This window comes from Arachis stenosperma, chromosome 4 (assembly GCF_014773155.1).
Source record: "Arachis stenosperma cultivar V10309 chromosome 4, arast.V10309.gnm1.PFL2, whole genome shotgun sequence".
Taxonomy (NCBI): Eukaryota; Viridiplantae; Streptophyta; class Magnoliopsida; order Fabales; family Fabaceae; genus Arachis; species Arachis stenosperma.
The window spans coordinates 112,616,968-112,689,056 of record NC_080380.1 but is presented as its reverse complement, the minus strand read 5'-3'; the positions used below and the strand labels follow the sequence as shown (position 1 = coordinate 112,689,056).

The following is a 72,089-nucleotide window of genomic DNA, read 5'->3' as shown; positions in this document are numbered from 1 at the left end:
GAATGTTGGCTCTTGAAAGAATGATGAAAAAGGAGACATGTTACTGAGGATCTGAAAAATCATAAAAAAATGATTCTTGAAGCAAGAAAAAGCAGTGAATACAAAAAAAAAAGAGAGAAAAAGCGAAAAAAAAAGGGGAAGGAGAAAAACGAAAAAAAAAAAGAAAAAGAAAGAAAAAGAAAGAAATAAAGTTGTGATCCAAGGCAAAAAGAGTGTGCTTAAGAACCCTGGACATCTCTAATTGGGGACTTTAGCAAATCTGAGTCACAATCTGAAAAGGTTCACCCAATTATGTGTCTGTGGCATGTATGTATCCGGTGGTAATACTGGAAGACAGAGTGCTTTGGGCCACGGCCAAGACTCAATAAGTAGCTGTGTTCAAGAATCATCATACTTAACTAGGAGAATCAATAACACTATCTGGATTCTGAGTTCCTAAAGAAGCCAATCATTCTGAATTTCAAAGGATAGAGTGAGATGCCAAAACTATTCAGAGGCAAAAAGCTAAAAGCCCCGCTCATCTAATTGATACTGATCTTCATAGATGTTTTTAGAGTTCATTGCATATTCTCTTCTCTTTATCTTATTTGATTTTCAGTTGCTTGAGGACAAGCAACAATTTAAGTTTGGTGTTGTGATGAGCGGATAATTTGTACGCTTTTTGGCATTGTTTTTAGTATGTTTTTAGTATGATCTAGTTAGTTTTTAGTATATTTTTATTAGTTTTTAGTTAAAATTCACTTTTCTGGACTTTACTATGAGTTTGTGTGTTTTTCTGTGATTTCAGGTATTTTCTGGCTGAAATTGAGGGACCTGAGCAAAAATCTGATTCAGAGACTGAAAAGGACTGCAGATGCTGTTGGATTCTGACCTTCCTGCACTCGAAGTGGATTTTCTGGAGCTACAGAAGCCCAATTGGCGCGCTCTCAACGGCGTTGGAAAGTAGACATCCTGGGCTTTCCAGCAATATATGATAGTTCATACTTTGCCCAAGATTTGATGGCCCAAACCGGCGTTCAATGTCACCCTTAGAATTCCCAGCGTTAAACGCCGGAACTGGCACCAAAATGGGAGTTAAACGCCCAAACTGGCATAAAAGCTGGCGTTTAACTCCAAGAAGAGTCTCTACACAAAAATGCTTCATTGCTCAGCCCAAGCACACACCAAGTGGGCCCGGAAGTGGATTTTTTTATGTCATTTACTCATCTTTGTAACTCTTAAGCTACTAGTTCCCTATAAATAGGACCTTTTACTATTGTATTTTTATCTTCTGATCTTTGGAATCTTTTGATCACTTTAGATCTCTAGATCATCTTTGGACATCTAGTTCTTAGATCATTTGGGGGCTGCCCTCACGGCCATGCCTAGACCTTGTTCTTATGTATTTTCAACGGTGGAGTTTCTACACACCATAGATTAAGGTGTGGAGCTCTGCTGTACCTCAAGTATTAATGCAATTACTATTGTTCTTCTATTCAATTCCGCTTGTTCTTTGTCCAAGATATCACTTGTTCTTCAACTTGATGAATGTGATGATCCGTGACACTCATCATCATTCTCACCCATGAACAAAGTGACTGACAACCACTCTTGTTCTACAAGCATACGAGGCTCTAGTGAATATCTCTTGGATTCCTGATACACGATGCATGGTTGATCGCCTGACAACCGAGTGCCCGCTTGACAAACGAGCCAGCCATTCCGTGAGATCAGAGTCTTCGTGGTATAGGCAAGAACTGATGGCGGCATTCAAGAGAATCCGGAAGGTCTAACCTTGTCTGTGGTATTCTGAGTAGGATTCAATGATTGAATGACTGTGACGTGCTTCAAACTCCTGAAGGCGGGGCGTTAGTGATAGACGCAAAAGAATCACTGGATTCTATTCCGGCCTGATTGAGAACCGACAGATGGATAGCTGTGCCGTGACAGGGTGCGTTAAACATTTCCAATGAGAGGATGGGAGGTAGCCACTGACAACGGTGAAACCCTTGCATAAGCTTGCCATGGAAAGGAGTAAGAAGGATTGGATGAAGACAGTAGGAAAGCAGAGAGACGGAAGGGAAAGCATCTTCATACGCTTATCTGAAGCTCTCACCAATGATATACATAAGTATCTCTATCTTTATCTTTATGTCTTATTCATCATCTATACCCATTTGAGTCTGCCTGACTGAGATTTACAAGGTGACCATAGCTTGCTTCATACCAACAATCTCCGTGGGATCGACCCTTACTCACGTAAGGTATTACTTGGACGACCCAGTGTACTTGCTGGTTAGTTGTGCAAGGTTGTGTAGTGATCACAATTTCGCGCACCAGACATCTAGTTCTTAGATCAGATCTTGGTTCTTCTGGTTCCCTCTCTGGGGCCGAAACCAATGATCACTCTTGTTCTTATGTATTTTCAACGGTGGAGTTTCTACACACCATAGATTAAGGTGTGGAGCTCTACTGTACCTCGAGTATTAATGCAATTACTATTGTTCTTTTATTCAATTCCGCTTGTTCTTTGTCCAAGATATCACTTGTTCTTCAACTTGATGAATGTGATGATCCGTGACACTCATCATCATTCTCACCCATGAACAAAGTGACTGACAACCACTCTTGTTCTACAAGCATACGAGGCTCTAGTGAATATCTCTTGGATTCCTGATACACGATGCATGGTTGATCGCTTGAAAACCGAGTGCTCGCCTGACAAACGAGCCAGCCATTCCGTGAGATCAGAGTCTTCGTGGTATAGGCAAGAACTGATGGCGGCATTCAAGAGAATCCGGAAGGTCTAACCTTGTCTGTGGTATTCTGAGTAGGATTCAATGATTGAATGACTGTGACGTGCTTCAAACTCCTGAAGGCGGGGCGTTAGTGACAGACGCAAAAGAATCACTGGATTCTATTCCGGCCTGATTGAGAACCGACAGATGGATAGCCGTGCCGTGACAGGGTGCGTTGAACATTTCCAATGAGAGGATGGGAGGTAGCCACTGACAACGGTGAAACCCTTGCATAAGCTTGCCATGGAAAGGAGTAAGAAGGATTGGATGAAGACATTAGGAAAGCAGAGAGACGGAAGGGACCAAGCATCTTCATACGCTTATCTGAAGCTCTCACCAATGATATGCATAAGTATCCCTATCTTTATCTTTATCTTTTATTCATATATCATCTATACCCATTTGAGTCTGCCTGACTAAGATTTACAAGGTGACCATAGCTTGCTTCATACCAACAATCTCCGTGGGATCGACCCTTACTCACGTAAGGTATTACTTGGACGACCCAGTGCACTTGCTGGTTAGTTGTGCAAAGTTGTGTAGTGATCACAATTTCGCGCACCAAGTTTTTGGCGCCGTTGCCGGGGATTGTTTCGAGTATGGACAACTGACGGTTCATCTTGTTGCTTAGATTAGGTATTTTTTTTTCAGAGTTCTCAAGAATGAATTCTAGTGTTTCATGATGATCTTTTGAAATCTGGCTGGCTGAGAAGCCATGTCTAATCTTATTGGACCGAGGTTTCAACTAATCATCACAAGAGCTTGTTGATTTCTATCAATCTTGCTATTGGAGCAATGATCTGCTAAGGCTTGGCTGGCCATTGGCCATGTCTAGTGTTTTGGACCGAAGCTTTCTTTGAAAGCTTGGCTGGCTGTGAAGCCATGTCTAATTTCTGGACCGGAGTCTTAGACTAGCATTGCAATGATTCTTGGTGTCTTGCATGCATTGTTTATTTGATCTTGGTTCTATTTTCAAGTCAATAGTACAGGGAACTGAAGATTCAGAACATGTAGCAGAGGAATTATACAGAAAAAGCTGGGCGTTCAAAACGCCCAGTGAAGAAGGACAGACTGGCGTTTAAACGCCAGCCAGGGTACCTGGTTGGGCGTTTAACGCCCAAAAAGGTAGTGCATTGGGCGTTTAACGCCAGGATGGCACAAGGGGGAGGATTTTGTTTTCAAAATCAATTTTTTTTCAAGTTTTCAAAGTTTTTCAAAATCAAATCTTTTTCAAATCATATCTTTTCAATCAAATGTTTTCAAAATCAATTTCTTTCCTTTTTCAAAGATACTTACTAACAATTAATGATTTGATTGAACATTTTAAGTATGTTGCCTTTTCTGTTGAGAAAGGTTTAATGTTTGAATCATATCTTTTCTTGTTAGGCAAGTCATTAATTTTTAAAATCAAATCTTTTTAAAATTGTTTTCAAATCATATCTTTTCAATTATATCTTTTTAAAAGCATAATTTTTTTTATCATATCTTCTTAATCACATCTTTTTCAAAACAGTTTTTTTTTTATCATATCTTTTTGATTTCTAATTTCAAAAATATTTTTCAAAAATTACTTGATTTCTTTTCCATTCTTAATTTTCGAAAATCATTTAAAGTTTTTCAAAAAAATGTTTTCAAAATATTTCACTTGATTTTCGAAAATTTCTTCCTCTCTTCCCACATCCTTTTATTTATGGAGTACCACTCCTTCTCAATGCACAATTCAAACTCTATCTAATTAAGTTCGAATTCTCTACTTCTTCCTTCTATTTTTCTGTTCCTCTGACACCTCAAGGAATCTCTATACTGTGACATAGAGGATTCCACACTTTCTTGTTCTCTTCTCTTTCATATGAGCAGGAGAAAAGACAAAAGCATTCTTGTTGAAGCTGACCCTGAACCTGAAAGGACCTTGAAACGAAAGCTAAGAGAAGCTAAGGCACAACTCTCTGTAGAGGACCTAACCGAATTCTTCAAAGAAGAAGAACACATGGCAGCCGAAAACAACAACAATGCAAGGAAGGTGCTGGGTGACTTTACTGCACCTACTCCCGACTTCTATGGGAGAAGCATCTCTATCCCTGCCATTGGAGCAAACAAATTTGAGCTTAAGCCTCAATTAGTTTCTCTAATGCAACAGAATTGCAAGTTCCATGGACTTCCATTGGAAGATCCTCATCAGTTCTTAGCTGAATTCTTGCAAATCTGTGACACTGTCAAGACTAATGGGGTTGACCCTGAGGTCTACAGACTTATGCTATTCCCTTTTGCTGTAAGAGACAAAGCTAGGACATGGTTGGACTCACAATCTAAAGGAAGCCTGGACTCATGGGAAAAGCTAGTCAATGCCTTCTTGGCAAAGTTCTTTCCACCTCAAAAATTGAGTAAGCTTAGAGTGGAAGTCCAAACCTTCGGACAGAAGGATGGAGAATCCCTCTATGAAGCTTGGGAAAGATACAAACAATTAATCAGAAAATGTCCATCTGACATGCTTTCTGAATGGAGCATCATAGGTATTTTTTATAATGGTCTCTCTGAACTATCCAAGATGTCTTTGGATAGCTCTGCTGGAGGATCTCTTCATCTGAAGAAGACGCCTGCAGAAGCTCAAGAGCTAATTGAAATGGTTGCAAATAACCAATTCATGTACACTTCTGAAAGGAATCCAGTGAACAATGGGACAAGTCAGAAGAAAGGAGTTCTTGAGATTGATACTCTGAATGCCATACTGGCTCAGAACAAGATATTGACTCAACAAGTCAATTTGATTTCTCAAAGTCTGTCTGGAATGCAAATGCACCAAGCAGTACTAAGGATGCTTCATCTGAGGAAGAAGCTTATGATCCTGAGAATCCTTCAATGGAAGAGGTGAATTACCTAGGAGAACCCTATGGAAACACCTATAATTCTTCATGGAGAAATCACCCAAATTTCTCATGGAAGGATCAACAGAGACCTCAACAAGGTTTCAACAACAATAATGGTGGAAGAAACAGGTTTAGCAATGGCAAGCCTTTTCCATCATCTCCTCAGCAACAGACAGAGAATTCTAAGCAGAACCACTCTGACTTAGCAACCATGGTTTCTGATCTAATTAAAACCACTCAAAGTTTCATGACTGAAACAAGATCCTCCATTAGGAATTTGGAGGCACAAGTGGGACAGCTGAGCAAGAAAATTACTGAACTCCCTCCTAGTACTCTTCCAAGCAATACAGAAGAAAATCCAAAAGGAGAGTGCAAGGCCATCAACATGGCCGAATTTGGAGAGGAAGGAGAAGCAGTGAACGCCACTGAGGAAGACCTCAATGGGCGTGCACTGACCTCCAATGAGTTCCCTAATGAGGAACCATGGGAATCTGAGGCTCAAAATGAGACCATAGAGATTCCATTGGACTTACTTCTGCCTTTCATGAGCTTTGATAAGTATTCTTCCTCTAAAGAGGATGAGTATGTCACTGAAGAGCAAGTTGCTAAATACCTTGGAGCAATCATGAAGCTAAATGACAAGTTATTTGGAAATGAGACTTGGGAGGATGAACCTCCTTTGCTCACCAAAGAACTGGATGACTTGTCTAGGCAGAAATTACCTCAAAAGAGACAAGATCCTGGGAAGTTTTCAATACCTTGCACCATAGGCACCATGACCTTCAAGAAGGCTCTGTGTGACTTAGGGTCAAGTGTAAACCTCATGCCTCTCTCTGTAATGGAGAAGCTAGGGATCTTTGAGGTGCAAGCTGCAAGAAACTCACTAGAGATGGCAGACAATTCAAAGAAACAAGCCTATGGACTTGTAAAGGATGTTCTGGTAAAGGTTGAAGACCATTACATCCCTGCTGATTTCATAGTCCTAGAGACTGGGAAGTGCATGGATGAAACCATCATCCTTGGCAGACCCTTCCTAGCCACAGCCAAGGCTGTGATTAATGTTGACAGAGGTGAACTGATCATTCAAGTGAATGAAGAATCCTTTGTGTTTAAGGCTCAAGGATATCCCTCTGTCACCATGGAGAGGAAGCATGAAGAGCTTCTCTCAAATCAGAGTCAAGCAGAGCCCCCACAGTCAAACTCTAAGTTTAGTGTTGGGAGGCCACAACCAAACTCTAAGTTTGGTGTTGAACCCCCACATTCAAACTCTAAGTTTGGTGTTGGGAGGTTCCAACATTGCTCTGAGAAAATATGAGGCTCCATGAGAGCCATCTGTCAAGCTACTGACATTAAAGAAGCGCTTGTTGGGAGGCAACCCAATGTTATATTTTATCTATTTTTCTTTGTTATTTTATGTTTTTTGTAGGTTGATGAATATGAGAAGTCACAAAAACAATTGAAAAAGCAAAAACAGAATGAAAAACAGGAAGAAAAAAAGCACACCCTGGAGGAAGAACCTACTGGCGTTTAAATGCCAGTAAGGCTAGCAGGTGGGCGTTTAACGCCCAGTCTGGTACTATTCTGGGCGTTTAACGCTAGAAAGGGGCACCAGACTGGCGTTAAACGCCAGGAAAGGGCAAGAACCTGGCGTTAAACGCCAGAAATGGGCACCAGTCCGGCGTTTAACGCCAGAATTGGCTAAAAACGCAATTTTGCATGCCATTTGGTGCAGGGATGACGTTTCCTTGACACCTCAGGATCTATGGACCCCACAGGATCCCCAACCAACCCCACCACTCTCTCATCTTCTTCACCCATTCACCAATCACCTCAGTACCTCTTCCCCAAATACCCTTCACCTATCAAATCCCATCTCTCTCTTCACCACTCACATCCATCCTTCATAAAACCCCACCTACCTCACCATTCAAATTCAAACCACTTTCCCTCCCAAACCCACCCATAATAGCCGAACCCTACCCCTCCCTTCCACCCCTATATAAACCCTTCTTCACCCCTTCATTTTCACACAACCTAAACACCACCTCTCCCCCTCTTTGGCCGAACACAAAGCCATTCCCTTCTTCCTCATTTCTTCTTCTTCTACTCTCTTCTTTCTTCTTTTGCTCGAGGACGAGCAAACCTTTTAAGTTTGGTGTGGTAAAAGCATTGCTTTTTGTTTTTCCATAACCATTTATGGCATCCAAGGCCGGAGAAACCTCTAGAAAGAAGAAAGGGAAGGCAAAAGCTTCCACCTCCGAGTCATGGGAGATGGAGAGATTCATCTCAAGGGTGCATCAAGACCACTTCTATGAAGTTGGGCCTTAAAGAAGGTGATCCCCGAGGTCCCTTTTTCACTCAAAAAGAGTGAATATCCGGAGATCCGACATGAGATCCGAAGAAGAGGTTGGGAAGTTCTTACCAACCCCATTCAACAAGTCGGAATCTTAATGGTTCAAGAGTTCTATGCCAATGCATGGATCACCAAGAACCATGATCAAAGTATGAACCCGGATCCAAAGAATTGGCTTACTATGGTTCGGGGGAAATACTTGGATTTTAGTCCGGAAAAATGTAAGGTTGGCATTCAACTTGCCCATGATGCAAGGAGATGAACATCCTTACACTAGAAGGGTCAACTTTGATCAAAGGTTGGACCAAGTCCTCACTGATATTTGTGAAGAAGGCGCCCAATGGAAGAGAGATTCAAGAGGGAAGCCGGTTCAATTAAGAAGGCATGACCTCAAGCCCATAGCTAGAGGATGGTTGGAGTTTATCCAACGCTCAATCATTCCCACTAGCAACCGGTCTGAAGTTACTCTAGACCGGGCCATCATGATTCATAGCATCATGATTGGAGAAGAAGTAGAAGTTCATGAGGTTATAGCCCAAGAACTCTATAAGGTGGCGGACAAGTCCTCTATCTTAGCAAGGTTAGCCTTTCCTCACCTCATTTGTCACCTCTGTTATTCAGTTGGAGTTGACATAGAGGAGACATCCCCATTGATGAGGACAAACCCATCACTAAGAAAAGGATGGAGCAAACAAGAGACCCCTCTCATCATGAGATCCCTGAGATGCCTCAAGGGATGCACTTTCCTCCACAAGATTATTGGGAGCAAATTAACACCTCCGTAGGAGAATTGAGTTCCAACATGGGACAACTAAGGGTGGAGCACCAAGAACATTCCATCCTCCTCCATGAAATTAGAGAAGATCAAAGAATCATGAGAGAGGAGCAACAAAGACAAGGAAGAGACATTGAGGAGCTCAAGCACTCCATAAGACCTTCAAGAGGAAGAACAAGCCGCCATCACTAAGGTGGACCTGTTCTTTAATCTTTTTGTTCTTTATTTTCTTGGTTTTTCGAAATTTCATGCTTATGTTTATCCATGTTTGTGTCTTATGATCATTAGTGTCTTAGTGTCTATGCCTTAAAGTTATGAATGTCCTATGAATCCATCACCTCTCTTAAATGAAAAATGTTCTTAATTGAAAAAGATAAGAATTGCATGAATTTTGAATTTTATAACAGTTTAATTATTTTGATGTGGTGGCAACACTTTTGTTTTCTGAATGTATGCTTAAACAGTGCATATGTCTTTTGAATTTGTGGTTCATGAATGTTGGCTCTTGAAAGAATGATGAAAAAGGAGACATGTTACTGAGGATCTGAAAAATCATAAAAAAATGATTCTTGAAGCAAGAAAAAGCAGTGAATACAAAAAAAAAAGTAGAACGAAAAAAAGGGGAAAAAGAGAAAAAGAAAAAAAAAGAAAGAAAAAGAAAGAAATAAAGTTGTGATCCAAGGCAAAAAGAGTGTGCTTAAGAACCCTGGATACCTCTAATTGGGGACTTTAGCAAAGCTGAGTCACAATCTGAAAAGGTTCACCCAATTATGTGTCTGTGGCATGTATGTATCCGGTGGTAATACTGGAAGACAGAGTGCTTTGGGCCACGGCCAAGACTCAATAAGTAGCTGTGTTCAAGAATCATCATATTTAACTAGGGGAATCAATAACACTATCTGGATTCTGAGTACCTAAAGAAGCCAATCATTCTGAATTTCAAAGGATAGAGTGAGATGCCAAAACTGTTCAGAGGCAAAAGGCTAAAAGCCCCGCTCATCTAATTAATACTGATCTTCATAGATGTTTTTGGAATTCATTGCATATTCTCTTCTTTTTATCTTATTTGATTTTCAGTTGCTTGAGGACAAGCAACAATTTAAGTTTGGTGTTGTGATGAGCGGATAATTTGTACGCTTTTTGGCATTGTTTTTAGTATGTTTTTAGTAGTTTGAGTTGAGTTTTTAGTATATTTTTATTAGTTTTTAGTTAAAATTCACTTTTCTGGACTTTACTATGAGTTTGTGTGTTTTTCTATGATTTTAGGTATTTTCTGGCTGAAATTGAGGGACCTGAGCAAAAATCTGATTCAGAGACTGAAAAGGACTGCAGATGCTGTTGGATTCTGACCTCCCTGCACTCGAAGTGGATTTTCTGGAGCTACAGAAACCCAATTGGCGCGCTCTTAACGGCTTTGGAAAGTAGACATCCTGGGCTTTCCAGCAATATATGATAGTCCATACTTTGCCCAAGATTTGATGGCCCAAACCGGCGTTCAAAGTCACCCTCAGAATTCCCAGCGTTAAACGCCGGAACTGGCACCTAAATGGGAGTTAAACGCCCAAACTGGCATAAAAGCTGGCGTTTAACTCCAAGAAGAGTCTCTACACGAAAAATGCTTCATTGCTCAGCCCAAGCACACACCAAGTAGGCCCGGAAGTGGATTTTTATGTCATTTACTCATCTTTGTAATTCTTAAGCTACTAGTTCCCTATAAGTAGGACCTTTTACTATTGTATTTTTCATCTTTGGACATCTAGTTCTTAGATCAGATCTTGGTTCTTCTGGTTCCCTCTCTGGGGCTGAAACCAATGATCACTCTTGTTCTTATGTATTTTCAACGGTGGAGTTTCTACACACCATAGATTAAGGTGTGGAGCTCTGCTGTACCTCGAGTATTAATGCAATTACTATTGTTCTTCTATTCAATTCCGCTTGTTCTTTGTCCAAGATATCACTTGTTCTTCAACTTGATGAATGTGATGATCCGTGACACTCATCATCATTCTCACCCATGAACAAAGTGACTGACAACCACTCTTGTTCTACAAGCATACGAGGCTCTAGTGAATATCTCTTGGATTCCTGATACACGATGCATGGTTGATCGCCTGACAACCGAGTGCTCGCCTGACAAACGAGCCAGCCATTCCGTGAGATCAGAGTCTTCGTGGTATAGGCAAGAACTGATGGCGGCATTCAAGAGAATCCGGAAGGTCTAACCTTGTCTGTGGTATTCTGAGTAGGATTCAATGATTGAATGACTGTGACGTGCTTTAAACTCCTGAAGGCGGGGCGTTAGTGACAGACGCAAAAGAATCACTGGATTCTATTCCGGCCTGATTGAGAACTGACAGATGGATAGCCGTGCCGTGACAGGGTGCGTTGAACATTTCCAATGAGAGGATGGGAGGTAGCCACTGACAACGGTGAAACCCTTGCATAAGCTTGCCATGGAAAGGAGTAAGAAGGATTGGATGAAGACATTAGGAAAGCAGAGAGACGGAAGGGACCAAGCATCTTCATACGCTTATCTGAAGCTCTCACCAATGATATGCATAAGTATCCCTATCTTTATCTTTATGTTTTATTCATATATCATCTATACCCATTTGAGTCTGCCTGACTAAGATTTACAAGGTGACCATAGCTTGCTTCATACCAACAATCTCCGTGGGATCGACCCTTACTCACGTAAGGTATTACTTGGACGACCCAGTGCACTTGCTGGTTAGTTGTGCAAAGTTGTGTAGTGATCACATTTTCGCGCACCAGCCACCAAAACCTACCATGAAGAGATAGCGAGCTACCTTTTGTTTTTCAAAAAACAAGTTGCTAAACAAGCAACGGAAGTATCAACAGTCAAACAAAGTTCCCTTTACAAAATAAAAAGAGTTCAAAGCCCACAAGACGGGCTATACACAAATACATCAGAAATCAAAGAGGGTCCAAAGGTCTCCCAGTAGCAGTATCCCAGGGTGAAGGAGGGCAAGTCTGAAGAGGCACCGCATCTACCGTTCCATCATCCCTGTTCAGGATTTGGACATCAGGATCAGACTCAGGCTGAACGACTTCAGCTGCCTGAGAAGAAGAGGGCGGCGCAACCAAGACTTTGGTAGAAGGAACAGGAGGAGGCTCAACATCATCATCATCAGGGTCCTCGGGAACGATTTTCCCATCCTTTACAACATTATCCAAACTAAACAAGGCAAGATCAGCTTCCGGGGCAATAACCTGAACTTGTTCCTTCAGGTTCTCATAAGCAGCAGTTACGCTGCCCACAAGATGACCCTGGAGCTCAGAATAATCAACCCGGGCCGACTCTAACTCTTCCCGAAGACGCATTACTTCCCGGTAGGAGGTGACATAGCTCTCTTTGTGCCTCAAAGCCGTGTCCTCAGCCAACCGCACAGAAGCTGCCAAAGCAACTGAACTAGCCTTCTCCGCATCTAATTGTTTCTTCAGCTTAACCACCTCCGCCTCAAACTCCTCCTTCAGACCCTTCATACGATCAAACTCTTGCTTAGCCTCCTCCATAAAAGCCTTAGTAGCATGCAGGGGCAGATTTTGGGCAGTTCGATACAAAGCAGCTCCCATATGAGCCATCTTAACACTGTTCCGAGTTATGAAATCCAAGTGATGAAGAAGAGATACATCATCCATAGACAGGGCACCATAAGGGGCAATCTGCTGGTCCACAAAGCCAATGGGATCAAAATCCGGGGCATCCAGATTGAAAGGTTCGACAGTTCGAGGTCTTTTAGGAGGAGGAGCAGTCGAGGGGGAAACCACAGCAGCAGTGGAAGATTGAGGGGGATCCACTAAACGGGCCCGAGGAGTAGGGATGATTCTCCGAGGGCCAGGAGAGCTCGGCACGGGTGGCTTCGAAGGAACCTGAGAAGTTCCCTCCCCCTCGGCCCGAGCCGAGATGTTTTGGGCTGCAGTAGCTTTTCTTGCCTTCTTAAAAGCCTTCATCGCATCATTGTTCTTGGCCATCTCTGAAAAATGGAAAACAACAATTTATCATGCTAGGAAAAAATCAGGAGAAAGAAGTCAAAATATACCAAGACAAATACCCAAGGCAGTTCGAATAAGGGACGGGTTTCCCAAAGATTTTTTGGTATCCAAGTGAGGGGGTTCCCCCCAAATATCCTCCAGGACATTTACCAAGGCCTGCTCGACCTCATCCAGCATCTCCCACGTATATCGGGATACCACTATGTTTCTCTGCCACTCTAAGGGAAAACAGGGCTCGTTATTTTCGTCCAGAAAGAAAGGCCGGGCTCCTTCAACAGCACGGACCTTAAAAAAGTAATTCTTAAAATCCCGGAAAGACTCGTCATACATGGAAAAAACCTTATGCCCCTGGGCAGACCTAAAAGAAACCCAAGAAGCCTTCTTCTTGGTAGTCCCAGGCTTGGTCAAGACAAAAAGATACAGGAAAAGAGTTTGGCTTGGTGTAACACCAAATTCTTGACAAACAAGCTGAAATATCTTAATGAAGCCCCAGGAATTCGGATGAAGCTGCGAAGGGGATACGTTACAAGACCATAACAGGTCGGTTTCAAAAGAAGTAAAAGGGAAGGTGATGTTCATTTGGCTAAAAAAGAAGTCATAAGCATAAAAGAAGGAACGCTCCCCCTGGGTCAGAACTGGGAAGCAAACTCTATCATCAGAATCAGGTGCTACTAACTCATAATTTCCCTCCTGATCCTCGCTGCTACAGACACGATGATGCTTTCTTAGCGTCACACAAAACTCCGAATCAGCTAAAGAAACACACAGCAAAACAAGAGAATCCAGCCAATCGGGCATCCCTTCGGGAACCCTAGAAGATGCCTCGACAACATTTTTTCGGGAAGACATGGCCAACTAATCCTATAAACAAGAAAAAGATCGGATTACTAAAAAGGTAAAAACATCCCAGACGAAACCAAAACAACTCGAACAGCATAAATCAGCGCAGTACAAGGGATAAAAAGGAAAACCCCAAGACGCGCACCAAGGTCCAGGGGCATCCTTTGGAGGCAATGACAGAACGAAGTCTCAGAAGAAGCTACAAAAGATAAAACCCTCTTCCAAACAAAACAAACGGGGCAAAGGTCAAAGGAAAGTCAACAGAAAATCATCGTCTCCATTAAAGAAATTTCATCAGACAAAAAACAAGTTATCAAAGGAGCAACCTTTCAAAGAAATAGTAGTACGGAAATCAACGACAACACACAAAGCCCTAAACAGAAGCCAGAGCCAGGAAAAACACCCAAAACATATATAAGGACAAAAGAAGATCAGAAAACAGGCATTACAGCAACAAAGCCAAGTGCGGAAATTAAGAAAAAGGTTCAAGCTTTCCGAAATCAGAGCGTCATCAAAGAATCGAAAATAAAGGTGCAGAAATAAAGGGTGAAAAGCAAAACCAAAACCAACCTGGAGGAAGGAGGAAAGCTTTGAAGGAAAAAAGATGAAAAGAGCAGCAAGGATCGACCGCGAAGGAGGAGCACCAGTGAAATGCCAAAAACGTCACAGAAAGAAAAATGAGAAAGGCAGGATAGGAAACGGTGAAAAAGAGGAGAAGTTACAGGGAGAAGAAAAACCGTCTCTTGGATACAAAATTGGAATAAAAACCAAGAGAAATGGGGCATTAAAAGCCAATTAATGAGGGTGTTAAACCCTCGCACGTTTCCAAAGCAGGAGCGCTAAATGCAAAAGCGCGCGCTTTTAGAGGAAAACGTTCTACATTCAAAAAAGACTCTACAAATAAAGGAACTGACAAAATGCTTGAGTTCGACTTCACTGAAAGACCGAAGTCCAAGACTCAGCCTCAAAAAAGAAGACTGAGCTCAAGCAGGGGCACTGTTCATACCCTGGGTCGAGCTGTCTGACCCGGGATGTTCGACAGACAAAGCAACCAACCTCTTCAGGTCAGGACAACCCGACCTCTCCTCAAAGAGTTCGGCCAAGTCACAGGAAAGCCCAAATGAAGGGCCCAAATAGAGGAACGCGCCCCAAATCCAAGGGCAGCCCAAGCCCATAGAGATAAGGGCGGTTCCCATTAAGATGACCTCACTTAAAGATAAAGATAAAGATAAGATAAGATAACTAACTTATCTTATCCGCAGGAGGCCACATCTCACCATTATAAATACATTGGAGCACCCAGGTATAACTCATACTCTGATTCTACTCAATACCTGCTTAATACCCTTGCTAACTTAAGCATCGGAGTCCCTTGCAGGTACTCCCCACCCTCCGGGGACAAAGGATCAGCACCATCACCAAGTCCAACAAGTCGGACACATCAGCTTCAGCCAACGTACACCTACCGGACACGCCGGCTCCGACCAAACATAGAAGATCTCATCCGAGATCGACCTGCAGTTTCAGGCAACCCCCGGAACAGATTCCTCTTAAAGGATTTAGGATTTCAACTCTTCATCAGATTCAATATTCCTTTTTACTTTATATTCCTCTTTTACTTTTAGATAATTTAATGCTTGTATTAGTTATGTTGCCTATTTAGCTTATGAGCCATTCATGTTAGGATTTTCTTTATTTAATATAAATTGAGGTATTTCAGACTTATATGTTATGGATGCTTTAGCTTTATCCAATTTATTTTCATTCGAGTAGATTTTCTTCCCTTTTGGCTTTGATTGATTAATTGGTAACTCTTGAGTTATCAAACTCATTGTTGACTGAAAATTGGAATTCTTCAAGAATTAATTCGAGTTCCAATAACTCTAGCCTTTCCCAAGGAAAGACTAGGACCTGAGGAATCAAAATTAATTCATCCACTTGACTTACCTTCATAGTTAGAAGTTGACTTAGTGGGAGAAAAATCAAATTCTCATCACAATTGATAAGGATAACCGGGATAGGACCTCCAGTTCTCATACCTTGCCATAAGCTTTTTTAGTTATTATTTTAACGACTTGTTATTTTACATTACTTGTTCAACCTTTTTCAAAACCGCAAAATATACTTTTCCATAACCAATAATAAATCATACTTCCTTGCAATTCCTTGAGAAGACGACCCGAGGTTTAAATACTCGGTTATCAATTTTAAAGGGGTTTGTTACTTGTGACAATCAAAACATTTGTACGAAGGGATTTTCTGTTAGTATAGAATCTATACTCACAACGCGACTATATTTTTACAAAATTCTTAACTAGCAAAAATCCTAACGTCAAGAAGCTTGCAACCTCATCGGGAAGGTGAAATAGATGAAAACAAAGCAAAATTTGAGAAACAGAGCGTGTGCGTCCGCACAGGGGTGTGCGTGCATACGCCCAGAAAAATTTTTAAAAATGTGCGTACACATAAGGGTATGCATACGCACAGGTACCAAAACTTCCAAAAGTTGTTCACTCACACAACCTGTGCCAGCGCCCCCAACAGACTGGCCTTCCCAAAGTGTGCGTGCGCACAAGTCTGTGCATACGCACAGGTTTCAGTTTCGCATTGGTGTGCATGCGCACAAGCTGTGCCAGTGCTGCAAGTAGATTGCCTGCCTCTGCGTGTGCGGCTGCACAGGTTTGTGCGTACGCACAGGTCACAATTTTTGCAAAGTGTGCGTGCGCACATACCAGAAAACTCAGAATTCTGTAACTTTGCAAAATTTCAGATTTTCAACACCAACTTTGAATGATCATAGCCTCCTCTACAAAATTCCAAATTTCACAACTTTATATCTACAAAATTCCAAATTTTACAAACTTCCTCAACCAATTTTGAAAACCAAGGCAAAAGTTATGATCAGACAAAGTTCACCAAAAACCAACTTTTACCCAAAATAAAATTTTTCACCATTCCTTTATAAAACACAACCAAGACCAAACCAACTCATCCCATCTCGAATTCTCATCAGAGTCAATACCCTATGACATATTACACTAAGCTTACCACATATTTCTTCACTTTAACTCATCCTCAATTGCAACATTAATATATTATATAAAATCAAACTTCATTAGCATTTTTCAACTTTATTACAAATCAATCAACATCAATATCACATTTATCAACACAATTCACTCCTCCACTCCACAAATCATTCATCCTCATCACATCACTATCAATCATCCATATCAACTCAAAAATCGTCATTTCATCAAACATCATCATACAATAACATCCAACAATTAATCAACCATTCAAATCCAATCCTATCCTATGGGTCACTAGCCTAAGTGTCCATGAATAGTATATACTACATAGAGAAAATCGAAACCATACCTTGGCCGATTTCCTTTATGAACCAAATGAGCTTTCAACCAAAATCCAACCACCAATGTAACTCCAACAAGCACCAACAAGCTCCAAACTCGCAATAATCAAGCTATATACATATGAATCACCAAAAATCAACCTAGGACTCATCATAAATCAAAAGTTCACAAGAGATCAAAGCCTCTTACCTTTTACAACAGATTTGGATGTCAAAACCCAAAGCTAAGCAAGGATTCGAGTGAACCTAAACATAAAGAATCACAAAAACTCATTTAACCCAAAGCCCTAATAAACCCGAAATTTTCAAGGGAGGAACTGGGAAGATTTCAAATTTTCCTTACCAGTTTCTTACATGGATTTTGTAGAGCTCTTCGCAAGAAACGCATAGTCGCTGAGGCACGTAAATCGAAGCACCGTAGCTCAAAATATGAGCTTGGAAAGGAGATGATAAATAGTGCCCTAGGGTTTCTCTTCTTCTCTTCCCAACTGTATGAGTGTGTTTATGTGAGTGTTATGAGTGTTTGGGTTCATTAATGAACCCTTATATATGTTGGACTTGGGTCCGGTTCAACCTGTTAGTATTTTTAGCCCGTTTGGCCCAACTTCGGGCCAAACCTTTAAAATTAACGCCCGGTTTTCTATTTCTAATGTTTTTCTAAGGTTTTTGACTGTCTCAACTTTTTTCTGCGCAGCACCGGGCAGACTTGAACCAGTTCAACTGCCGATTCGCAGTTTTTCACAATTTTTCGCAGAAAACACATTTTCTGACTCGGAGACCCACTAAGTCCAAAAATGATGTTTAAAACCTCAAATTCTCACTACAACTTTTTGGAATCAAATTTGGGCAATTTAACCACTTAATTAACCAGTTCGATTAATTGTGGTTCTTACATTCTCCCCACCAAATAAGAATTTTGCCCTCAAAATTTGAATTACTTAAGAAAAGCTCAGGATAATCCTTTCGCATCTCAGACTCCAATTCCCAAGTATGCTCTTCAACTCTTGCTCGCTTCTAAGCAACCTTAACCAAAGAAACTTCCTTCCCTCGCAGCTTCTTTACACTGGTGTCGTCAATTCTCACCGGTGTCACTTGAAAAGTCAAGTTTTCCCTCAACTCGACCGACTCAGGCTCTAACACATGAGCCGCATCCGACGTGTACTTACGGAGTTGTGACACGTGGAATACGTCATGTAGCTTAGATAGGTGAGGTGGTTAAGCAACTTGATAAGCCACCGGCCCGAATCGCCATAGGATCTCAAACGGTCTTATATACCTCGGATTCAACTTCTTGATCTTGATTGCTCTTCCAATCCCAGTTGTTGGTGTAACTCTCAGAAATACATGTTCCCCCACTTTAAACTCTAACGATTTCCTTCTCTGGTTCGTATAACTCTTTTGTCGACTCTGAGCAGTCAAAATCCTTTCTCGTATTTTCTTAATCTTCTCTGTAGTCTCTGCTACCACATCTGGACCCAATACACTTGTCTCGCCAGATTCATACCAACATAGTGGAGACTGGAACTTCCGTCCATACAAAGCCTCATACGGAGCCATTCCAATGCTCGCATGAAAGCTGTTGTTATACACAAACTCCACCAATGGCATGTAGCGGTCTCAACTTCTGGGTTGATCTAAAACACACGCTCTCAGCATATCTTCCAACGTCTGAATAGTTCTTTCCGACTGTCCATCTGTTTGTGGATGATACACTGTACTAAGACGTAGATTCGTACCGAAAGCTCGTTGGAAAGCTCCCCAAAATCTTGAAGTGAATCGGGGATCACGGTCCGACACTATGCTCGATGGCACACCATGGAACCTTACTATCTCCTTTACATACAACCTTGCTAACTCTTCCATAGAACAATTTACTCGAATAGGTAGAAAATGAGCAGATTTGGTTAAGTGATCCACGATCACCTAAATCGCATCAAATCCTGACCTAGTCCTCGGTAAACTTGTCACAAAATCCATCGCTATTCCTTCCCACTTCCACTGAGGAATTTCAAGTGGCTGTAGCATCCCTGATGGTTTCTAATGTTTTATCTTCACCTTCTGACACGTCAGGCACTTTGAGACATGTTCTGCCACGTCCTTCTTTATACTAGGCCACCAGAACACAGTCTTCAGATCGTGATACATCTTCGTACTTCCAGGGTGAATAAAAAATCCGCTCTTGTGCGCTTCTCTCAATATATCCTGCCGTAACGTCCCCACATCCGGTACAATAATCCTACCCTTGAATCTCCACAATCCATCTTGATCCCATGACACTCTCCATTGCTTCCCTTGTTCAATAGCTAGCAACACCTTTGGTAACATGTCATCGTTTTGATGAGCCTTTAGGAGTTCAGATTTAAAGTCACTTGAGATTTGTAACTGATCTAAGCAAGCTCTTCCGGCATCTTCACCAATATCCAACTTAAGATCCACAAACTTCTCTACTAGCTCCTCTTCCTTGATTCTCATTCAAGCTACTGTCAAGGACCTCCGACTCAAAGCATCTGCTACCACATTCTCCTTTCCGAGATGATAACACATTTCAAAGTCATAGTCCTTTAGCAATTCCATCCACGTCCTCTGACACATATTTAGCTCCTTCTGATCACAGATGTACTTAAGACTCTTATGATCTGAAAGACACTAAACCTCACTCCGTACAAGTGGTGTCTCCAAATCTTCAATGCAAACACAATCGCTGCTAATTCCAAGTCATGAGTTGGATAATTCACCTCATGCGGTTTCAGCTGATGCGATGCGTAAGCCACTACGTTTCGGTGTTGCATCAACACGCAACCCAAACCCTTTAGAGAAGCATCACAATACACTTCAAACAGTTCATGCGGTTTCGGTAAAATCAGAACAGGTGCTGTAGTCAACTTCTGCTTCAACGTTTGAAAACTCTCTTCACACTCCGACGTCCAAACAAAAGGCATTTCTTTTCTTGTCAACTTGGTCATTGGTAGTGCAATCCGGTAGAATCCTTCGATAAATCTCTGGTAATATCTGGCTAACCTCAAGAAACTCCTAACTTCCGTTACCGTCGTCGGTCTTTCCCATTCCATCACCGCTTCTACCTTAGAAGGATCCACCGCTATGCCTCCTTTGCTCACCACGTGACCTAGGAACTTTACTTCCTCCTTCCAGAATTCGCACTTTGACAACTTAGCATACAAGTTCCGCTCCTTCAGGATTTGCAGCACAATCCTTAAATGTTCCTCATGTTCCTTTGCCATCTTGGAGTAAACTAAGATGTCGTCTATGAAGACTACCACGAACTTGTCCAGAAAGGGATGAAAGCCTCTGTTCATGTAATCCATGAAGACAGCAGGCACATTTGTTAACCCAAAGGACATCACTGCAAACTCGTAGTGTCCATAGCGCATCCTAAACACAGGCTTAGGGATGTCATCCTCCTTCACCCTTATCTGATGGTAACCGGATCTCAAATTAATTTTGGAAAAATCCCTAACTCCTTGTATTTGATCCATCAAGTCATCTATCCTTGGTAGTGGGTACTTATTCTTCACCGTCACTTTATTCAGCTGTCGGTAGTCCACACACAGTTGCATTCCTCCATCCTTCATCTTCACTAGTAAAACTGGCGCTCCCCACGGTGATACACTCGGTCGAATAAACCTCTTGTTCAGAAGCTCTTCCAACTGAACCTTTAACTCGGCTAGCTCTTTTGGAGCCATCCTATACGGTGCAATCGACACTGGTCTGGCTCCCGGCACCAGTTCAATCACAAACTCAATCTCCCATTGAGGTGGGAACTCAGGGATATCTTTCGGAAATACCTCCGAAAATTCCCTAACTGCTGGAATCTGATCTAAGTCTTGGGTAACATCCGAAGCATTAGCAGTTAACAAGATGTAACCCTGACACTCTTTCCCATTATAGTGCACCATTACAGAGTTCAGGTAATATCCCGCGGCTACTATTGCCCCGTTCTCTCCTTCCGGCATAAACCGAATTGTCCGTTCAAAGCAATCCAACAAAACCCGATTCTTCGATAGCCAATCAAACCCCAAAATCATCTCCAACCCAACCATAGGTAAACAGATCAAATCATGCACAAAGTCTCTACCCTCAAGCTTGAAACCTACTTGTCTACAACCTGACCTAGTCATAAGTGTCTGATGCGGAGTATGTACATGCAGATCAAAAGGTAACTCTGACACTTTCAAGCCTAATTCCTCAACTTTAGCAAACGAGATAAACAAATGCGATGCTCCAGTATCATATAATGCAATTAAAGTCTTATCACCAAATAGACAAATACCTCTCATCAACGAATCCGCCTTGGAAGCATCCTTGGCGTTCACAGCAAAAACTCGACCTTGGTGTTGACTCTGTCCCACATTCAGGTTTTTCCCACGAGTGCAATCCCTCGCGATATGACCAAGCAATCCACAGTTGAAGCACCCACTCTGACTTCCTCTTCCCTTGTAACGCTGAAACTGATCATGAGTGCTCTTCCTAAAACCTCATTAACCTTGATGTGCATATCCTTCTCTCTTAAAGCTTTGACCCCTCGGATGGTAATACTTGCCACGTCCTTTGCAACTGCTTCCTCCATGAGTATCCTTAGACGCAGCCACTGTCTTGGCATATTCTTCCACCAACACTTGCTTTGTTCACCAAGTCGGAGAAAACACGGATCTCCATAAGGGCCATACCAGTCATAATGCTATCCTTCAAACCCCTCTGGTACTTAATGCACCTACAGCTCTCGTAAGTCTTTGGGGTACCCTGACACACATGAGAAAATCTACAAAGCTCTTCAAACTTGTTAGTGTACTCTGCCACAAACATGGAACCTTGCTTCAGCTGCATCAGCTCCATCTCCTTCGCTTCCCTTGCAGACTAAGGGAAGTACTTCTTGTAAAAGGCTATTCGGAACATATCCTATGGAACATCAACATTCTGTAGCTGTAGCAAGCGACACTCTACTTGCCACCAGGGCTGGGCCTCTTCCTCAAGCTGATAAGTGGCAAACTCCACATACTGATTGTATGAAACATGCTGCGCCTGCAAAGCAAGCTCCATGGCCTAGAACCAGTGGTCCGCTTCAGTAGGATTAGTTGATCCTCAGAATGTTGGCGGGTGAACCTTGAGGAAAGTTGCCAAAGTCATCGGAATGCCTCCCTTGTTATCTCCGTTTCCCTCAACGTTATTGACGTTAGGATTTTTGCTAGTAAAGAATTTTATAAAATCGCGTTGTAGATATAGTTTCTAAACCAACAAAAATCCCTTCATGCAAACGTTTTGGTTGTCACAAGTAACAAACCCCTAAATAAATTGATAACCGAAGTATTTAAACCTCGGGTTGTCTTCTCAAGGAATTGCAGGGAGGTATGTTCTTATTATTGGCTATGAAAAAGGTAAAATTGGGGGCTTTGGAAATAGGGAGGAAGTATGACAAGTAATTCAAATGACAATTAAAATAAATAAATAACTATAAAATAAACTCTTGGTAAGATATGAGAACTGGAAGTCCTATCCTAGTTATCCTTATCAATTGTGATGAGAATTGGATTTTTCTCCCACTTTGTTAACCTCTAACTATGAAGGTAAGTTAAGTGAATGAATTAATTCGAATCCTCAAGTCCCAGTCTTTCCTTGGGAAAAGTTAGAGTTATTGGATCTCGAATTAATTCTTGAAGAATTCCAATTTTCAGTCAACAATGAGTTGATAACTCAAGAGTTACCAATTAATCAACCAAAGCCAAAAGGGAATAAAATCTAGTTGAATGAAAATAATTTGGATAGAACCAAAGCATCCATAAGATATAAGTCTGAAATACCTCAAATTATATTAAATAAAAATGTCAATTTTAATATGGAAAATATCATCAGCCAATTGGGCAACATCAATTAAACACAAATAAAAATATCAGAGTAAATAAAAGTAGAAGAGAAACATAAATTATTGAACCTGGTACGAAGAAATAATCCTAATCCTAATAGAAATCCTAATCCTAAATCCTAAGAGAGAGGAGAGAACCTCTCTCTCTAAAAACTACATCTAAAACTAAAATTGTGAATTATGAGAGCCTGATGAGTCTCGGCAAGTTCCCTGACTTTAATCTGTATTTCTGGGCCGAAATACTGGGTTGAAATGCGGCCCAGAATCTTTGCCAGCAACTTTTATAATTCTGTAGATCGCGCATGTCACGCGATCGCGTCATCCATGCGGACGCGTCATTCGTGTTTTTCCCTGCCACGCGTTCGCGTCGTCCACGCTTCCGTGTCACTTGTGCTTTTCCAATCCGCGTGGTCGCGTGAGCCATGCGGCCGCGTCACTGCGGATTCCTTTCTTCCGCGCGGTCGCGTCGCTGACGCGTACGTGTCACTTCTCGCTGGTCATCTCCTCAACATCTTGTGTTCCTTCCATTTTTGCAAGCTTCTTTCCTAATCTTTCACCCATTCATGCCCTATAAAGCTTGAAATACTTAACACACAGATCAAGGCATCAAATGGTAATAAGAGAGGATTAAGATTAGCTAAATTAAGACCAAAGAAGCATGTTTTCAATCATGTAATAATTTTAGGAAGGAAATATAAATGCATGCTAATTATATAAATAAGTGGGTAAAGACCATGATAAAACCACACAATTAAACACATTGTAAACCATAAAATAGTGGTTTATCAACCTCCCTACACTTAAACATTAGCATGTCCTCATGCTAAACTCAAGGAGACCAAATAGATGAGTAGGGAAGGCAAGACTCATGCAATGCAACCTATGAATGTGAATGGAAAATGTTTCTACCTACTTGGTTAAAAATAAATAAGTTCTCCAAGACAAACATAAATCAGATTTCACTAATTCAAATCATACAGTGAAAACAAGTAAACTTGTAAGAAGATAGCTCATGAAAGCAGGGAACATAGAATCAAGCATTGAACCCTCACTGGTAGTGTATATGCGCTCAAATCTCTCAAGTGTCTAGGGTCAATCTCTCTACTCTTCTCTAATCATGCTTTCTAAAACTTTGTTCTTCATCTAACCAATCAACAAATATTTAGTATACTAATGCAAACATCATGAAGTCTTTTCAGGGTTGTAATGGGGCTGAGGTAAGGGTAAGGGTATATATAAGGCTAAGTGAGCTAGTAAAGTGAATCCTTGAGTAGTCTAAGATCTCACCTAACATACATACTTTGTAAAGCAAAGCTTCTTTACCTATTCTCCCATATTTTCCCACTTTTGATGTTACATGCTCATGTATTAGTTTTAATTTTGTCCCATGTGTATTACTTTATTTTGCATTTGGGGAATTCTTTTGTATCCCCTTTATTTAAATACTGAATTAATTTTTTTTAATGCACATGGTAATTCAATTATTTTGATTTTACATGAGCATGCTTCCTAAAATTTTTATTTTGAATTATTTCATTCTTTTTAACTTCAGACCCTTTGTTTTTATCATTGATGAGCGGATATTTTATACGCTTTTTGGGGGTAATTTCATGTAGATTTTAGTATGTTTTAATTAGTTTTTAATAGAATTTTATTAGTTTTTAAGCAAAAATCATATTTCTGGACTTTACTATGAGTTTGTTGATTTTTCTATGATTTCAGGTAATTTCTGGCTGAAATTGAGGGAGCTGAGCAAAAATCTGATTTAGGCTGAAAAAGGACTGCTGATGCTGTTGGATTCTGACCTCCCTGCACTCGAAATGGATTTTCTGGAGCTACAGAGGTCCAATTGGAGCGCTCTCAATGGCGTTGGAAAGTAGACATTCAGGGCTTTCCAGCAATATATAATAATCCATACTTTGCGCGAAGATAGACGACGTAAACTGGCGTTCAACGCCAGTATCATGCTGCTGTCTGGCGTCCAGCGCCAGAAACAGGTTACAAGTTGGAGTTCAACGCCCAAAACACGTCACAACCTGGCGTTGAATGCCCAAAACAGCCCAGGCACGTGAGAAGCTTAAGTCTCAGCCCCATCACACACCAAGTGGGCCCCAGAAGTGGATTTCTGCACTATCTATCATAGTTTACTCATTTTCTGTAAACCTAGGTTATTAGTTTACTATTTAAACAACTTTTAGAGACTTATTTTGTACCTCATGACATTTTCAGATCTGAATTTTATGCACTTTGACGGCATGAGTCTCTAAACTCCATTGTTGAGGGTGAGGAGCTCTGCAGCGTTTCGATGAATTAATACAATTACTTTTGTTTTCCATTCAAACACGCTTGTTCTTAATTATGGAGAAAGTGATGATCCGTGACACTCATCACCTTCCTCAATCCATGAACGTGTGCCTGACAACCACCTCCGTTCTACATCAGATTGAATGAGTATCTTTTAGATTCCTTAATCAGAATCTTCGTGGTATAAGCCGGATTGATGGCGGCATTCATGAGAATCCGGAAAGTCTAAACCTTGTCTGTGGTATTCCGAGTAGGATTCTGGGATTGAATGACTGTGACGAGCTTCAAACTCCTGAAGGCTGGGCGTTAGTGACAGACGCAAAAGAATCAATGGATTCTATTCCAACCTGATTGAGAACCGACAGATGATTAGCCGTGCTGTGACAGAGCATTTGGACCATTTTTACTGAGAGGATGGGAAGTAGCCATTGACAACGGTGACACCCTACATAGAGCTTGCCATGGAAGGAACCTTGCGTGTGGGAAAAGGATTTCAAGGAAAAGTTGAAATTCAGAGGACAAAGCATCTCCAAAACTCCATCATATTCTCCATTAATACAGTAACAATTACTTATTCCAAACACTTTTACTTCTTACAATTAAATCCAAATAATCTTATTGGCATCCTGACTAAGATTAATAAAATAAACATAGCTTGCTTCAAACCAATAATCTCCGTGGGATCGACCCTTACTCACGTAAGGTATTACTTGGACGACCCAGTGCACTTGCTGGTTAGTTGTACGGATTGCAAATTTGTGCACCAAGTTTTTGACGCCGTTGCCGGGGATTATTCGAGTTTGAACAACTAAAGGTTTATTTTGTTGCTTAGATTAGGAATAATTTATCTTTGTTGTTATAGAGTCATTAAATTCTGAGTCCTTTATTCCCTTCTCAAAATTTTTCAAAAAAAAAATATTATTTGTCTTTATCAATTTCTAATTTTCGTGAGTTTAGTGTCTTGTTCTAAGTTTGGTGTCAATTGCTTGTTCTTGTCAATTTCCTTGTTTGATCTTTGGTTTGTCTTGTTCTGTGTCTTTTCTTGTTTTTCTTGTGCTTTTTCAAAACATTAGTTTTCAAAAAAATTTTTTCTTATTTATAAAAATAATACATCTTTAAAATACGTTACATTTTTAGCTCAGTTGATTAGAGTGTTGGCTTATGTTCTTGGCAATTGGGTATCTTCTTTTTAAAATCTTTTCTTCAAAAATAATTTTTCTTGATTTAATCTTGTGCCAAACTTTAAGTTTGGTGTTTTCTTGTTGATCTTTCTTTAATTTTCGAAAATTTATCTTGGTTTTCAAAAAAAATTTTAAGTTTGGTGTTCTTTCTTTTGTTCTTGGTGTTCTTGTGAATCTTCAAGGTGTTCTTGAGTCTTTCTTGTGTTTTGATCTTAAAATTTTTAAGTTTGGTGTTCCTTGGTGTTTTCACTCCAAAATTTTCGAAAATAAGGAGCATTAGATCTAAAAATTTTAAGTCTTGTGTCTTTTGTGTGTTTTTCTCTTTCATCATAAAATTCAAAATTCAAAAAAATATTTTTTCTAACTAATTTTAAACTATATTTTCAAAATTTTTATATAAAAAATTCAGATTTCAATTTCAAAATTTTTCAATTCTTATCTTTTTAAGTTTTAAAAAAAAATAAAAAAAATAAAAAATAAAAAATTTTTAATATATTATCTTTTTCAAAAATATCCTAACCACTTTCTCTTTTTCCTCAAATTTTTCAAAAATCTTCACAAAACATTTTCAATTCGTTTTTTTTATTTTATTTATTTCGTTTTTACTTATTTCGTTTTTATTTTATTTTATAAAATAATTTTTTTATAAAATAAATAATATCAATATACATATCATCTCCCTTGTTCCATCATGGAATTAAGTGGAAAGAAACAGTCCAGGAGGACTCTGGGGTCATATGCTAACCCCACTACTGCTTCATATGGGAGTAGTATATGTATACCCTCCATTGGAGTTAGTAGCTTTGAGTTGAATCCTCAGCTCATTATCATGGTGCAGCAAAGCTGCCAGTATTCCGGTCTTCCACAGGAAGAACCTACAGAGTTTCTGGCACAATTTTTACAAATTGCTGACACAGTACATGATAAGGAGGTAGATCAGGATGTCTACAGATTATTACTGTTTCCATTTGATGTAAAAGTTCAAGCTAAGAGGTGGTTAAATAACCAACCTAAGGACAACATAAGGACATGGAAACAGTTGTCAGAAAAATTCCTGAATCACTATTTTCCTCCAAAACGGATGACACAGCTAAGGCTGAGCATCCAAGGCTTCAAACAAGGAGATAATGAATCTCTTTATGATGCTTGGGAGAGATACAGAGAGATGCTGAGAAAATGCCCCTCTAAAATGTTTTCAGAGTGGGTGCAATTAGACATCTTCTACTATGGGCTTACAGAAAAAGCTCAGATTTCTCTAGATCACTCAGCTGGTGGATCTATACATATGAGAAAAACAATTGAAGAAGCTCAAGAGCTTATTGATACAGTTGCCAGAAATCAGCATCTGTACCTAAGCAGTGAATCTTCTATGAAAGAAGAAGCTAAAACAGTAACTGCTGAACTCAGTCCTGTAGATCAAGCTAATGAATTCAATCAGCAGCTAAATTTTCTAACTCAGCAGCTAGCCGAATTCAAGGAAATACTACAAGAAATAAGAATGGCTAACAGGAATATGAAAGTACAGTTAAAACAAAAAGAAAAGCAACTGTCAAAACAAATAACAGAAGAATGCCAAGCAGTTCAATTAAGAAGTGGAAAAATATTAAATACCTCACTTCAAAGCAGCAGGAAGCCAAGAAATGAACAAATGGCTACTCAAAATCCCTCTGAGGATAATCAGAGCCCAGAGAGGAATAATGCTAGTGCTGAACGCCCAAACCATGCTTATTCCTGGCGTTCAACGCCAGAAACAAGCAAGGACTTGGCGTTGAACGCCCAAAGGGAGCACAGTTCTGGCGTTCAGACGCCAGAAACAGGCAAGGAGCTGGCGTCTAACGCCACTCCAGTGCTGATAACAACCCTTCTAAAAAGGCTTCCCAATCCACATCTGTAGGCAATAAACCTGCAGCAACTAAGGTTGAGGAATACAAAGCCAAAATGCCTTATCCTCAAAAACTCTGCCAAGCGGAATAGGATAAGCAATTTGCCCGCTTTACAGACTATCTCAGGACTCTTGAAATAAAGATTCCGTTTGCAGAAGCACTTGAGCAAATACCCTCTTATACTAAGTTTATGAAAGAGATCTTAAGTCATAAGAAGGATTGGAGGAAAACTGAAAAAGTTTACCTCACTAAAGAATGCAGTGCGGTCATTCTGAAAAGCTTACCTGAGAAGCTTAAAGATCTCGGGAGCTTTATGATACCATTCACATTAGAGGGTAATTGTACCAAGCAAGCTCTATGTGATCTTGGGGCAAGTATCAACCTAATACCTGCATCTATTATCACAAAGCTCGGTTTGACTGAAGAAGTCAAACCAACCCGGATATGTCTTCAACTTGCTGATGGCTCCATTAAATACCCATCAGGCGTGATTGAAGACATGATTGTCAAGGTTGGGACATTTGCCTTTCCTATTGACTTTGTGGTGCTGGAAATGGAGGAGCATAAGAGTGCAACTCTCATTCTAGAAAGACCTTTCCTAGCAACTGGCCGAACCCTCATTGACGTCCAAAAAGGGGAAGTAACTGATGTGCGGAAAACGATCCGACACAAAACTCACCGGCAAGTGCACCGGGTCGCATCAAGTAATAATAACTCACGGGAGTGAGGTCGATCCCACAGGGATTGAAGGATTGAGCAATTTTAGTTTAGTGGTTGATTTAGTCAAGCGAATCAAGATTTGGTTGAGAGGTTTTTGATTAACAGAATTTAAATTGCATAGAAAGTAAAGGGAATGGGTAAATTGCATGAAACTAGAGAGAACTGAAATTTAAAGTGCTGAATCTTAAAGAACAAGAAATTAAATGGCAGAAACTTAGAACGCAAGAAATGTAAATTGCAGAATCTTAAATTGCAAGAAATGTAAATGGCTTGAATTATAAAGGGAATTGGGAATTGGATTTGCAGAAATTAAACAAGGAAAAGTAAATTGCAACAAACAGAGAAGTAGAAGATAACTTGGATTGAATCGGATCTAAAAACAGAAATGTAAATGAGATTGAAAAGCATTAAACAGAGAATGTAAAATTGGAATTCAGATCTCAGGACCCAAGAGACTAGATAACCAAGTCTAGATCTCAATGCCTTCCTAGATCCACCAAGAACAATTGCAAAGGAAATGAAGATTGCAGAGAAAGTAGATGAAGAAGCAATTAACCGAAACGGAAATTCAATTGTGCAGTAAAATTAAACAAGATCCCAAGGTGAGATTGAAACAGAAGTTCTTCAATTCTCCACCCAAGATCCGAAGCAAGAAAAGTAAAGAGTATTCAAGGAAGAACAAGGAAGAAGAGAGATCAATTCTCCTCCCAAATTCCCTTGAATTAAAAACAACAATGCTAGAATGTAAAGTGAGCTCTCTACTAAGTGTACTACAAATTCTCCAAGGGAAAACTCCCTATGAAAACTAAAAGGAAAGCTCTATGAAAAATAAAAGGAAAAGCTCTCCTAAAAACTTAAATCCTAAGCTATTTATACACTTTCTTCAAATGGTCTTCAAGCCTTGAATTGGGCCTTTGCTCTTGATGGAATTGGGTTGATAGAGGCCTTGGTTGATTGCTCTTGGAGTTGGGGAGAGAACCAAAGTGAACCGGGTTTGGAATCATGAGAGCTTGAGTAAAAGTTTGAGTAAAAGTTTGAGGCAAACTTTTACTCAAATTTTTTACATCAGCCACCCCATCCTTGCTGCTACCAACGTTTGAGCCAAAGTTTGGGGTCAAACTTTTGCTCAAACGTTGGCCCCCTTATGCACACTCATGGCGCCAACGTTTGCCAAAAAGTTTGAGGCAAACGTTGGCGCAAACTTTTGCTCTCCAGGGTGTGTTGTTGATGGCGCCAACGTTTGCCAAAAAGTTTGAGGCAAACGTTGGCGCAAACTTTTGCTCTCCAGGGTGTTGATTTGTGAGGCCAACGTTTGCCAAAAAGTTTGAGGCAAACGTTGGCTCAAGCTTTTCTCCCAAAAGTTTGCGCAAAAGTTTGAGGCAAACTTTTGCTCAAGCTTTTTGCTCCCTGGTTCGTTTTCACTTATTCCAAAAGTTTGAGCTAAAGTTTGAGGCAAACTTTTGCTCAAACTTTTTGTTCTCTCTTCCTCCTAGCCATTCCTTCTTGCTTCAACCTTTCTCCAAGCTTTCTTCACCTATCATTAATCAACCAAACACATCAAAGCTATGCTCAAAATCATGAGATATTCATTCTTTCATAATATATGATAATAATGGCATAAAACCTCATGAAATTGCATTAATTCATCTATGGTTGATTAAATCAAAGGAAACATAAAAATCTACCCAATTGGCTTGCTTATGGCTCAAGAAAGTGCATAATTCAATTGAAAACAAAAGAAAAAGGCTAGTGAAACTAGGCTAAGATGACTTGTCATCACAACACCAAACTTAAAACTTGCTTGTCCCCAAGCAAGAAAAGATTTATTGAGAAGAAAGAATGAAATGGAAGAGGATGTTCATGCTAGCAGAGTATTATTGGTAGTTCATGGGGTTTTATGTGGGTATGCAAACACTCACTTCTTATTGACTCTTAAGCCTAGAAAGTCTCCTTCAAGCTTCAAGTAACATACTGCTATGACCTCTCATTATTCCTTTATCCTTGGCTATTATTTTGTTCATAAGCTTTAGTTCAGTGTCATGTGTAACAAGTTCTTTTCTTTCTTTATGCTTGACACATTATTCACCATAGACACTTGGCTCACATTCCTTCTTAGAACATTGATGCCCAGCACCTCTTTGGGTTACTAAATGCCTTGTAGTTAGGTTGCTCTTGATAATGGACTTTCAGTTGATGATCCCGGGTTAGTTAACCCAAGTCACCAAGTGTTGATGCACTCCAAAGAACTAAATAATCCAAGCAGATCCTAGTACAAAGACAACACAGGCATATATTCTAAGGTTCAAGCTATTGGTGTCTAGCTTTGTTTCTTTTTTTTTTTGTTCTGTTGCCACTTTTGGCTCTTTCTTTTCTTTTTTTGTTTTTCTTTTTAACCAAGGACTTTTATTTGATTGAGATTCATAGACAGTGAGCTACTTTCAACTTAAAAGGAGACAGCCTAGTTCTCTTATTCACTTAAAATGAGCTATCATACAATCACACATACATACCACCACTTACTTTTATTGTACTTCTATCTAACAAAGAACTAACTCACTTCACATTCAAAACATTTCTTTTATTGAATTAAAGATGCAGGGGACAAAACATGCTTTTAGTTAAGTGAAAGTAAACACACAAGCACACACTTAGACTAGCTTACTTATTGCAAAGAGTGATTCTACTTGTACTAGATGAACACTTTAGCAAGACATAAGTCAAATCATTTATCAACAGCAAGAGTTAAGAATAGATGCAACCTATTGGTTTGCAGTTGCTTTGTCCTTCCTTCTGTTGTGCCTCTTTTGAGTTATGATGCATAATGTCTTCAGTTGGTGGTTAGTTTCCTGCATAATTCTCAAAAGTTTCTTGCTTCTAAAGCCCTTAGGCGACTGATTAGTACATATGAACAGAGTGTGGTTTTTGGATTTAATTTGGTGTGGGAACACCAAACTTAATTCCTTGCCACTTCCTCTGATACAACAGGTTAATTATATGTAAGATCTTGTGTCTTTGCTAAAGATTATGGAGTTAAAACTAGGAAGCAGTTAAGTGGTTGAATAAACTGTTTGATTGCTTGGAGCTAGTATTGGTCAGGAAGTAAGAATGTGCTTTTAAATGAGGTTTTGGTGGAACACCAAACTTAGAATCCTTCATTCTCCCTTCAATTGTTTTGGTGTGCAACACCAAACTTAGCTCTTTGCAATGCATACCAATTATTCAACATTTTTATTGAAAAGGCTATGAAAAGAAAACTACCTCAGGCTGGGTTACCTCCCAACAAGCGCTCTTTTAATGTCACTAGCTTGACATCCTTCATTCTTTGATCATGGGGGTTGAAAATCATAGTGCTTCAACTTTTCTCCTCTTACTGTGAACTTCCTTCCAGTCTCCTCTTTGATGATCTCTAGGTGTTCAAGTGAAAGGACCCGGTTCACAGTGTAGTATTCAGATAATTGTTGAGACACCTTCATTGGTTGGGTGTTTAACACCACTTTATCCCCTGGTGAAAAGCCTTCAGTAGGGATCTTCTTGTTTCTCTACCCTTTTGGCCTCTTCTTCTTTTCTTTCTCAAGAGATACTCCCTGCCTTGGTGGTTCTTTATCTGGGATGCTGAATTTCTCATCTGGGGGTTTTGGATCTAGTTCCTCCTTGACTTCTTTGGTTTGTTGTACCATCTCTACTTCTTTCAATCGTGGATTTAGAAGTCTTGGATTTGACTCATTGAATGCCTCCTTCAAGCTTTGATCTCTGGCCTTATCCTTCATACAATCTTCTTCTTGAGTGGGCTCATGCAGGGTTTTAAAAACATGGAATGCTAGGTGCTCATCATGCACTCTCAGCAATAATTCCCCTTTTTCAACATCTATCAATGCTCTGCCCGTAGCTAGGAAAGGCCTCCCCATAATGATGGGAGTGTTAGGGTCCTCTTCTATATCTGAGATAACAAAGTCAGCAGGGAGAAAGAATTTTCCCACTTTTACCAACACATTCTCCACGACTCCCAGTGCTTACTTAATGGATTTGTCAGCCATTTGGAGAACTATTTGTGTGGACTTCAGCTCAGAAATTTTAAGTTTCTTCATTAGAGACAAAGGCATCAAGTTTATGCTTGCACCGAGGTCACAGAATGACTTCTCAATTGTTATGTTTTCTATGGTACAAGGTATGTAAAAACTCCCAGGATCATCTTTCTTCTCTGGCAACTCTCTTTGGAGGATAGCACTACATTCCTTTGTCATCTCAACAATCTGTCCTTCCTTCAAGGATATTTTCTTTGTCAGCACTTCCTTCATAAATTTGGCATATAGTGGCATCTGTTCAAGTGCTTCCAAGAAAGGAATATTAATGCTGAGTGTCTTGAATATGTCCAGGAATTTTGAGTATTGCTTATCCTCATTTTCTTTTTTAAACCTCTGAGGGTATGGAAGTTTGGGGACACAAGGATTCACTCCTTCCCTCTTCTCTTGTAGTTGTGATTCAAGGATGTTCTTGTCTCCCTTTGAAATTTGTGCATTTTTGGTTTCTTGATCCTCTTTACTTCTCTCCTCTGTCTCTTCTTGTGGAACTTCTCTGTTGTGTTTGTCCTGATTGATGGCTTCCTTCTTCATAGTCTTCTCACTTCCCACTGTGATTGCTTTGCACTCCTCCCATTTTGTGACTTTTCCTTTGTTCCTTGGATAGTCTTCAGTGGTACTGGGGGATGCATTTTGTTGCTTCTCGCCCAACTCTGAAACTTGCTTAGCCATTTGCCCCATGTGTCTCTCAAGGTTTCTGATTGAGGTCTCTTGGTTTTTGAATGCCAGGGCCTGATCTTGTCTAGCCATCTCTTGATATTTTCATGAGTTTCTCTATCATTTTCTCTAGACTTGAGATTCTTTGAGAGTCTGGATTTGGTTGTGGTTGTATGAAATGAGATGGTTGTTGCTGTAAGTTGTTTGAATTAATTGTGGGGGTACTTTGTGGGTGGGATGTGGATGTAGAAAAGTTATTCTGGTGGTTTTTGTGAGATGTTATGGGGTTGGTGATATGTGTTTTGTGAATTTTTGAATTGGTTAGTATTATTGGATAAATGGTTATGGTTGTTTGTGTTGCTGAGGCTGTCAGAGTTGAAGTCCCTTTGTCCTTGATTCTGATGCTCACCCCACCTTGAATTAGAATGAGTCTTCCAGGGTGTCTTATGTGCATCACCATGAAAATTGTGTTGAGATGTGTTATTCGTGCATTGCACCTGCTCAGGGCTTTGTTGCTCATAATTGAATGTCCCAAAACTTTCTTCAGATTGCTTCCATCCATGTGAAGTTTGAGATTGGCTTTGTGTATTTACTGCAGCATTTTGCAGTCCATCAATTTTCTTAGCCATCTGCTCAAATTGTTGCTGAATTTGTTAATGCATCACTTTGAAGATGGTATCCACACCTTCCAGCTCCAGTACATCCCTTCTCTGGGCTGTTTGGCGTTGTCTTTGATGAGCAAAGAAGTATTGATTGTTTGCCACCATCTCTATGAGGTTTTGGGCTTCCTCTGCTGTCTTCATTAGCTGCAATGAGCCTCCTGCTGAATGATCTAATGCTTCCTGAGCTTTCTGGGTCAACCCTTCATAGAAGTTTTAGAGTCTATCCCACTCACTAAACATTTCTGGAGGACACTTCCTGATTAAGGCCTTGTATCTCTCTCAGGCATCATACAACGACTCTCCATCCATTTGAATAAATGTTTGCACCTCTGTTTTCAACTTGATGACTCTTTGAGGTGGGTAGAACTTGGCTAGGAATTTGCTCACTAATTCATCCCAATTGTTGATGCTCTCTTTGGGAAAGGTTTCCAGCCATTGAGTAGCATTGCCCCTCAAAGAAAATGGGAACAGAAGTAATTTGTAAATGTCAGGATGAACCCCATTTGTCTTGACTGTTTCACAAATCCTTAAGAAAACAGACAAATGTTGGTTAGGGTCTTCAAGAGGGCCACCTCCATAAGCACAATTGTTCTGCACCAAGGTGATTAGTTGAGGCTTCAACTCAAAGTCATTTGCCTGAACATTTGGGGTGAGAATGCTGCTCCCATAATGTCTGGGATTGGGGATAGTGTAAGAGGCCAACACCCTTCTTGCAGGCTGGGCATTGTTGCTCACTCCCTCTTCACGCACCTCAGCCTCCATGACTTGCAAAAATCACAAACAAACCAAATGAAACATGAACATTCTAGTGCTAGAATGTGGTTAGAGGGTTAGGTGACACAATGTGTCAAACAGTTCATGTGCTTAGTAAAAAAAAAAGAAAAAAATGCTTAATCTAGACAACCACCTCACTTAATCATTGTCAATCTATTTCAATCCCCGGCAACAGCGTCAAAAACTTGATGTGCGGAAAACGATCCGACACAAAACTCACCAGCAAGTGCATCGGGTCGCATCAAGTAATAATAACTCACGGGAGTGAGGTCGATCCCACAGGGATTGAAGGATTGAGCAATTTTAGTTTAGTGGTTGATTTAGTCAAGCGAATCAAGATTTGGTTGAGAGGTTTTTGATTAACAGAATTTAAATTGCATAGAAAGTAAAGGGAATGGGTAAATTGCATGAAACTAGAGAGAACTGAAATTTAAAGTGCTGAATCTTAAAGAACAAGAAATTAAATGGCAGAAACTTAGAACGCAAGAAATGTAAATTGCAGAATCTTAAATTGCAAGAAATGTAAATGGCTTGAATTATAAAGGGAATTGGGAATTGGATTTGCAGAAATTAAACAAGGAAAAGTAAATTGCAACAAACAGAGAAGTAGAAGATAACTTGGATTGAATCTGATCTAAAAACAGAAATGTAAATGAGATTGAAAAGCATTAAACAGAGAATGTAAAATTGGAATTCAGATCTCAGGACCCAAGAGACTAGATAACCAAGTCTAGATCTCAATGCCTTCCTAGATCCACCAAGAACAATTGCAAAGGAAATGAAGATTGCAGAGAAAGTAGATGACGAAGCAATTAACCGAAACGGAAATTCAATTGTGCAGTAAAATTAAACAAGATCCCAAGGTGAGATTGAAACAGAAGTTCTTCAATTCTCCACCCAAGATCCGAAGCAAGAAAAGTAAAGAGTATTCAAGCAAGAACAAGGAAGAAGAGAGATCAATTCTCCTCCCAAATTCCCTTGAATTAAAAACAACAATGCTAGAATGTAAAGTGAGCTCTCTACAAAGTGTACTACGAATTCTCCAAGGGAAAACTCCCTATGAAAACTAAAAGGAAAGCTCTATGAAAAATAAAAGGAAAAGCTCTCCTAAAAACTTAAATCCTAAGCTATTTATACACTTTCTTCAAATGGTCTTCAAGCCTTGAATTGGGCCTTTGCTCTTGATGGAATTGGGTTGATAGAGGCCTTGGTTGATTGCTCTTGGAGTTGGGGAGAGAACCAAAGTAAACCGGGTTTGGAATCATGAGAGCTTGAGTAAAAGTTTGAGTAAAAGTTTGACTCAAACTTTTTATATCAGCCACCCCATCCTTGCTGCTACCAACGTTTGAGCCAAAGTTTGGGGTCAAACTTTTGCTCAAACGTTGGCCCCCTTATGCACACTCATGGCGCCAACGTTTGCCAAAAAGTTTGAGGCAAACGTTGGCGCAAACTTTTGCTCTCCAGGGTGTTGATTTGTGAGGCCAACGTTTGCCAAAAAGTTTGAGGCAAACGTTGGCTCAAGCTTTTCTCCCAAAAGTTTGCGCAAAAGTTTGAGGCAAACTTTTGCTCAAGCTTTTTGCTCCCTGGTTCGTTTTCACTTATTCCAAAAGTTTGAACTAAAGTTTGAGGCAAACTTTTGCTCAAACTTTTTGTTCTCTCTTCCTCCTAGCCATTCCTTCTTGCTTCAACCTTTCTCCAAGCTTTCTTCACCTATCATTAATCAACCAAACACATCAAAGCTATGCTCAAAATCATGAGATATTCATTCTTTCATAATATATGATAATAATGGCATAAAACCTCATGAAATTGCATTAATTCATCTATGGTTGATTAAATCAAAGGAAACATAAAAATCTACCCAATTGGCTTGCTTATGGCTCAAGAAAGTGCATAATTCAATTGAAAACAAAAGAAAAAGGCTAGTGAAACTAGGCTAAGATGACTTGTCATCAGTAACCCTGAGAGTCAATGAGGAGGAGTTCAAGTTGAATGTTGTCAAAGCCATGCAACATCCAGACACCCCAAATGACTGCATGAGTGTTGATATCATTGACTCTCTGGTAAGAGAGGTCAATATGACTGAGAGTCTCGAATCAGAGCTGGAGGACATCTTTAAGATGTTCAGCCTGATTTGGAGGAATCAGAGAGAATAATAGAACCTCTGAAAATCCCTCAGGAAGAGAAGAAACCTCCCAAACCCTAGCTCAAACCATTACCACCATCCCTGAAATATGCATTTCTGGGAGAAGGTGATACCTTTCCTGTAATCATAAGCTCTACCTTAGAGCCACAGGAAGAGGAAGCACTACTTCAAGTGCTAAGGACACACAAGACAGCTCTTGGGTGGTCCATCAGTGATCTTAAGGGCATTAGTCCAGCCAGATGCATGCACAAGATCCTATTGGAGGGTGACGCCAAGCCAGTGGTCCAACCACAAAGGCGGCTGAATCCAGCCATGAAGAAAGTGGTGCAGAAGGAGGTCACTAAATTACTAGAGGCTGGGATTATTTATCCTATTTCTGACAGCCCCTGGGTAAGCCCTGTCCAAGTCATTCCTATGAAGGGAGGCATGACAGTGGTTCATAATGAAAAAAATGAACTGGTTCCTACAAGAACAGTTACAGGGTGGCGTATGTGTATTGATTATAGAAGGCTCAATACAGCCACCAGAAAGGATCATTTTCCTTTACCATTCATAGACCAGATGCTAGAAAGACTAGCAGGTCATGAATACTACTGCTTCCTGGATGGACATTCAGGTTATAATCAAATTGCAGTAGATCCCCAAGATCAAGAGAAAACGGCATTCACATGTCCATCCGGAGTATTTGCATACAGAAGGATGCCATTTGGCCTGTGCAATGCACCTGCAACCTTTCAGAGGTGCATGCTCTCAATTTTCTCTGATATGGTGGAAAAATTTCTGGAAGTCTTCATGGATGACTTTTCAGTATTTGGAGACTCATTCAGCTCCTGTCTTGACCATCTAGCACTTGTTCTAAAGAGATGCCAAGAGACTAACCTGGTTTTAAACTGGGAGAAGTGTCACTTTATGGTGACTGAAGGAATTGTCCTTGGGCACAAAATTTCGAACAAGGGAATAGAGGTGGATCAAGCTAAGGTAGAGGTAATTGAAAAAATTACCACCACCTGCCAATGTTAAGGTAATCAGAAGCTTTCTGGGGCATGCAGGATTCTATAGGAGGTTTATAAAGGATTTTTCGAAAATTGCCAAACCTCTGAGCAACCTGCTAGCTGCTGACATGCCATTTGTCTTTGATAAGGAGTGTCTGCAGGCATTTGAGACTCTGAAAGCTAAATTGGTCACAGCACCAATCATCTCTGCACCAGACTGGACATTACCATTTGAACTAATGTGTGATGCAAGTGACCATGCCATTGGTGCAGTGTTGGGACAAAGGCATGACAAGCTTCTGCACGTCATTTACTATGCCAGTCGTGTTCTAAATGATGCACAGAAGAACTACACAACCACAGAAAAAGAGTTACTTGCAGTGGTTTACGCCGTTGACAAGTTTAGATCCTATTTAGTAGGATCAAAAGTGATTGTGTACACTGACCATGCTGCTCTTAGGTATCTACTCACAAAGCAGGATTCAAAACCCAGATTCATAAGATGGGTGTTGCTTCTGCAAGAGTTTGATATAGAAATAAGAGACAGAAAAGGGACAGAGAATCAGGTAGCAGACCACCTGTCCCGAATAGAACCAGTAGAAGGGGCGTCCCTCCCTCTTACTGAAATCTCTGAAAACTTTCCAGATGAGCAACTCTTTGCCATCCAGGAAGTGCCATGGTTTGCAGACATTGCAGACATTGTTAATGGACAGAGAGTTAAACATTATCTTGAAAGTAATTTTGAGCAAGAATGCTCAAAACTGAGACTTGATTAGAGCTCAGTAATAGTCCAGCTAAAGACAATAAAGAAGCGCTTGCTGGGAGGCAACCCAGCCATTTACAAAATTTAATTTCAGTTGTTTTTGTTAATTTTTACAAGTAGGTGTCAAAGTATCTTCAAAAGGTAAAATAGCAATTGCTTGAATTCACAGAGTTATAGGGGAATCTGGAAGCTCACTGGCGTGAAAAAGCCAGTAAGAAACGTTTTGGGCGTTGAACGCCCAAAAGAAGCATCCACTGGGCGTCCAACGCCAGTAAGGATAGCCATCTGGGCGTTGAACGCCAGAAAGGAGCATCTTCTGAGCATTGAACGCCAGAAAGAAGCTCCTTCTGGGCGTTTAACGCCAGAACTACAGCGTCCTGGGCGTTCAAAAAAATGCCCAGTGACAAAGGATTTCTTGGCGTTCAATGCCAGAAAGAAGCAACAGCTGGGCGTTGAACGCCCAGGAGAAGCAGCAATTGGGCGTTAAACGCCTAAAACATGCAGCATTTGGGCGTTTAACGCCAGGATGGTGGGGAGGAGGTAAATTCGTTTTTACTTCACAATTTTTTTAATTTTTCATGTTTTAATTCATAATTTCTTGCATAAAAATGTTTCAAAATCTCATCATTCAATTCCAAAAATTTTAATCCTAAACATATTTCTTGATTTTTCTTTAATTTCTTTTCAAATCTTTTTCAAAACTCATCTATCTTTTTGAATTCTTTTTCAAATCTTTTTAATTTCTTCTCATATCTTTTTCAACTCATCTTATCTTTTTTCGAAACTGCCTCTCCTTCTATTCCTCTCCTTTCCTTTTTTTTGCTTGAGGACAAGCAAACCTCTAAGTTTGGTGTGATTTGCCATGATCACTGAGCTAAAAATCATTAAGATCATCGCACCTAAGGGAACAGGAAGAGCAAGGATGTGAACTTAAGGGAGCTGAAGCGTCAGAAATTAATTCTTGAAGGCACCCCACAGACTAGAGGAACATCCACTTCCCAAAATACAGGTTGTTAAGTTCTAATTCTAGCTTTAACTCTGTGATAGTATTATTATAGGATTTTACCTTAGAAGTTATATAGGAGTAGTAGTAATTAGCATATCTATTTTGATTTTATTTTCAATTAAGTTATAATTTATTTTTTTCATCATCATCAAACATGAATAAAATAGTAGATTTTTTAGAATAAAAAGGCAATTTAATTTTCTCGAGTTCTTAATAAGGAAAATTCTAATTATATGTGGTGGCAATACTTTTTGTCTTCTGAATGAATGCTTGAACAGTGCATATTTTTGATATTGAATTTTATGAATGTTAAAATTGTTGGCTTCTGAAAGAATGATGAACAAGAAAAATGTTATTGATGATCTGAAAAATTATGAAATTGATTCTTGAAGCAAGAAAAAGCAGTGAACAAAAAAAAATTTGCGAAAAAAAAGGGGGAGAGAGAAAGAAAAAGCAAGCAGAAAAAGCCAATAGCCCTTAAAACCAAAAGGCAAGGGTAAAAAGGATCCAAGGCTTTGAGCATTAATGGATAGGAGGGCCCAAGGAAATAAATCCAGGCCTAAGTGGCTAAGTCAAGCTGTCCCTAACCATGTGCTTGTGGCATGCAGGTCCAAGTGAAAAGCTTGAGACTGAGTGGTTAAAGTCGTGATCCAAAGCAAAAAAAGTGTGCTTAAGAACTCTAGACACCTCTAATTGGGGACTTTAGCAAAGCTAAGTCACAATCTGAAAAGGTTCACCCAGTTATGTGTCTGTGGCATTTATGTATCTGGTGGTAATACTGGAAAACAAAGTGCTTAGGGCCACGGCCAAGACTCATAAAGTAGCTGTGTTCAAGAATCAACATACTAAACTAGGAGAATCAATAATACTATCTGAATTCTGAGTTCCTATGGATGCCAACCATTCTGAATTTCAAAGGATAAAGTGAGATGACAAAACTGTTCAGAAGCAAAAAGCTACTAGTCCCGCTCATCAAATTAGAATCTGAGCTTCACTTGAAACTCTAAGATATTATTGTTTCTTAATTTCTTTTCATCCTATTTTATTTATCTAGTTGCTTGAGGACAAGCAACAATTTAAGTTTGGTGTTGTGATGAGCAGATATTTTATACGCTTTTTGGGGGTAATTTCATGTAGATTTTAGTATGTTTTAATTAGTTTTTAATATAATTTTATTAGTTTTTAAGCAAAAATCATATTTCTGGACTTTACTATGAGTTTGTGTGATTTTTCTGTGATTTCAGGTAATTTCTGGCTGAAATTGAGGGAGCTGAGCACAAATCTGATTTAGGCTGACCAAGGACTGCTGATGTTGTTGGATTCTGACCTCCCTGCACTCAAAATGAATTTTCTGGAGCTACAAAAGTCCAATTGGTGCGCTCTCAACGGCGTTGGAAAGTAAACATCCAGGGCTTTCCAGCAATATATAATAGTCCATACTTTGCGCGAAGATAGATGACGTAAACTGGCATTTAACGCCAGTATCATGCTGCTGTCTGGCATCCAGCGCCAGAAACAGGTTACAAGTTAGAGTTCAACGCCCAAAACATGTCACAACCTGGCGTTGAACGCCCAAAACAGCCCAAGCACGTGAGAAGCTTAAGTCTCAGCCCCAGCACACACCAAGTGGGCCCCAAAAGTGGATTTCTGCACTATCTATCATAGTTTACTCATTTTCTGTAAACCTAAGTTATTAGTTTACTATTTAAACAACTTTTAGAGACTTATTTTGTACCTCATGACATTTTCAGATCTGAATTTTATGCACTTTGACGGCATGAGTCTCTAAACTCCATTGTTGGGGGTGAGGAGCTCTGCAGCGTTTCGATGAATTAATGCAATTACTTTTGTTTTCCATTCAAACACACTTGTTCTTATCTAAGATGTTCATTCGCGCTTAATTATGGAGAAGGTGATGATCCGTGACACTCATCACCTTCCTCAATCCATGAACGTGTGCCTGACAACCACCTCCGTTCTACATCAGATTGAATGAGTATCTCTTAGATTCCTTAATCAGAATCTTCGTGGTATAAGCCGGATTGATGACGGCATTCATGAGAATTCGGAAAGTCTAAACCTTGTCTGTGGTATTTCGAGTAGGATTCTGGAATTGAATGACTGTGACGAGCTTCAAACTCCTGAAGGCTGGGCGTTAGTGACAGACGCAAAAGAATCAATAGATTCTATTCCAACCTGATTGAGAACCGACAGATGATTAGCCGTGCTTTGACAGAGCATTTGGACCATTTTCACTGAGAGGATGGGAAGTAGCCATTGACAACGGTGACACCCTACATAGAGCTTGCCATGGAAGGAACCTTGCGTGTGGGAAAAGGATTTCAAGGAAAAGTTGAAATTCAGAGGACAAAGCATCTCCAAAACTCCAACATATTCTCCATTAATACAGTAACAATTACTTATTCCAAACACTTTTACTTCTTACAATTAAATCCAAATAATCTTATTGGCATCCTGACTAAGATTAATAAAATAAACATAGCTTGCTTCAAACCAATAATCTCCGTGGGATCGACCCTTACTCACATAAGGTATTACTTGGACGACCCAGTGCACTTGCTGGTTAGTTGTACGGATTGCAAATTCGTGCACCAATCATCCATGTTCCCAATAGGTTTCCCACACTTAAACAATTACACAATTTCTATCTTAAGCTAACCAAGGATTCAACTTGGGATTTTAAATTTGTTTTACTACTTAAGGCTAATGTTGTGGTTTATAGAATAAGAGGGAATTAAAGGCTCAAGGAGGCTAACAAGGGTGATGTAAAAGGTAGGCTAATTTTGGGATAGGTGAGCTAGAATCAAACATTGGCCTCAATCATATGCAAGCATGTAAATATATTAAATATTGGACATATAGAATGGAACAAAGCAAAGATTACAATTATAGAGAAGAAAACACACAAGAATAAAAATTTATGGTTAAATAATGTAACCATGTAAATAAGCTCAAAATCTCACAGATTGTGTGTTCTTTGGCTCAAAAACCATGTTCCAAATACAACTTCAAACAAATGTAACAAAAAATTTTATTCAAATTAGTGAAATGCTATAAAAAGTTTCTTGCAAAAGAAATTATTACCTTAACCAAGTGGTAAAATATGCAAAAATCAAACAAATATGCAAATGCAACAACTAACAAGGAAAATAAACCATTGGTGTTGAGATAGAAGAGTAACTAACCCATGGAGATCGGTATCGACCTTCCCACACTTAAAGATTGCACCGTCCTCGGTGCATGCTAAGATGTGCAGGTGGACGGGTTGCTTCAACTGATGCTTTTCTCCAAAGATTGAGCAGATGAACTTGTTTGTCCCCCTAGTAAGAAGCTTTTCCTCTCCTTTTGTGGTGGCCATCCTGAAAGAAGAGGGAAAAGAAGAAAAAGTAACCCAAAAATAAAAATAAGAATATAAATAAAGTCTGGTGGGTTAATACCAAATAATGGGGGTCTCAATTACATGGTAGCTACAACATGCAAGTGAGAAAATAGTGGAGACACATGGCATATCAATAATGTAAAAATTTTCAAAAAATGAGGGAAGAGAGTGTGGGTAAGGAGAGATAATATAAATTCAAGTCAATGCAAAAGTGATACAGGTATAAAAGATTGGCATTGATAAAAATAATATTACCTAACCAGAATAAAACAAGCTACTAAGCACTCAAAATAATTCAAGAGAAGATGCAACAGTTAAATAAGAAAATTCAACACCAAAGGAAAAATAATGAAGTTAGAAAAGAAGGAAGAATATACACTAAATTAAAATGCAATGAATGGAATATGCAAATAAATAAAATGAAAGATAAGAAGAATGAGAACGGAAAGAAGTGAGTAAGAAAGGAAGGAAGGAAAAATTAGGATTTGGGAAGAAAAGATAAGATAATTGGCAAATTAGGATAAGCTGTGCGGCGCAAGCGACGCGGACGCGTGGGGCACGCGGTCGCGTGACTTGTGCTTTAAGTTAATCGACGCGGTCGCGTGACTGGTGGACGAAATTGTGATCCTCAATGTTGATCTCTTTGTATTTGTATGAAATCAAAAATACCCCAAAGAGATCATGGTGTGATGAATTGGGATCTTAATAATCCCTGGTGTGATCATAACTCCGTTCAACTTAACCAGCAAGTGTACTGTGTCATCCAAGTAATACCTTACGTGAGTAAGGGTCGATCCCACAGAGATTGCTGGTATGAAGCAAGCTATGGTAACCTTGTAAATCTCAGTTAGGCAGATTAAATTGGTTTATGATGAGTTCGAAAATTAATAATAAACGAAAAATAAAATAGGATAGAAATACTTATGTAAATCAATAGTAGGGGTTTCAGATAGGCGTGTGGAGATGCTAGAATCCTCTCGAATCTCTGTTTTCCTATTGCTTTCATCCAATCCTTCTTACTCCTTTCCATGGCAAGCTGTATGTAAGGCATCACCGTCGTCAATGGCTACTTTTCATCCTCTCGGGAAAATGGACCTATGCGCTGTCACTGCATGGCTAATCGTCTGGAGGCATCACCCTTGCCGATGGCTACATCCCATCCTCTCAGTGAAAATAGTCCAAATGCTCTGCCACAGCACGGCTAATCATCTGTCGGTTCTCAATTAGGTTGGAATAGAATCCCTTGATTCTTTTGCGTCTGTCACTAATGCCCAGCCTTCAGGAGTTTGAAGCTCGTCACAGTCATTCAATACCGGAATCCTACTCGGAATACCACAGACAAGGTTAGACTTTCCGGATTCTCGGGATCTTACTCGGAATACCACAGACAAGGTTAGACTTTCCGGATCCCCATGAATGCCGCCATCTATCTAGCTTATACCACGAAGATTCTGTTGGGGAATCTAAGAGATATGTGCTCGGCCTAAAGTAGAACGGAAGTGGTTGTCAGTCACGCGCGTTCATAGGTGAGAATGATGATGAGTGTCACGGATCATCACATTCATCAAGTTGAAGTGCAATGTATATCTTGGAATCAGAATAAAAGAAAATTGAATAGAAAGTAATGGTAATTGTATTGAAACTTGAGGTACAGCAGAACTCCACACCCTTAATCTATGGTGTGTAGAAACTCCACCGTTGAAAATACATAAGTGAAAGGTTCAGGCATGGCCGAATGGCCAGCCCCCATGGTCTAAGGACTAGGCATCCAGAGATATCTAATACACTAGTAAAAAGTCCTATTTATAATAAACTAGCTACTAGGGTTTACAAGAGTAAGTAATTGATGCATAAATCCACTTCCGGGGCCCACTTGGTGTATGTTTGGGCTGAGCTTGGTCTATCCACGAGCTGAGGCTTTTATTGGAGTTGAACGCCAAGTTGTAACGTGTTTTGGGCGTTCAACTCCGGGTTATGACGTGTTTCTGGCGTTTAACTCCAGACAGCAGCATGTACTTGGCGTTGAACGCCACTTTACGTCGTCAATTCCCGAAAAAAGTATAGACTTTTATATATTGCTGGAAAGCTCTGGATGTCTACTTTCCAATGCCGTTGAGAGTGCGCCATTTGGAGTTCTGTAGCTCTAGAAAATATATTTTGAGTGCAGGGAGGTCAGATTCTAACAACATCAGCAGTCCTTTGTCAGCCTCCTTTTCAGAGTTTTGCTCAAGTCCCTCAATTTCAGCCAGAAATTACCTGAAATCACAGAAAAACACACAAACTCATAGTAAAGTCCAGAAATGTGAATTTAACATAAAAACTAATGAAAACATCCCTAAAAGTAGCTTGAACTCACTAAAAACTACCTAAAAACAATGCCAAAAAGCGTATAAAAAGAATGATTGTACTGTAAATTGTTGCTTGTCCCCAAGCAACTGAAAATCAATTAGGATAAAAAGAAGAGAATATACTGTAAATTCCAAAATATCAATGAATATTAATTCTAATTAGATGAGCGGGACTTGTAGCTTTTTGCTTCTGAACAGTTTTGGCATCCCACTTTTTCCTTTGAAATTTAGAATGATTAGCTTCTCTAGGAACTTAGAATTTCGGATAGTGTTATTGACTTTCCTAGTTAAGCATGTTGATTCTTAAACACAGCTACTTATGAGTCTTGGCCGTGGCCCTAAGCATTTTGTTTTCCAGTATTACCACCAGATACATAAATGCCACAGACACATAACTGGGTGAACCTTTTCAGATTATGACTTAGCTTTGCTAAAGTCCCCAGTTAGAGGTGTCCAGAGCTCTTAAGCACACTCTTTTTGTTTTGGATCACGACTTTAACCACTCAGTCTCAAGCTTTTCACTTGGACCTTCATGACACAAGCACATGGTTAGGGACAGCTTGATTTAGCCGCTTAGGCCTGGATTTTATTTCCTTGGGCCCTCCTATCCATTGATGCTCAAAGCCTTGGATCCTTTTCACCCTTGCCTTTTGGTTTTTAAGGGCTATTGGCTTTTTCTGCTTGCTTTTTCTTTTTCTTTCTATTTTTTTCGCCATTTTTTTTTCGCAAGCTTCTTCTTTTTCACTGCTTTTTCTTGCTTCAAGAATCAATTTCATGATTTTTCAGATTATCAATAACATTTCTCTTTGTTCATCATTCTTTCAAGAGCCAACAGTTTTAACATTCATAAACAACAAGATCAAAAATATGCACTGTTTAAGCATTCATTCAGAAAACAAAAAGTATTGTCACCACATCCATATAATTAAACTAAATTCAAGGATAAATTCGAAATTCATGTACTTCTTGTTCTTTTGAATTAAAGCATATTTCATTTAAGAGAGGTGAAGGATTAATGGATTTTATTCATAGCTTTAAGACATGGTTACTATATACTAATGATCATGAAGTAGAGACACAAAATATAGATAAACATAACATAGAAACCGAAAAACAGAAAGAAATAAGAACAAGGAATGAATCCACCTTAGTGGCGTCTTCTTCTTGAAGGACCAACAATGTCCTTAAGCTCTTCTATGTCCCTTCCTTGCCTTTGTTGCTCCTCCCTCATTGCTCTTTGATCTTCTCTTATTTCATGGAGAATGATGGAGTGCTCATGATGTTCCACCCTTAATTGTTCCACATTGTGGTTCAAATCTTCTAAGGAAGTGTTGAGTTGTTCCCAATAGTTGTTGGGAGGAAAGTGCATCCCTTGAGGCATCTCAGGGATTTCTTGATGATGAGCTTCCTCATGCATCTCTTGAGATCCGTGGAGGGTCTCTCTTGCTTGCTCCATCCTCTTCTTGGTGATGGGCTTATCCTCTTCAATGGAGATGTCTCCTTCTATGATAACTCCAGCTGAGTAACATAGATGGCAAATAAGGTGAGGAAAAGCTAGCCTTGCCATGGTGGAGGGATTTTCGGCTATTTTGTAGAATTCATTGGAGATGACTTCATGAACTTCTACTTCCTCTCCAATCATGATGCTATGAATCATGATGGCCCAATCCACAGTAACTTCAGATCGGTTGCTAGTGGGAATGATGGAGCGTTGAATGAACTCCAACCATCCTCTAGCCACAGGCTTGAGGTCCAGTCTTCTTAGTTGAACTGGCTTGCCTTTGGAGTCTCTTTTCCATTGAGCTCCTTCCACACATATGTCCATAAGGACTTGGTCTAACCTTTGATTAAAGTTGACCCTTCTAGTGTAGGGGCGTACATCTTCTTGCATCATGGGCAAGTGGAACGCCAACCTTACATTTTCCGGACTAAAATCTAAGTATTTCCCCCGAACCATTGTGAGATAATTCTTTGGACTCGGGTTCATACTTTGATCATGGTTCCTAGTGATCCATGCATTGGCATAGAACTCTTGAACCATTAAGATTCCGACTTGTTGCATGGGGTTGGTTAGGACTTCCCAACCTCTTCTTCGGATCTCATGTCGGATTTTCGGATACTCTTTTTTCTTGAGCTTGAAAGGGACCTCAAGGATCACCTTCTTCTTTGCCACAACATCATAGAAGTGGTCTTGATGGCTTTTGGAGATGAATCTTTCCATCTCCCATGACTCGGAGGTGGAAGCTTTTGTCTTCCCTTTTCCTTTTCTAGAGGATTCTCCGGCCTTAGGTGCCATTGATGGTAATGGAAAAACAAAAAAAAGCTTATGCTTTTACCCACACTAAACTTAAAATATTGCTCGCCCTCGAGCAAGAGAAGAAAGAAGAGAAGAAGAAGAAGAAGAAGAAGAAGAAAATATTGAGGAGAAGGTGGAGCGTGGGTTTCGGCCAAGGTATAGAAGAGGGTGTTGTGTTGTGTGAAAATGAAGTGGAATGGAGTGGTTTATATAAGGAAAGGGGAGAGGGTAGGTTCGGCCATTTAGGGTGGGTTCGGGTGGGAAAGTGTTTTTGAATTTTGAAGGTAGGTGTGGTTTATGGAGAAAAGTGGATGGATGTGATTGGTGAAGGGTTTTGGGAAAGAGTGTTTATTTGGGAAGAGAGATTCAGAGATTGAAGTTGTTGGGAAGTGTGACATGGGGGAGAGTGTAATAGGATTAGGAGGTAAGGTGGGAATATATTAGGTGGGGATCCTGTGGGGTCCACAGATCCTGAGGTGATCCTGTGGGGTCCACAGATCCTGAGGTGTCAAGGAATTCCATCCCTGCACCAAATAGGCATGTAAAATGCCTTTGCATACCATTCTGGCGATTAAACGCCAAGGTGATGCATGTTCTGGGCGTTCAACGCCCATGTGAAGCATGTTCTGGGCGTTCAACGCCCATGTGAAGCATGTTCTGGGCGTTCAACGCCCATATGTAGCATGTTCTGGGCGTTCAACGCCCATATGTAGCATGTTTCTGGCGTTGAACGCCAGTTCCATGCTTGTTACTGGCGTTTAGCGCCAGCTTTTCTCAAGGCACATTCCTGGCGTTCAAACGCCAGAATGTTGCTTGTTTCTGGCATTCAGCGCCAGATTCATGCTCTGTTCTGGCGTTGAACGCCAGCCAGATGCTCCTTATTGGCTTTGAACGCCAGTCTGTCCTTCCTCCAGGGTGTGATTTTTCTTCTGCTGTTTTTGATTCTGTTTTTAATTTTTATATTTTTTTCGTGACTCCACATGATCATGTATCTAATAAAACACAAAATAACAATAAAATAAAATAAAATAAAAATTAGATAAATAAAATTGGGTTGCCTCCCAACAAGCGCTTCTTTAATGTCAATAGCTTGACAGTGGGCTCTCATGGAGCCACAAGGTGATCAGGTCAATGTTGTATAGTCCCAACACCAAACTTAGAGTTTGGATATGGGGTCTTAACACCAAACTTAGTGTTTGGTTGTGGCCTCCCAACACCAAACTTAGAGTTTGACTGTGGGGGCTCTTCTTGACTCTAAACTGAGAGAAGCTCTTCATGCTTACTCTCTTTTGTCACAGAGGGATGGACATGTGCCTTAAACACAAGGTAGTCCCCATTCAATTGAAGGACTAATTTACCTCTGTTGACATCTATCACAGCTCCTGCTGTGGCTAGGAAAGGTCTTCCAAGGATGCTGCAATCATCCTCTTCCTTCCTAGTGTCTAAGATTATGAAATCAGCAGGGATGTAAAGGCCTTCAACCTTTACTAACACGTCCTCTACTATTCCATAAGCTTGTCTCAATGACTTGTCTGCCAATTGTAATGAGAACAAGGCAGGTTGTACCTCAATGATCTCCAGCTTCTCCATTACAGAGAGTGGCATAAGATTTATCCCTGACCCCAGATCACACAGAGCTTTTTCAAAGGTCATGGTGCCTATGGTACAAGGTATTAAGAACTTGCCAGGATCTTGTCTCTTTTGAGGTAAAATTTGCTGAATCCAAGTATCTAGTTCATTAATGAGCAAGGGAGGTTCACTTTCCCAAGTCTCATTACCAAACAACTTGGCATTCAGCTTCATGATAGCTCCTAAATATTGAGCAACTTGCTCTCCAGTCACATCTTCATCCTCTTCAGAGGAAGAATAGTCTTCAGAGCTCATGAATGGCAGAAGGAGATTTAATGGAATCTCTATGGTCTCTATATGAGCCTCAGATTCCTTTGGATCCTTAATAGGAAACTCCTTCTTGCTTGAGAGACGTCCCAGGAGGTCTTCCTCACTAGGATTTTTGTCCTCCTCCTCCCTTGTGCATTCGGCCATATTGATTACATTAATGGCCTTGCACTCTCCTTTTGGATTCTCTTCTGTATTGCTTGGGAGAATACTGGGAGGAGTTTCAATGACTTTCTTACTCAGCTGCCCCACTTGTGCCTCCAGATTTCTGATGGAGGATCTTGTTTCACTCATGAAATTGAAAGTGGCTTTTGACAGATCAGAGACTAGATTGGCTAAATTGGAAGTGCTTTGTTCAAAATTCTCTGTCTTTTGCTGAGAAGATGATGGAAAAGGCTTGCTATTGCTCAGCCTATTGCGTCCACCATTGTTAAAGCCTTGTTGAGGCTTTTGTTGATCCTTCCATGAGAAATTTGGATGATTTCTCCATGATGAATTATAGGTGATTTCATAAGGTTCACCCATGTAATTAACCTCTGCTATTGCAGGGTTCTCAGGATCATAAGCTTCTTCAGAAGCTGCCTTTTTAGTACTGTTGGATGCATTTTGCCATCCATTCAGACTTTGAGAAATCATGTTGACTTGCTGAGTCAACACTTTGTTCTGAGCCAATATGGCATTCAGAGCATCAATTTCAAGAACTCCCTTCCTCTGAGGCGTCCCATTATTCACGAAATTCCTCTCAGAAGTGTACATGAATTGGTTATTTGCAACCATGTCAATGAGTTCTTGAGCTTCTGCAGGTGTTTTCTTTAGGTGAATAGATCCACCTGCAGAATGGTCCAATGACATTTTCAAAAATTCAGATAGACCATAATAGAATATATCTAATATGGTCCATTCTGAAAACATGTCAGATGGACACCTTTTGGTTAACTGCTTGTATCTTTCCCAAGCTTCATAGAGGAATTCACCATCTTTTTGTTTGAAGGTCTGAACATCCACTCTAAGCTTGCTCAGCTTTTGAGGAGGAAAGAATTTATCCAAGAAGGCAGTGACCAGCTTATCCCAAGAGTTCAGGCTATCCTTAGGTTGTGAATCCAACCATATTCTAGCTCTGTCTCTTACAGCAAAAGGGAAAAGCATGAGTCTGTAGACTTCAGGATCAACTCCATTCGTCTTTACAGTCTCACAAATCTGCAAGAACTCAGTTAAAATATGGTAAGGGTCTTCAGATGGAAGTCCATAAAACTTGCAGTTCTGTTGCATTAAAGCAACTAGCTGAGGTTTCAGCTCAAAATTGTTTGCTCCAATGGCAGGAATGGAGATGCTTCTTCCATCAAATTTGGACGTAGGTTTGGTAAAGTCACCAAGCATCCTTCTTGCATTATCATTATTGAGTTCGGCTACCATCTCCTTCTCTTGTTCAAAAATTTCTGAAAGGTTACTTATGGATTGTTGTAATTTAGCTTCTTTTAGTTTCCTCTTCAAAGTCCTTTCAGGTTCAGGATCAATTTCAACAAGAGTACCTTTTTCCTTGTTCCTGCTCATATGAAAGAGAAGAAAACAAGAAAAGAAAGAGGAACCCTCTATGTCACAGTATAGAGATTCCTTTATGTTAGTAGAAAAAGAAAGGGAAAAAGAATGTAGAAGAGTGGGTTCGGATATTTAGATGGAGAGAGGTGAAGAGAAGTGTTAGTAATTAAATAATTAAATAGAATAAGTGAGAAGGGATAGAAAATTCGAAAATAATTTTAAAAAGGGGTTAGTAATTTTTGAAAATTAAATATAAGATATAATTAAAATTAAAATTTAGAACAAAAAGAATTTTTGAAAAAGAGGTGAGATATTTTCGAAAATTAGAGAGGGAAAGGTAGTTAGGTGGTTTTGAAAAAGATAAGAAATAAACAAAGAGTCAAATAGTTAGTTGAAAAAGATATTAAAATCAAAATTTGAAAAGATAGGAAGATAAGAAGTTAGATAAGATATTTGAAATTAAATTTTTGAAAAAGATAAAATTTTGAAAAAGATATGATAAAAAGATAAGATAAAAAGATAAGATAGAAAAGATAAAAAAGATTTTAATTTTTAAATTTAAAATTACTTACTTCACTAACAAGAAACTACAAGATAAGATTCTAGAACTTAAAGATTGAACCTTTTTTAACAAGAAAGTAACAAACTTCAAATTTTTGAATCAATCACATTACTTGTTAGCTAATTTTCGAAAATTAGATATAAAGATAAGAAAAATATTTTGAAAATATTTTGAAAAAGATTTTTGGAATTTTTCAAAAATAATAAAAAATGAAAAAGATATGATTTTTGAAAAAGATTTTAAAAAAAGATAAGATTTTTAAAATTGAAAGTTTGACTTGACTTGTAAGAAACAATTAATTTTAAAAATTTTTGACCAAGTCAACCCAAAATTTCGAAAATTTGGAGAGAAATAAGGAAAAGATATTTTTTTTATTTTTGAATTTTTAATGATGAAAGAGAAAAACACAAATATGACCCAAAACATAAAAATTTTGGATCAAAACACAAGATGCATGCAAGAACACTATGAATCTCAAGATGAACACCAAGAACACTTTGAAGATCATGATGAACATCAAGAACATAATTTTGAAAAATGTTTGATGCAAAGAAAACATGCAAGACACCAAACTTAGAAATCTTTAATGCATGGACTCTAACAAACGAAAGATGCACATGAAAAACAACAAACAACACAAAACAAGAAAACATCAAGATCAAACAAGAAGACTTACCAAGAACAACTTGAAGATCATGAAGAACACTATGAATGCATGAAATTTTCGAAAAAAAAATAATGCATAAATTTTAAAAACATGCAATTGACACCAAACTTAAAAATTGACTCAAGACTCAAACAAGAAACACAAAATATTTTTTATTTTTATGATTTTATTAATTTTTTTGGATTTTTATTAATTTTTTTCGAAAATAAAGTTTGGAAAAACGAAAAATAAAAGAAAATTTTTGAAAGATTTTTGAAAAGAAAATAAAAAGAAAATTACCTAATCTGAGCAACAAGATGAACCGTCAGTTGTCTATACTCGAACAATCCCCGGCAACGGCGCCAAAAACTTGGCGGACGAAATTGTGATCCTCAAAGTTGGTCTCTTTGTATTTGTATGAAATCAAAAATACCCCAAAGAGATCATGGTGTGATGAATTGGGATCTTAATAATCCCTGATGTGATCATAACTCCGTTCAACTTAACCAGCAAGTGTACTGGGTCATCCAAGTAATACCTTACGTGAGTAAGGGTCGATCCCACAGAGATTGCTGGTATGAAGCAAGCTATGGTAACCTTGTAAATCTTAGTTAGGCAGATTAAATTGGTTTATGATGAGTTCGAAAATTAATAATAAACGGAAAATAAAATAGGATAGAAATACTTATGTAAATCAATAGTGGAGGTTTCAGATAGGCGTGTGGAGATGCTAGAATCCTCTCGAATCTCTGTTTTCCTATTGCTTTCATCCAATCCTTCTTACTCCTTTCCATGGCAAGCTGTATGTAAGGCATCACCGTCGTCAATGGCTACTTTTCATCCTCTCGGGAAAATGGTCCTATGCGCTGTCACTGCATGGCTAATCGTCTGGAGGCATCACCCTTGCCGATGGCTACATCCCATCCTCTCAGTGAAAACGGTCCAAATGCTCTGTCACAGCACGGCTAATCATCTGTCGGTTCTCAATCAGGTTGGAATAGAATCCCTTGATTCTTTTGCGTCTGTCACTAACGCCCAGCCTTCAGGAGTTTGAAGCTCGTCACAGTCATTCAATACCGGGATCCTACTCGGAATACCACAGACAAGGTTAGACTTTCCGGATCCCCATGAATGCCGCCATCTATCTAGCTTATACCACGAAGATTCTGTTGGGGAATCTAAGAGATATGCACCCGGCCTAAAGTAGAACGGAAGTGGTTGTCAGTCACGCGCGTTCATAGGTGAGAATGATGATGAGTGTCACGGATCATCACATTCATCAAGTTGAAGTGCAACGTATATCTTGGAATAAGAATAAAAGAAAATTGAATAGAAAGTAATGGTAATTGTATTGAAACTTGAGGTACAGCAGAGCTCCACACCCTTAATCTATGGTGTGTAGAAACTCCACCGTTGAAAATACATAAGTGAAAGGTTCAGGCATGGCCGAATGGCCAGCGCCCATGGTCTAAGGACTAGGCGTCCAGAGATATCTAATACACTAGTAAAAAGTCCTATTTATAATAAACTATCTACTAGGGTTTACATGAGTAAGTAATTGATGCATAAATCCACTTCCGGGGCCCACTTGGTGTATGTTTGGGCTGAGCTTGGTCTATCCACGAGCTGAGGCTTTTATTGGAGTTGAACGCCAAGTTGTAACGTGTTTTGGGCGTTCAACTCCGAGTTATGACGTGTTTCTGGCGTTTAACTCCAGACAGCAGCATGTACTTGGCGTTGAACACAACTTTACGTCATTAATTCCCGAATAAAGTATGGACTATTATATATTGCTGGAAAGCTCTGGATGTCTACTTTCTAACACAGTTGAAAGCGCGCCATTTGAAGTTCTGTAGCTCCAGAAAATCCATTTTGAGTGCAGGGAGGTCAGATTCCAACAGCATCAGCAGTCCTTTGTCAGCCTCCTTTTCAGAGTTTTGCTCAAGTCCCTCAATTTCAGCCAGAAATTACCTGAAATCACAGAAAAACACACAAACTCATAGTAAAGTCCAGAAATGTGAATTTAACATAAAAACTAATGAAAACATCCCTAAAAGTAGCTTGAACTCACTAAAAACTACCTAAAAACAATGCCAAAAAGCGTATAAATTATCCGCTCATCAGTGACACATGTTATGCTTCTGGCGTGAGTGCGGCCTCGCGCCTGCACAACTCTCTATTCAAATTATTTTATTTGCCAAATTTGGGGTGACGCGATCGCGTGCGGGCTTTTAGAAGGGAATGACGTGGATGCGTGAGCCATGCATCCGCGTGGGTAGAATTGTGCGTTCAGCACCAATCCAGCACCACTCTCGCACAATAATTTGTTATGCACCCTTTTTACGTCGAAAACCAGGGCACGCGGCCGCGTGGGAGGCCATTATTCCCATGTGACGCGGATGCGTCAGCGACGCGGTCGCGTGGGACGATTTGTGCCACTGGCACGCCTCCAGCCACACTCCAACGTGACTCTCTGTTCATTATTATTTTCTCCCCTCTCCTTGCGACGCGGACACGTCGCTGATGCAGTCGCGTCGCGTGGCGTTTTTTTTTATGCAATATGCAGAATGCAATGCTTAATATGAATGCTATGCATGATTTCAGGTTCAATAAAATTTCAAAAACAAATAAAACATACTAGAATTAAAACTGAAAAGGGACGATCATACCATGGTGGGTTGTCTCCCACCTAGCACTTTTAGTTAAAGTCCTTAAGTTGGACATTTGGCAAGCTCCTTGTCATGGTGGCTTATGCTTGTACTGATCCAGGAATCTCCACCAATGTTTGCAAATCCAATATCTTCCGGGATCCCAAATCTTGTTTCTACACCCGTCTTCAAGTTGATTATCATGATTCCATCTGGGTGGTTCAGCTTTAGAATTCTCACTGAAGTGTCCAAACAACTTCCTAGACCCATTCAGTTGAGTTTTACACCAACCTTTGTGTTTAAATTTTGAGCCTCCAACCATAATGAACCTTGCAGGACAATGCTCACCACTGACCTTCTTCCTCTTACTCTTTATGCCACAAAGAGCTCTAAGTTGACCATCCGTCTCCAGTAGCCCATATTCAAGTGGAATTAGAAAGCTAAGGGATACGAATTTTACCCACTTGAATGTTGTGAAGGATGATGGCAACTTAGAGGGAGGTGTTTCTAATGAACGTGCAAGCTCCACTCCCTTGTGCTCTTCTTCGACATCTTCCACCTCTTTGTAATCTTCAATATCAACCTCTTCCTTTTGGTGAATTTCTTCCAATTTAATCTCTTCTTCATTGTTCACCAAGGGCATGGGATGTTGTGTTTCATCTTCTTTAAACTCCATATCAAGTCCAATGGAAGAGGATTCAAATGTAGATAAGAATTCATCAATGATTGAATCCATCTCTTGATCGACCTCTTCCAAGTCCTTAATCATGACATGCCTTGGAGGTTGTACACCCTCCTCAACATCAAATGCAACTGTCTTGGAAGGAGGCTCTATGTCTTGACTTTCCCATGGAGGTTCAGCATCTCCTAAGTCTTCAACCAATTCTTCTTTTTTGATAATTACAGCTTCTTCCACTTGTTCCAGTACAAAGTCATATTCCGTACTGTCCACTGGAGTTTCTAGTATCTCCTTCGTGCTGCGTTCTTCATTAGATTGTCCACATGAAGCCATGGGAGTTCCTTGAGTGTCCGAATGTCGGAAAGCTAATTGATTTATCGCTTGGTTTAATTGGTGAAGGGTTGCCTGAAATTGATCCATTGTTTCCTTGAGACGATCCGTTGATTTTTGTTCTGCTTGGGTATCATAGGTAGGACCATAAGGCTCTTGGATTGATAGATATAGATATGGTGCATGTGGAGGTGGTGGTTCTTGGTATGGTTCATATGGTGGTTAGTGTGATGAATAAGGATTGGGGTCATATGGAGGTGAATGGTGGAAAGGGGCTTGTGAGTGTGGTGGTTCAAGGTTATGTTGTGAGGATGGTCTATAGGCACGGGGTGAGGCTTGTTGGTAGTTACAAGGTTGTCCACCATATCTTTCAGCTGGGTATGCATTGTAGAATGGTCGTTGTCCATTATATCTAGGAGGGCGTTGTTGCCTAAAGGGTTAATCAGATCCTCTTGGCTCCGTCCATCTTTGATTGCTTTGACCTTGATGCATATTCCTGTTATAGTTTCCATTCCTTGCAACAAAATGAGAACTAAACTCAAAGCGAGAGGGGTGAGAATTCATAGTAGTTATCAGAAATAAGGGTAAAAAGAAGAAACAAATAAACAAGTAAAAGAAAAATATTTTTTTTTGAAAAATATTTACAATAACCAATAATAAGGCACACGTTTGCAATTCCCCGGCAACGGCGCCATTTTGACGTTAAGATTTTTGCTAGTAAAGAATTTTATAAAAATAGTCGCGTTGTAGATATAGATTCTAAACCAACAGAAATCCCTTCGTGCAAACGTTTTGGTTATCACAAGTAACAAACCCCTAAATAAATTGATAACCGAAGTAATTAAACCTCGGGTCGTCTTCTCAAGGAATTGCAGAGAGGTATGTTCTTATTATTGGTTATGCAAAAGTGTGTTTGGGGTTTTGGATTAAGGTAAAAGGTATGTTGAATGACACTTAAAATAAAATAATAATAACTGTAAAATAAACTATTGGCAGAGTATGAAAATTCGAAAGTCCTATCCTAACTATCCTTATCAATTGTGATGAGAATTGGCTTTTTCTCCCACTTTGTTAACCTCTAACTATGAAGGTAAGTTAAGTGAATGAATTAATTCGAATCCTCAAGTCCCAGTCTTTCCTTGGGAAAAGTTAGAGTTATTGGAACTCGAATTAATTCTTGAAGAATTCTAATCTTCAGTCAACAATGAGTTTGAAAACTCAAGAGTCACCAATTAATCAACCAAAGCTAAAAGGGAATAAAATCTACTTGAATGAAAATAATTTGGATAGACACCAAGCATCAGTAACATATAAGTCTGAAATATCTCAATTGTATTAATAAAATAAAATCAATCCAAATATAAAGAGTCATAAGCCAAATAAGCAACATCAATGATCAACAATTAAGAGAAGTCGAAATAAAAAGATATTGAACCTGATAAAAAGATGAGATAAAAATATTCCTAAGTTCTAAAAATCCTAATCCTAATCCTAAGAGAGAGGAGAGAACCTCTCTCTCTAAAAACTACATCTAAAACCTAAAATTGTGAATTATGAGAGCATCATTTCAAGTGTCTGCAAGTTCCCTGACTTTAATCTGTGTTTTTGGGCCGAAAACTGGGTTGAAATGCGGCCCAGAATCTCTGCCAGCGACTTTTGTAATTCTGCAGATCGCGCACGTCATGCGATCGCGTCATCCATGCAGACGCGTCATTTGCATTTTTCCCTGGCACACGTTCACGTCGTCCACGCTTCCGCGTCACTTGTGCTTTTCCAATCCGCGCGGTCGCGTCAGGTATGCGATCGCGTCACTCTGATTTTTTCCATTTTACGCGGTCGCGTGAGCCATGCGACCGCGTGACTTCTCGCTGGTCATCTCCTCAATTCCCTGTGTTCCTTCCATTTTTGCACGCTTCCTCTTTATTCTCTAAGCCATTCCTGCCCTATGAAGCCTGAAACACTTAACACACAGATCAAGGCATCGAATGGTAATAGGAGAGGATTAAGATTAGCTAAATTAAGACCAAAGAAGCATGTTTTAAATCATAGAACTAAACTAGGAAGGAATTGTAAAATCATGCAAATCATATGAATAAGTAGCTGAAAAGCTTGATAAAACCACTCAATTTAATACAATATAAACCATAAAATAGTGGTTTATCAATTAGGATTTTTGCTAGTAAAGAATTTTATAAAGTCGCATTGTAAGTATAGATTCTAAACCAACAGAAATCCCTTTGTACAAACGTTTTGGTTGTCACAAGTGACAAACCCCTAAATAAATTGATAACCGAAGTATTTAAACCTCGGGTCGTCTTCTCAAGGAATTGCAGGGAGGTGTTCTTATTATTGGTTATGAGCTTTGTAAATTGGGGATTTTGGAATTTGGGCAATGGGCACAGACATAAAGGAAAATAAATTAATAATTATAAAATAAACTCTTGGCAAGATATGAGAACTGGAAGTCCTATCCTAGTTATCCTTATCAATTGTGATGAGAATTGGATTTTTCTCCCACTTTGTTAACCTCTAACTATGAAGGTAAGTTACGTGAATGAATTCATTCGAATCCTCAAGTCCCAGTCTTTCCTTGGGAAAAGTTAGAGTTATTGGATCTCAAATTAATTCTTGAAGAATTCCAATTTTCAATCAACAATGAGTTGATAACTCAAGAGTTACCAATTAATCAACCAAAGCCAAAAGGGAATAAAATCTACTTGAATAAAAATAATTTGGATAGAACCAAAGCATCCATAACATATAAGTCTGAAAAACCTCAAATTATATTAAATAAAAATGTCAATTTTAACATGGACAATATCATCAGCCAATTGGGCAACATCAACTAAACACAAATAAAAATATCAGAGTAAATAAAAGTAGAAGAGAAACATAAATTATTGAACCTGGTACGAAGAAATAATCCTAATCCTAAATCCTAAGAGAGAGGAGAGAACCTCTCTCTCTAAAAACTACATCTAAAACTAAAATTGGGAATTATTAGAGCCTGATGAGTCTCTGCAAGTTCCCTGACTTTAACCACATGTGTTTTTGGGTGGAAAAACTGGTTTGAAATGCGGCCCAGAATCTCAGCCAGCGACTTTTGTAATTCTGCAGATCGCGCATGTCACGCGATCGCGTCATCCATGCGGACCCATCATTCGCGTTTTTTCCTGCCACGCGTTCACGTCGTCCACGCTTCCGCGTCACTTGTGCTTTTCCAATCTGCGCGGTCGCATGAGCCATGCAGCCGCGTCACTGCGGATTCCTTTCTTCCACGCGGTCGCGTCACTGACGCGTACGCGTCACTTCTCGCTGGTCATCTCCTCAACATCTTGTGTTCCTTCCATTTTTGCAAGCTTCTTTCCCAATCTTTCACTCATTCATGCCCTATAAAGCCTGAAATACTTAACACACAGATCAAGACATCGAATGGTAATAAGAGAGGATTAAGATTAGCTAAATTAAGACCAAAGAAGCATGTTTTCAATCATGTAATAATTTTAGGAAGGAAATATAAATGCATGCTAATTATATGAATAAGTGGGTAAAGACCATGATAAAACCACACAATTAAACACATTGTAAACCATAAAATAGTGGTTTATCAGTTATCATGAGCATTCCTTTCACCGTTCCCATTTTTGTTGCCGTTCCTGTTTCCGTTGCTGTTCCCGGCCGGTTGACCTAGCCTCTGCACATCTTGTAGAGTCGCAGCAGCATTCACCTCCATAGTGTTGGCTAGATTCACCATCACCGCTATGAATTCGGCATGGTTGTCCGCCGGTTGCTCGTTCCTACTCTCGCGTGAACGTGCTCGACCTCGTCCGTGAGTGGCCATTAGGGTTCCTATCTACACCAAACTATCGATATTAAGGTGATCAGTCTCAATATCAAAAGCCTAGTGCTTCAATTATCCCAAACAGACACTCACAAACAAGCATGCTATAAATATATATATATATATATATATATATATATATATATATATATATATATATATATGTATCAACTAGATAACCTAATAGCATCAAAGAAAAGACACACAGAGTATGCAATGAAGCACAATTGGTCCATCCCTTAGGCTCACGAAGACGAACCGCTCTGATACCACTAAATATAACACCTTAATTAGCCAAATCCTTACCTCGCGTCATAAAGCAAGGTTAATCAAAGGTTACGTCAATACTAAGCTCATATATATATATATATATATATATATATATATATATATATATATATATAAGGAATAATATTATCTAGAAGTCTGATGAAAGATATAGCTCAAAAATATGATTTAAAAGCGCAAAACAAACTCACAAAGCATCTAACATAACGCACCAGAAACAGATGTGATATAACAAAGTATAGTAGTATAATATCACAAGAATCTAGCCACGGCTCGTGGAGTTTAAGCCGGCTAGCTATATACAGACCATATATGAAACCAGACAGTAAAAATAGCTTATACAATTTTTGTTCTCTTAAATACAAGCCTCTAGGAAAAACAAAATACAAAGGTGAGAGACATAATCAAAATAACTCAAAAGAGACTCAAAAGGTATCCGGATCCTCCGCTCTTGTCACAAACCAGACAACTCACCGAGGTGGGTTGCGAGCTGCATCTGAAAACAACAACAGAAATATAGTATGAGAACCGGAGGTTCTCAGTATGGTAACAGTGCCCAGTGATGTAGGATATAAGACCCCGGGATGCCAAAGGCAATCCTAGACTCCATATCCATTACAAGAATTCAAGCTTAAAGCATTCTAAACCAAATAAGCAAAATATGTAAAACCTTAACAAAACTTAAGCCTTAGCACCATAAAAAGGTAATCTATCTTAGGGAATTTCTACTCTAATCAAACACCGCTGTCCCACAGCCTTCACCAACTAATCCTCCATGAGATCCCATCCCCACCGCCTTCCAAACCTCCTCAATCCCAGTAAAAGCACAAGTATATACAATACAAGTAAAACACAAGTAGAAGCATATATAATAATTAATACAAATAGTAATTAGACATGTTATACAGATAGGAAAAATAATATCAAGTCGGCAAAGCATACAAACAGGTAGAAAATGCATATGATGAATGCCTGCCCTACTGGCTGTGATATCACATTGTCAGTTCAACTGCCAACCTGACACATCTCCATGGAGATGTTGCCCTTTAGAATCATGGTGTGAAAACCCTCGAGATATAGTGCTCGGATCACTATCCAGGGTTTTGCGCCTGTACGCTTTGATGATCCGAAGGGATGTGAGCAGGATCTAATGCCACCGACCTCACATCTAAGTGCAAGCGGGACGAACCACCGCCTTTATGCTGCCGCTGCTACCTCGACAGGCGGGATCCAACCTCGGCCCCTGCCGGGCGCATAGCGTCTCATAATCTCAATGAAAAAGTAGTTCAGTGGTTTTCAAAAACATTTTCAGTACAAGATGGATCCATCACTTTATTCAGAGTCCTCGACTCTGTTCAAGCACTGTTCATTCACATTTCAGCTCTTTGATTTTCGCATCTCATTCATCAACCATTCATCACACATCATCAACCCTTCCCCAATACAATAGAAACCTAGTACTCCGTTTGCTAACTTTTTCCAAATAATAACGTCTAAAACCCTTAAATTTTTTCCCATGTTTGAGTATCCAAAAAATATGCCCAAAAGTCTTTAAAAGGTGTTATAGAAGCTTGCAACCTCGTCGAGAAGGTGAAATAGTTGAAAACAAAGCAAAATTTGAGAAACAGGGCATGTGTGTCCGCACAGGGGTGTACGTGCGCACGCCTAGGAAAATTTTTAAAAGTGTGCGTAGGTATAGAGGTATGCGACGCACAGGTACCAAAACTTCCAATAGCTGTTCACTCGCACAACCTGTGCCAGCGCTCCGAACAAACTGGCTTTACCAACGTGTTCGTGCGCACAGGTATGTGCGTACGTACAGGTTGCAATTTTCCATTGGTGTGTGTGCACACAAGCTGTGCCAGCACTTCAAGCAGATTGCCTGCCTCTACATGTGACGCATAGGTCTGTGCATACGCATAGGTCACAATTTTCATAGAGTGTGCGTGCGCACAAGGCTGTGCATGCACACATACCAGAAAACTCAGAATTCTATAATTTTGCAAAATTTCAGATTTTTAACACCAACTTTGAATGATCATAACTTCCTCTACAAACTTCCAAATTTTACAAACTTTATATCAATTTAAAGATTTTTCAAAGATATATAATTCTAAACAAATTTCAACCAATTTTGAAAACTGAGGCAAAAGTTATGATAAGACAAAGTTCACCAAAATCTAACTTTTACCCAAAATCAAAATTTTCACAATTCCTTTATAAAACACAACCAAGACCAAACCAACCCATCCCATCTCCAATTCTCATCAGAGTCAACACCATATGACATATTACACCAAGCTTAACATATATTTCTTCACTTTTACTCATCCTAAATTGCAACATTAATATATTATATAAAATCAAACTTCATCAGCATTTTTCCAACTTCATTACCAATCAATCAACATCAATATCAAATTTATCAACACAATTCACTCCTCCACTCCACAAATCATTCATCCTCATCACATCACTATCAATCATCCATATCAACTCAAAAATCATCATTTCATCAAACATCATCATACAATAACATCCAACAATTCATGAATCATTCAAATCCAATCCTATCCTATGGGTCACTAGCCTAAGTGTCCATGAATATTATATACTATATATAAGAAACCAAAACCATACCTTGGTCGATTTCCTTTATGAACCAAATGAGCTTTCAACCAAAATCCAACCACCAATGTAGCTCGAACAACCACCAACAAGCTCCAAACTCACAAAAATCAAGCTATATACATATGAATCACCAAAAATCAACCTAGGGCTCATCATAAATCAAAATTTCACAAGAGATCAAAGCCTCTTACCTTTCACAACAAATTTGGATGTCAAAACTCAAAGCTAAGCAAGGATTAGAGTGAACCTAAACATCAAGAATCACAAAAATTCACTTAACCCAAAGCCCTAATAAATCCGAAATTTTCAAGGGAGGAACTGGGAATATTTCAAATTTTCCTTACCAGTTTCTTATATGGGTTTTGTAGAGCTCTTCACAAGGAACGCGTAGCCACTAACGGCACGCAAATCAGAGCACCGTAGCTCAAGATATGAGCTTGGGAAGGAGATGATGAATAATGTGCTAGGGTTTCTCTTCTTCTTCTCTTCCTAGCTGTGTGAGGGTGTTTATGTGAGTGTTATGACTTATGAGTGTTCGGGTTCATTAATGAACCCTTATATATGTTGGACTTGGGCCCAACTTGGGTCCGCTTCAACTCGTTAGCATTTTTAGCCCATTTGGCCCAACTTTGGGCCAAACCTTTAAAATTAATGCCCTGTTTTCTATTTCTAATGTTTTTCTAAGGTTTTTGACTGTTTAAACTTTTTCCTATGCAGCACTAATAAACCTCATTTGTAGGGTTTATCTTGTGTTGAATTTAGGGGACTTTATCACCTTTTACCCACATTTATTCAATGAAATAGCATAGTTTTGTAAATTCTCCTTTAATTGTGCTTAAGAGTGAATACATGCTTTTAGGACTCAAAATAGCTAAATTTAATTCACCTTGATTCCATTAGATGCCTTGATATGTTTGTTAAGTGATTTCAGATTTAGGAGGTAAAGATTGGATCAAGGGAATGAAGGAAAAGCATGTAAAAATGGAGTACGCATGAAGAAATGTAGGAATCGCAAAAGCTATCAAGCCGACCTCTTCGCACTTAATCGACCATAACTTGAGCTACAGAGGTCCAAATGATGCGGTTCTAGTTGCGTTGGAAAGCTAACATCCGGGGCTTAGAAAATGATAGAAGATTTGCATAGTTTCATCGTGCATAGGGGTGCGCACACGCACGGTACACAGACGCACCGATTTACATGTGATTCATTAAATGAAAAATCGTGGCCAACGAATTCTAAAGCCTTGTGGGCCCAATCCAACTCATTTCTAATGATATTTAAGCCAAGGATTGAAGGGGAATTGAGATACTTTTACACACTCGTTACCATTAGTTTAGTTTAGTTTAGTTTTGGAGGGAAAGTTAGTTTTAGAGAGAGAAGCTCTAACTTCTCTCTAGAATTAGGATTATGATTAGGTTTAGTTCTTAGATCTAGGTTTTCATTCAAGATCTCTTCTACTTCTTCTTCTCAATTCCTTGTTGTTGCAATAATCATTCTTCTATTCTTTTGTTGTAATTTTCTTTATGTTGTTTTCATACTTTATTGTAGATCTACTCTTGTCTCTTCTACTTTCTTCCAATTCCATTTGAGGTAATTCATAATAATTGTGTTTCTTTTGATTGTTGTTGTTGATTTCTTACATTCAATTGTTGTTAGATTCTACTCTTGTTATCAATTTACTATCTTTTTCCTTTGTGCCTTCCAAGTGTTTGATGAAATGCTTAGTTGGATTTTAGTATAGATTTTATTCCTCTTGGCCTAGGTAGAGTAATTAGTGACGCTTGAGTTATCTAATTCCTTTGTTGATTGATAATTAGAAGTTGCTAATTGATTTGGATACCACTATAGCTAGTGTTTTCCTTGGGAGTTGGCTAGGACTTGTGGAATCAAGTTAATTCATCCACTTGACTTTTCTCCATGGTTAGAAGTTAACTAAGTGGTAGCAATGAACAATTTGTGGTCACAATTGAGAAGGATAACTAGGATAGGACTTCTAGTTCTCATATCTTACCATTGTTAGTTTATTTTCTTTGCCATTTATATTTCTTGTCTAAAATCTCAAAAATTTAAAAATATCTCATAACCAATAACAAGAACACTTTATTACAATTCTTAGGGAGAACGACCCGAGGTTCAATACTTCGGTTTATAGATTTTAGGGGTTTGCTACTTGTGACAAACAAATTTTTGTATGAAAGGATTAGTGTTGGTTTAGAAACTATACTTGCAACGAGACTTCATTAGTGAAATTCTAGACCGTCAAAAATCCAATCATCCAAATGGCACTGTTGCCGGGGAATTGCAATGGTGTTATGTTATTGGTTGTTGTACATATGTGAATAGTGTGAATATCTTACTTTTTGCTTTATTTGCTAGTTGTAGAATTTTGTTTTTCTTGTTTTCTATTATCTTTTGATTTTTGTTTTCTCTTTCCATTATGAATTTTCACTTTGGATATGAATGTGATTACAACTATGTTGTAGGTGATGAGAAATTCAATGAGAATGTATATCAAGGATGGGACACTCAAAGGTGGGAGGAGCCATATGCATATGATCAATCCTCATGGCAACAACCTCTACCAATGCACTATGAAGAAGAGCCATTCTATGATGCATACCAATCTAATGTCTATGGTGAATCTCCTTGTGACTTTCAAGAACCACCACCATATGCCTATGAGCCACATCACCAACATAACCCTCAACCATACTCACAAGCCCCTTTTCACCAAACACCTCCATATGACCCTAATCCATATTATCCACCATACCAACAACCCATTGAACCATATGAGCCATACATAGAACCACCACCATTCCAATATCAATACTCCCAAGAACCACCACCTCCACACCCTTACCAAGAAGAACCACTTTCCTATCATAAATCCTTTTTCCAAGACAATGAATCCTCCTATCCACTTCAATATCTCATGGATGAAACCCTTGGTGTTCTCCTTCAAGGGCAAGATGAGATGAAAAGGGATGTGCAACAATTTGTGGCTACCTTAACTGAGGTGGTAAGTCGATTAGCCTCCCAATGCTTGAAGAATCAAAGAACTCCCAAGGCTACATGTGGAGAGTCAATTGAAAAGCACAATATGAAGGAGAGATTGGAAACTCCGGTGAAGGAGGAGGAATGTGACTTTGTGTTAGAATAATTGGAGAAGCCTATGATTATTGAAGAAAAGGAAGAAGTGGTTGAAGACCTAGGAGATGCGGAACCTCCATGGGAAGCTAAAACCATAGAACATACCTCCAAGAAGATTGAATTTGGTGTTGAGGAGGAATGTGCACAACCTCCAAAACAATTTTTGAATGAAGACTTAGAGGGAATGAAGCAAGAATTGAGTTCCCTTGGTGATGAAGATCATGCATTCAAGCTTCTAGGTGGTGAATCCTTTGAATTTGAAGAACCTTCTTCCAATGAGATAGAAAGCAATGTGGAGGTAGATTTCTCTCAACCTCCCATTTATGATTTGAGTGATGGGGAAGAGTTAGATGAAAATGATGAACAAAGGATTGAAAATGAAGTTTATGAAGAGGTGGAAGTGATTAAGGAAGAATATAAGGGAGTAGAGGTTGCAAGGACATTAGAGGTGCCTCTCCTCAAGCCATCACCATCCATTTTTTCATTCAAGTGGGTAAATTCCTTATACTTGAGCTTTATTATTCCCCTTGAATATGATTTTCTTGAAACGGATGGTCAACTTAGACATCTTTATGGCTTTAAGAGTAAAAAAGAGATGGTTAGTCGTTGGAAATGCCATTCTAGGTTCACCATGGTTACATGTTCAAAGCTCAATTGCAAGGTTTGGTGTAGAACTAGATTGCTTGGGTCTAGGATGATGTCTGGTCACTTCTTTGAGAATTCTAAGTTTCTACCACCCTGATGGAACAATGATAATCAACTTAAAGATGGGTGTCAAAACAAAGTGTGGGACCCCAGATTGCACAAGGAAAATCAAATTTGGTAGCCTATGGTGTGTGTAGAACTCCATCAAAGCTTGGAGATATTAATTTTGAAGAATGAGGCACAATGGAGAACCAAGAATTGGTGGATGTTCCAAGATGAGTTTAAGCACAAGCTACCTTGATGAGGAGCTCCCCATAAGTCCAACTTAAGAACAATAAACAAAAGTGCTAGGTGGGAGACAACCCACCATGGTAAATTATTTTCATTTTCTCTTTTAAAAATATTGGTAGGAATTAGCTTGATTTCATATTTTGTTTAGTTTAATTAGTAGTATAGTATGTTAAATAAGGTTTTAGGGTGTTTTGGTAGCTGTTTGGAGATTTGGAATGCTTGGCTTGGTGCAAGAACTTGGAAAAATTTTGTAAAACAGAGCACCATCCACGCGTACGCGTACCTGGCGCATACGCGCGCCCGAGCATTTTCGACCATCCGCACATACGCGTACGCGTGGATGCAAAAATTCTACCCCCAGCCAAAAACCCGGGAGTTAGGCCTGCACTGTGCGAAAATTGGGCCTAAGGCACAAACCAACTCACGCGTACGCGCACCTGGCGCGTGCGTGCCCTTGATTCAAATTACGCAATGCACGCGCACGCACGCTGTGTGCACGCATGCCGATAGCGCCACCTGCCCTCCTTGTACATGTACCAGAGAGTTGGGCCAACCTTGAGCTAACACTATGCCCTGCACCTAACCTGACCCACACGTGCGCGCACCTGGCGCGTACTCGCCTTTCGGCCAAAATGCACATCGGCGCGTAAGCGTGCATGATGCGTCCGCGCCGGTAAAAAAAAGAGTTTTTTTCTCATCTTCCATTTTCTTTTGTTTATTGCATTCGTATACTTCTCTCCTTTACATTTCAATTTTGATTTTATAGTATGTTTTCATTTTTTTTCTAAGTCTCATCTTAATAATGGTGTTGAACTTTCCTACTCAATTGTTTAGACTCTCTTGTATTATTTTGGTGCTTCGTGACTTGTTGCATTAATTGTAATAATTATCCTACACACAAGATTAGTGCTTTAGTCCTTCCTAACTTATTATTCTTTGTTCTTGTGCCTCATTATCATTGAGTTAGGATGGGACCAACTGCTATCATGCTTATCACTAATCTTGCTTGTGTCAATTCTTATTTGATCTTGATGCTCAATATGCTCTTCATGCTTTGACTTTCCTCTTGCATCAAGTATTAGTTGATATGCCATTCAGCTTACATTGTTTTCTCACTCACATGTTGTAGCTACCATGTAGTAGAGAACCATACCCTTATTTGGCATTAGCCCCCGCCTATGTTCTATTTGCTTTTATATCTTTGTTATAGGCTTAATTTCTTTCTTTTTCTTTCCTTTTAGTTTGGCCACCAAGAAGGAAGAAAAAGAAAGCTTTTAAATGGGGCAACGAACAAGTCATCCGCACAACCTTTCGAAGAAGCTCATCAATTGTAGCAACCCATCCACCTTGCTCTTCTTTGCATGCACCGAGGACGGTGCAATCTTCAAGTGTGGGGAGGTCGTTCGACCGATCTCCATGGGTAACAATTTCTTTTTCAACACCAATTTTTTATTTTCTTTGTTAGATTAGTTATTGCCATTGCATGATAGGTTGCATGTTAGTTAGAATTTGTACATATTTTTACCACTTCTTTCTTATTAGGACTACTTGGTTATGGTGATGATGGCACCCTACCAATTTGAAAAAATTTTTTGTTGAACTTGCTTGAAAGAATTTATTTTGGAACATGGTTTTTGAGCTAAGAACATAATCTTGTGAGATTTGAGCCTAATGGTGTGGTTACATCTTATAACCACTTATTTTTCCTTCTTGTGTGCATTATTCTCTTTCTATGATTGTAATCTTTGATTTGTTTGATTCTTTATGTCCATTATTTTGTATATACATGAATTTATATGATTGAGGCCATCATTTCTTTTAGCTCACTTACCCAAATGGCCTTAGCTTTTATCTTCCATTGTTAGCAAATTTGAGACTACGCTTAACCCACTTGTTCTTATTTTAGCACATTACAAGCCTTACAGCGAAAAACAATAATTGTCCTCTATTTGGATCTTTGATTAGCTTAGGCTAGTGTGTGTGAGTATCATTCAAGTGTGGGAACCTTGGGACATTAGGGGAGTAAAAGGGTAGTTTTGTATTTTTATTGGAAATATTGGGAATTGGATATATACTCATGTATTAATTAAAATGTATAGACCTTATGCATTGATGTTCTTGTATGTAGCTTGAAAGAAAGAAAAAGAAAAGAAAAAGAAAAAAGTATAATAAATGTGAAAAAGAAAAGAAAAAAAAAGAAAAAAATAGAAAAAAAAAAGAAAAACAATAAAAAGGGGACAAAATGCCCCAAAGTGAAGCTCAATAAAATCAATGCATATGTGTTGTGATCAAGAAAAAAATGCATGAGTATGAGAAGAAATAGTGAAAATTGGGTAGCTAGGTTAGCTTCGAAATTGTATAGGATGTCATAGGTTAGGTAGGAAGTTTAAGCTTATCAAAGATTCAAATTTCAAGCTCACTTAACCATATATGATCCTACCTTGACCCTAGCGCCATTACAACCTATGAAAAGACCTCATGATAAATGTATGCATGCATGAAATATATGTTGATTGTTAGAAGAAAAACAAATCTTAGAAAGCATGATTAAGGGAGAATTGAGAGAATCGACCCTACACAATTGAGCCCCTAGAGTGCAAACACTTCTGGTGAGGGTTCGATGCTCAATTCCATGATTCCCGGCTTTCATAAGCTTTCTTCTTGCAAGTCTATTTGAACTTTATTTTTTATACTTGAATTGGTAGGATTCATGAATCGTTATATGATCTTGGCCCTACTTGTGCATACATGCTCTTGGAGGATTGATTTATTTTTAACCAAGTAGGTAGAATCATTTTGCATTTAGTTGCATTCAAATAGATAGATGCATTTAGGTTATTTGCAATGAATAAATGTCATACCCTTTGTTTCATTCTTGGTTTAAGCATGAGGACATGCTTGGTTTAAGTGCGGGGAGGTTGATAAACCCTATTTGTAGGGTTTATCTTGTGTTGAATTTAGGGGACTTTATCACCTTTTACCCACATTTATTCAATGAAATAGCATGGTTTTGTAAATTCTCCTTTAATTGTACTTAAGAGTGAATACATGCTTTTAGGACTCAAAATAGCTAAATTTAATTCACCTTGATTCCATTAGATGCCTCAATATGTTTGTTAAGTGACTTCAGATTTAGGAGGCAAAGATTGGATCAAGGGAATGAAGAAAAAGCATGTAAAAATGGAGAACTCATGAAAAAATGTAGGAATCGCAAAAGCTGTCAAGCCGACCTCTTTGCACTTAATCGACCATAACTTGAGTTATAAAGGTCCAAATGATGCGGTTTCAGTTGCATTGGAAAGCTAACATCCGAGGCTTTGAAATAATATAAGATTTGCCATAGTTTCATTGCGCATAGAGGCGCGCATGTGCACGGTACATGGATGCACCGATTTGCATGTGATTCATTAAATGCAAATTCGTGGCTAGCAACTTCTAAAGCCTTGTGGGCCCAATACAACTCATTTCTAATGCAATTTAAGCCAAGAATTGAATGGTAATTGAGATACTTTTACACACTAGTTACCATTAGTTTAGTTTAGTTTAGTTTTGGAGGGAAAGTTAGTTTTAGAGAGAGAAGCTCTAACTTCTCTCTAGAATTAGGATTAGGATTAGGTTTAGTTCTTAAATCTAGGTTTTCATTCAAGATCTCTTCTACTTCTTCTTCTCAATTCCTTGTTGTTGCAATCATTATTCTTCTATTCTTTTGTTGTAATTTCCTTTATGTTGTTCTCATACTTTGTTGTAGATCTACTCTTGTCTCTTCTACTTTCTTCCAATTCCATTTGAGGTAATTCATAATAATTGTGTTCCTTTTGATTATTGTTGTTGATTTCTTACATTCAATTGTTGTTAGATTCTACTCTTGTTATCAATTTACTATGTTTTTCCTTTGTGCCTTCCAAGTGTTTAATGAAATGCTTGGTTGGATTTTAGTATAGATTTTATTCCTCTTGGCCTAGGTAGAGTAAGTAGTGACGCTTGAGTTATCTAATTCCTTTGTTGATTGATAATTAGAAGTTGCTAATTGATTTGGATACCTCTAAAGCTAGTCTTTACCTTGGGAGTTGGCTAGGACTTGTGGAATCAAGTTAATTCATCCACTTGACTTTCCTCCATGGTTAGAGGTTAACTAAGTGGTAGCAATGAACAATTTATGGTCACAATTGAGGAGGATAACTAGGATAGGACTTCTAGTTCTCATATCTTGCTAAGGGCTTTGTTAGTTGTTAGTTTATTTTCTTTGCCATTTATATTTCTTGTCTAAAATCTCAAAAACCCCAAAATATCTCATAACCAATAACAAGAACACTTTATTGCAATTCCTAGGGAGAATGACCCGAGGTTCAATACTTCAGTTTATAGATTTAGGGGTTTGTTACTTGTGACAAACAAATTTTTGTATGAAAGGATTAGTGTTGGTTTAGAAACTATACTTGCAATGAGACTTCATTAGTGAAATTCTAGACCGTCAAAACAAGCACAGGGCAAACTTGAACCGATTCAACTGCCATTTTGCGGTTTTTCACAGTTTTTCGCAGAAAAAATATTTTCTGACTCGGAGAGACCCACTGTGTCCAAAAATGATGTTTAAAACCTCAAATTATCACTACAACGTTTTTGGAATCAAATTTGGTCAATTTAACCACTTAATTAACCGGTTTGATTAATTGTGGTTCTTATAACGACCACTTTTAAAATATTTAGTACTAAAATATGAGCCTGTTTGAAACTTAAACCGATTTTTTTAAGACATACATCTATACTTAAAATACAAATTACAAAACTTCCAACGAATACACATATATATACATATTATAAATTTACAAGCATTACAAAATCAAATTCCTATCCCTCTGG

General features: G+C 39.2%; 2 non-coding genes across 2 annotated transcripts; one reads left to right on the top strand and one right to left on the bottom strand.

Moving 5' to 3' along the window:
* Positions 1–5,160: 5,160 nt before the first annotated feature.
* On the bottom strand, positions 5,161–5,264 carry LOC130977665 (small nucleolar RNA R71). The gene has a single exon (XR_009085348.1). It is a non-coding gene; the product is annotated as a small nucleolar RNA R71 (small nucleolar RNA).
* Positions 5,265–50,888: 45,624 nt separating this feature from the next.
* On the top strand, positions 50,889–50,992 carry LOC130977514 (small nucleolar RNA R71). The gene has a single exon (XR_009085203.1). It is a non-coding gene; the product is annotated as a small nucleolar RNA R71 (small nucleolar RNA).
* Positions 50,993–72,089: the final 21,097 nt, after the last annotated feature.